Source organism: Nicotiana sylvestris, chromosome 8 (assembly GCF_000393655.2).
Source record: "Nicotiana sylvestris chromosome 8, ASM39365v2, whole genome shotgun sequence".
NCBI lineage: Eukaryota > Viridiplantae > Streptophyta > Magnoliopsida > Solanales > Solanaceae > Nicotiana > Nicotiana sylvestris.
This window is the reverse complement of record NC_091064.1, coordinates 117,424,564-117,496,652: the sequence shown is the minus strand read 5'-3', so window position 1 is coordinate 117,496,652 and position 72,089 is coordinate 117,424,564. Positions and strand designations below refer to the sequence as shown.

The following is a 72,089-nucleotide window of genomic DNA, read 5'->3' as shown; positions in this document are numbered from 1 at the left end:
AGGACACGTGCTTCCTCTTCTACCGCGCAACAGCCTAAGCCCCCAGCAACAGCCCCTATTAGGGGCAGAGGGCGAGGCCGAGGCCGTGCCAGAGGCCGAGGCTGGGGTAGAGCTCAGCCCCGAGCAGCATTTTCAGCGACGGAGCCTCAGGTCGATTTTAAGGAGGAGGTTCCGGCCCCAGCTATTCCAGTGGGCCCAGCTTAGGTCCTAGAGGGTTTCATTGCCACTCCAGTGCTTCAGGATGCTTTGGTCCGACTGGTAGGCTTTATGGAGGGCATTTCTAGAGCGGGTTTGCTTCCCGTAGCTCCAGCCACATCTCAGGCTGGGGGAGGAGTTCAGACTCCCGATACTCGTACTCCAGAGTCGGTAGCTCCTCAGGCTCAGGTTCCAGCAGTTCAGCCAGTCGTGGCAGTTCAACCAGTTGTGGCACCCCAGCCAGGTATTGCGGCTCAGTCCACCGATGGTGCGGCTATGTCCGCGGATGCTTTGTGGAGGCTTGATCATTTCACCAAGCTCTTCACAACCACATATAATGGCACCCCCTCAGAGGATGCTTAGGATTTCATATTCAGCTGTCATGAGGTTCTACGGACTATGGGCATTGTAGAGACCAATGGGGTCGACTTCGCCACTTTTTGCCTGGCAGGATCCGCCAAGACTTGGTGGAGGGATTTCTGTTTAGCCAGGCTAGCAGGGTCACCATCATTGACCTGGGATCAGTTTTCAGAGTTATTTCTGGGGAAGTTTCTTCCAGTTACTCAGCGAGATGCTCTTCGCAGGCAGTTTGAGCGTCTCCAGCAGGGTCCTATGACGGTCACCCAGTATGAGACCCGGTTCATTGATCTTGCTCGTCATGCCATTGTGATACTCCCCACCGATAGAGAGAGGGTGTGGAGGTTTATTGATGGGTTGGCCCATCCGATCCGTGTTCAGATGGCCATCAGTGCCGGTAGTGAGATTTCATTTCAGGAGGCGGCAGATGGTGCCCGCCGGATAGAGATGGCACTTGCTCAGGGAGGTGGTCATAGGTCTGATAAGAGGCCCCGTCATTCTGGTAGATTCAGTGGTACCTCGTCTGGAGGTAGGGATTCTTATGGTAGAGGCCATCCTTCGAGGCCCTTTCAATCAGCTCTCCAGGCTTCTCATGCTACACCAGGTGGTCGTGGTTCTCAGTCGCAGTATTCTGACCAGCAGCTCTTCAGTTCACCATCAGCACCTATCAGTGCACCACCACTTCTTTTTTCTCAGCAACCGAGGGCTTGTTATACTTGCGGCGATGTGAGTCACATTGCCAGATATTGCCCTCGAGCTTCCAGCAGCTCGCAGCAGCATGGTTCTCGCCCAATGATCCAGGCACCAGTTGCCCCCCGCCTGCCCAGCCGGCTAGAGGCGGGGGTAGAGGACATAGAGGTGGAGGTAGAGGTCTTAGAGGTGGAGCTCAGACCGCTAGAGGTAGGGGTCAGCCAGCAGCAGATCGTCCCAGGGATATGATTCAGGGAGGTGGGTCCCAGTCTCGTTGTTATGCTTTGCCAGCCAGGCCAGAGGCTGAGTCATCAGATGCTGTGATTACAGGTACCATTCTGGTCGGTGATAGGGATGCTTCTGTGCTATTTGATCCCGGATCTACGTATTCATATGTGTCTTCCTATTTTGCACCCTATTCGGTTATGCCTAGTGACTCGTTGAGTATTCCTGTTTATGTGTCAACACCGGTGGGTGATTCTATTGTGGTCGACCAAGTTCATCGTTCTTGTATCGTAGTGTTTGGGGGTCTTGAGACCCGTGTTGATTTGTTGCTTTTGGACATGGTCGACTTCGATGTTATATTGGGAATGGATTGGTTATCCCCGTACCATGCTATCCTGGATTTCCATGCCAAGACTGTAACCTTAGCCTTACCGGATTTACCCCGTTTAAAGTGGAGGGGGACTTCTGCTCATTGTACCCGCAGTGTTATCTCGTATGTGAAAGCTCGGCGTATGGTCGAGAAGGGATGTTTGGCCTACTTGGCGTATGTTCGCGATTCTAGCGCGGAGGCCCCTTCTATTGATTCTGTGCCCGTTGTTTGGGAGTTTCCTGAGGTTTTCCCTTCAGACTTGCCGGGTATGCCGCCCGACAGGGATATCGACTTTTGTATTGATTTGGCCCCGGGCACTCAGCCCATTTCTATCCCGCCATATCGTATGACCCCGCCGGAGTTGAAAGAGTTAAAGGAACAGTGGTAGGATTTGCTTGAGAAAGGTTTCATCAGACCCAGTGTTTCGCCTTGGGGTGCGCTGGTGTTGTTTGTTAAGAAAAAGGATGGTTCGATGAGAATATGCATCGATTACTAGCAATTGAACAAGGTTAAAATTAAGAATAAGTATCCACTGCCGAGGATCGACGATTTATTCGACCAGCTTAAGGGTGCGAGGGTGTTTTCAAAGATAGATTTGAGATCTGGCTACCACCAGCTGAGGATTAGGGCATCTAATGTCCCTAAGACAGCATTTCGCACTCGGTATGGGCACTATGAGTTTTTGGTCATGTCATTTGGATTGACTAATGCCCCAGCAGCGTTCATGGAGTTGATGAACCGAGTGTTCAGACCTTATTTGGACTTGTTCGTGATAGTCTTCATTGACGATATTCTTATATACTCCCGCAGTCAGGAGGAGCATGAGCAGCACCTCAGAGTGGTCCTTCAAACCCTAAAGGATAGTTAGTTGTATGCTAAGTTCTCAAGAACCGGGGTCAAATAAAACCGAGGCATCTCGGTCGCAAACTGAAATAATACCTGTAATCAGAGCATCTGAAGCAATGGCATCTGGTCTGGCAGGGAGGGCATAGAAACGGGCCTGGCCACCTCCTGATCTACCTCCCCCTCTTAGGCGATCCCTAGCTGACTGGGCTCTACCCCTAGTTGACTGAGCGGGTGGTAGAGGAACTGATGCTGATGACATAGACTGAATCCTCTGCATAGTGGGACCTCCCACTAGACGGGGACATTCTCTCCTCATGTGACCAAACTCCCCACACTCATAGCAATACCTCGGTGCTAGTGCTAGGGATTGAAGGGAGCCTCTAGAACCAGCATAACTAGTAGAAGGACTCGGAATTAGATGAACCCTGATCCGATGGAGAACAAGAAGAACTCTGCGCTCGGAGGGCACCAAGAGATGAACGACCATGCTGATAACTGTGAGAATCATGTCAAGATGATGCACCACGGTGAACTGGGTGAGCTATTTGAGCATGCCTGAATGGGCGGCCTCTATCGTGCTGGAACTGAACCCTAGAAGGAGCACCACTGAATCCACCCTATCCACGAGGCCTCTTGGCCTCCCTCTCTATCCTCTCTTGATCGCGAAACATCTCAATCTGTCGAGCAATGTCGACAACGTTATCAAAAGTAGCACCAGACACTCTCTCTCTCTGGTCATGAGCAATTGAAGCTGGAAAGTGAGGCCATCTATAAACCTCCTGATCCTCTCTCTGTCTGTGGGAACCAACCAGATCGCATGACGGGCCAACTTGGAGAATCGCATCTCATATTATGTCATAGATATATCACCTTGATGAAGCTGCTCAAACTGTCTGCACAGCTCCTCTCTGCGGGACTGAGGTACAAACTTCTCCAGAAAGAGAACGGAGAACTGTTGCCAAGTAAGGGGTGCTGCGCCGATTGGCCTGCGCCTTTCGTAAGCCTCCTACCAACTGAATGCAGCCCCAAAGAACTGGAAAGTAGTGAATGAGACCCTATTGGTCTCCTGAATACCTACTGTCCGGAGCATCCCCTAACACTTATCCCAGAAACCCTGTGCATCCTCACCCTCTGTACCACTAAAAGATGGAGGTTGGAGTCTCCAAAACCTCTCCAATCTATGTTGCTCATCCTCAGTCATAACAAGAACCACATAGTCCTGAACAACTGCAACCGACTGGGCTGGTTGTGCCTCCGATGTCTGAAGTCCCTGAACAACCTGCTCTGGTGTGCGGGCAGCAGGAGTCTGAGTGCCTCCCCCGACCTGAGAAGTAGCTGTGGCCGTAGAAATAGAGACTGCTTGAGCAAGGCCAGTACATACTGATAGGATCTGGGCTAGGGCCTCCTAAAGGCCAGGAATCACAATAAGCACAGGTGGTGCCTGAGTTAGTTCCGCTGGGGCATTAGCGACTGGGACCTAGTCTAGATAACCTGGAGGGTCTACAGGTACTAATCCGGCTACTGCGCAAGTTGCACCTCTACTCTTACCACAGCCTCGACCGCGGCCTCGACCTCTTGCGGCCTTGGCTAGTGGTACTGGTGGCTGGTCACCCTGTCTGGTAGTGTGAGTCCTCACCATCTATGAGAGAATGAAACAATAGAAGTTTAGTTACCAGAATCAACAGATTCGCACGATAAAAATTCAAGAATGTGAGATTTTCCTAAGGGTTCTGCAACCTCTCAAAGATAAGTACGAACGTGTCAGCACCGATCTGCAAGACTCTACTAAACCTGCTTATGACTCGTGAGACCTATGTAACCTAGTCTCTGATATTAACTTGTCACGACCCAAAACTAACCCTGTCGTGATAGCGCCTATCATGGTACTAGGCAAGCCAACACATTACCAAAACAATTCGATACTTCATTTTAAGAGATAATTTCAAAGTTATTCATTATAAAACCTTCACAAAGGAGTTCAACTTAAAATAGAAATGGGGAAAAGAAAGCCCTACATCGGGTGTCACTAAGTCATGAGCATCTAAACCAAACTAACATCAGGGTTTACAACGCTCCACTAATACCAAAATAGAAGGAAAAGATAATAATAGAGGAGAAATCAAGGGTTGCAGATACTGGTAGCTACCTCGTAAGTCTCCGACAACCCAACGCGCATGGACTCAACGATCTCTGTGTTCGGGCTCACCTAAATCTGTACACAAGGTGCAGGGAGTAACGTGAGTACTTCCAACTCAGTAAGTAACAAAATTAAATAAGGAACTAAGAAAACAAAGCAGAGCTACATATAATACAGTTCTTTTCAAAAATCTCAGTAAAGGAACTTAAGCATGCTTTCATCCGGTGTTTTAAAACCAAAACGTTTCAAGCTCAAGCGAAACAGTATAAGTCCATCAAAACATCACAACAACAATGACTAGCAACAATGTGCATCAATAAATAAAATCAATACACAGCCTCACATGGGCTACTCTAACTCATCTATCTCAACAGCTCAATCGCTCGTCTCTCAGCCTCAATACTTACAATCAAGGTACCTGCACTCACTGGGGAGTTCAAACTCCGAAGGGGCTCATACAGCCCAAGCATTGTATTGTTGCAGCGTGCAGCCCGACCCAATACTGTTGCGGCGTGCAGCCCCATCCAATATCATGGCTTGAAGGCTTGTTGTGGCGTGCAACTCGAACCAACATTTATAGCGGTATGCAGTCCGATCCAATATATCTTACACAGCTCTCAACCTAGCACTCAGGCACTATATCAGTCACTAGCCTTTCCAGCCCCACAATTATCACAACAACAGCCCAAACAAAGACTATAATAAGTACAAATCAAATCATGGGAGAGAGAACTGGGATAAAATGCATAAGTAAACAATGACATAGTACAAGATAGCAATTTAACAGTCAATACAACAAGTTCACGACCACTGCAGGTCCCAACAGGGTTTCCATATAACCTAAACATGGTTTCTAACATGTAAGACAGTCAATAACTCGAGAACAAGAGTGAACAGGTAATAACAAAGGTGTATTTGACTTTACAGTGTACCGGGACAGACCAAGTCTCAATCCCACTCGGTGCACGCTCACACCCCTGTCACCCAATGTGTGCATCACCTCTAAATATCAACATCATATGAATTTCTCGGGGTTTCATACCCTCAAGACTAGATTTAAGACCGTTACTTACCTCAAACGAAGCAAATCTCTATTCCGTTATGCTCTTGTACCTCGATTTGCCCTCCAAATGCTCCAAATCTATTCACAATCAGTACAATACCATCAATATACACTAAAAGAATGAATTCCACAAGAAAAACTATCAAATTAGACCAAGAATCCGAAATTAGTTCAAACCCAGCCCCCGGGTCCACGTCTCAAAATCTGACAAAATTTACAAAACTAGAAAGATCATTCACTCACGAGTCCATACATATGAAATTTATCAAAATCCGACATCATTTGGTACCTCAAATTCTTAAATTAAACTCTCCAAAATCCCAAGTCCTAACCCCCTATTTTCACCACTAAATTCCACTAATAAGATGATAATACAATGGAAAAACACCATAGATAAGAGTATTAGAGTCCAAGAAACTTACCTCACTGAGAACCCTTGAATCTCTCTTCAAAGTCACTCCAGAAGCTCCAAAAACCTACTTGACAATGATTGAAATGAACCAAAATTCGCGAAGTGTTCTATTTATAGTTTCTGCCCAGGTCTTTCGCACCTGCGGCTAAATATGCGCACATGCGGTCGCATCTGCACAAGAACCACCACACCTGCGGAAAATCATTAAATCCCCCAACTTTGAACCTCCGCTCCATATCCGCATCTACGAACACACATGTGCAGAAAAGACTTCGCAGTTGCAGCCACTGCCTGACCTCCTCGCTTCCGCTTCTGCGGCACCTATCCGCATCTGCGGACTGGCAGATGCGACCTCTCCTATGCACATGCAGTCCCAGCCTACCTCAACATTTTCCGCACTTGAGAACTCCCACGCGCGCCCGCGACCTCGCACCTGCGGCTCCCCTTCCACAGGTGCGGAAAACACCTGCAGCTTCAGAAACCAGCAAATCAGCTATCTCCCAACACCAATAATTGATCTGTTAACCACCCGAAACACACCCGAGGCCCTCGGAACCTCAACCAACCATATCAACAAGTCATATAACCCCATACAAACTTAGTCACATCGTCGAATCACTCGAAACAATATCAAAACACCAAATTACCCTCGGATTCAATCCTAAGAACTTCTAAACTTCTAAATTCCGAAAACAACACTAAAACCTATCAAACCACGTCCCATTGACCTCAAATTTTACACACACGTCACAAATGACAGTACGAATGTACTCCAACTTCCAAAATTTCATTCCAACCCCAATATCAAATTTTCCGCTTCCGACCAAAATCGCCAAATTTCCAACTTTTACCAATTCAAGCCTTATTCTACTACGGACCTCCAAATCACATTCTGGACGAGCTTTTATGTCCAAAATCACCTGATGGAGCTAACAGAATCATCAAAATTTGAATCCGAGACTATTTACACATAAATCAACATCTGGTTGACTTTTCCAACTTAAGATTATCTCAAAGAGACTAAGTGTCTCAATTCACTCTGAAACCCCTCCGGACCTGAACCAACTAACCTAGTATAACACAATATAGATGAATTATATAAAAAGAAGTAGAAATGAGGAAAATGGGGCTATAACTCTCGAAACAACCGGCCAGATCGTTACATGCAAACAAAGTTACAAATGGATACTCCACAAAAAATAAAGGTTAACAGGAAAAATAGCCACTAAATCAAAAATAAACACTGAAGTTTATTCCTAGAAAAGATCTTAAATTTTTGAATGCTATGTATTTTTGCTAAACTAAAAAGGAAGCATAATCAATATTCTTTAATTTCAAGAGTTTAAATTTTTATTTATAACTTAAATATAATATTTTATTCATCAATATAGGATACATGCGCAATGCGCTAATGCAGATTTCAAATATTATACAAAAAGTAATTAAAAAAATTATTATATTTTTATATTTTTGTAAAAGTGCTAAATCCCAATGGAAAAAATAATTTAATATTGAGAAAAATAATTAAGTCTTTGAATTAATTACTCCCTCTGTTTCAGTTTATATAATTCCTTTTAGTTTTTCAAGATTCAAACTATATAAACTTTGACCAAAATTTTTAAACATTATTTCATCATATTGACATGAAAAGATTGCAACTTAATAGTATTGTTCGCATAGTTTCTGAATATCTAAGTTTTAACTTTAAAATATCAAATTAATCTACTTCAATCTAGTTTTAAAGATTTGTCAAATTAACTCTTGAAACGTAAAAAGATTCACATAAACTAGAAAGGATGGAGTAATTAGCAAAATAATCATGTTTTTTAAATCATCATATAAATAAAATTATTTTTAAATTGATAAACTATTAAGGTACATAAATTTATTTTTACAAGAAAAATAGTGACGCTTAATAAAAAATAAAAAATAGAGCACAATTGATTATGTTAAAGTTTAACTTGTTATTCGTTTTTTGTATTAGGTAACAAAAATAACAAGGATGTTCACAAGATATTCACATGTCCTAAGAAATTACAATAACGCATATGTAAGACAAAATTTCTTTATTTATTGAACTAGCTAAATTGGATCAATATTTATATTTTTAGGAGTTTAAATCTTTTTTCGTTAATTTTTATTTAATATCTCAAATAAATTATTTAATATAGCTACACATTTTTTAAAAACTATATACTCATGATATAGGTACACGTGCAAATACCCTAAGACTAGTATACATAACAGAGGGCCACAAGCAAAGCTACGTGGCACTTCTCTTTGCCAAGGAAACACATTTTTTCTTTTTTCTCAGTTTTTTGCCTTCATTCTTATTTTTCGTTTCCCAAAGAGAAAAGAAAGTGTCTTAGATGCGCTTTCCAACCTTTCATATCAGTGCTTTAAAAAGCAATCCCTCCTATGCCTGTTTATCCTCACTATTCCATATTCCCTCTCTGCATTTCTTCTCTTTCCCGTGGAATTTCTGGTAAAAGCCTTATATTTCTCTATATACTTAAACTTTCAGTCTTCTCTATTTTAATTGTCTTTAGTATTATACTTATAATCATTTCTTATTTCTCCATTATTTTCATAACTTAGTATACATGTTAAGATTCATGATGGAGGGTTTCCCTCTCCATTTTCAACATAAGTTTCTGTCTTCAACGACTTTAACGTAAAAAAAATTCATTTTATCAATATTTCTCTATGTCTTCTCTTTATGATCAACAATTATATCGTCTTCTTTCTAACTACGTCATCTATTGCACATTAGAGCGTCAATTATGTCGTTAATTTATTTTGTAATTTTATTTTCGATGAATAGCGCACATGAGGGCTTTTTAGCGCAAACTTTTTTTTTGGGACTTGCATGTGGCATTCTTTGCTTAAAATGGAGATCACCAGGCGTTCGCCTCTAATTCATGATCAAATTAAATAACATGTCATACCTGCCAAACTTCAGCCAAGAATTTCTTTGCACTACAACTGTTATCAAAGTTCATACTAGCATGTTACACTCATAACTTCACTGAGTAACTACGAAACTTTGACAGAGTAACCCATCTGTATGCGGTCGAAATCAGAGAGCTCGATATTGAAGACTTGATCATACCCCGAGCTCGAGTTCGGGAAGCTCGAAGTAAGAATTGAGCCTGGCCTGGATGTGTGCACCTCGAGAAGCAAATCAGAGACCCATCATGATTTGCTTTGAGGCCAGTACATTTTCGATAACACTCAAAAAAGAGTGGGAATTTCTCAAGGACACGTGGATCAGGGCATAAATTATGGGATAAGATTTGTACAAAATAGTACAAGTCCGTACTAGGTTGTTATACAGTTGTACCAATAAAATTCTTTAGCATAATGGAAAATGTACCATATTAGGATTTTCCCCTCCTATATAAAGGGGACCCTAATTGACGTTTTATACTTCAATACCACACAAGAGGGGGGTGATTTGTGTGGTGACCAAGTTTTCGCTTAAACTGATTATTGTCACGACCCGGATTTTCCACCCTCGAGAGTCATGATGGCGCTTACTAATGAAAGTTAGGCAAGCCAACTATTTGAACAAATTATCTTTTTTCCATTATTAATCCTTTACAATTATGAAACAATAGCTTCTAAACAGTGGAGTTTTAAGCAAGCGGAAGAATCCATACAACCATTTGAATATATATCCAATACAACATCTTAAACAAAATCTACCCAGAACTGGTGTCACGCTTCACAGACAGTCTAGAATTACTACAAACAAGGTCTGAAAAATAAATAATATACTATTTCAGAAATATGTGAATGAAACCGTATGAAGGGATAGAGGGAGACGCCAGGGCCTACGGGCGCCTGCAAGACTACCTCGGAGTCTCCAACTAGACTGATGGCGGCCACCCAAGCTAAGGTCTGAATGTTGCTGCTCCGGGATCTGCACAAGGTGCAAAGTGTAGTATCAGCACAACCGACCCCATGTACTGGTAAGTTCCTAGCCTAACCCCGGCGAAGTAGTGACGAGGCTAGGACCAGCCTACCAAATAAACTTGTGCAGTTATAGTATATATATATATATATATATATATATATATATATGGCAAGTAATAAAAAAGGGAACTAGCAGTTAAAGATGGGAAGGGGACATGCTATGGGGAATATCATTTACCAATAGTAACTCAGGAGAAAAGCATAAAGAACAATTTAAAATTTACAGCAGAAAGAACAAGGAAACAGTAACAAATCAATATCCACTTTTATCCTTTATTGTTGCGGCGCGCAATCCGATCCAAATCATAAAACACTGTTGCGGCGTGCAACCCGATCCATATCATATATCACTGTTGCGGCGTGCAACCCGATCCAAATCATATATCACTATTGCGGCGTGCAACCCGATCCAAATACAATATTGTTGCGGTGTGCAACCCGATCCAAATATAATATTGTTGCAGCGTGCAACCCGATTCAAATATAATATTGTTGCGGCATACAACCTGATCCAAATATAATATTGTTGCGGCGTGCAACCCAATCCAAACATAATATTGTTGCGGCGTGCAATCCGATCCCAATATACAATTCAACACCAATCACAAAAGAGCCCGACAAAACAATAAGGGAACAACATTATCTCGGCAAGGGAATCAATAACATAATAATAAAATCAAGTAATAACAGAAAATCAGTAAATAAACGTAAAGGATAACATAACTCAATTATTAGCAAGATTCAGGAAAATCACAAACAAGTGCACGGCATCACCCTTCGTGTTTTAAAACTCTCTTATCAAAATAATGCACGGCATCACGCTTCGTACTTTTACGCTCTTCCTCACCCAAACAATAATCACAAGAAATAAGGGCAAGGAAATAAATGAAATCACAATAAAATCACAGTAAGGGAGATAATATGATAATCCTCTTCTCTTTTCCTTTTCACATTTACTTTACAACTCACTTCACAACTTGGACCAACGCTCTATAAAGTTCAATTGTCAGTTATACTTCCACAATTCATTTTAAAACTTGAGCCAACGCTCTTCAATATTCAAATACCAATATTACTTCTACAAACATTGCTCAACAATAGAAATCATTACATAAGGCATGAACAATACAAACGGAGTCACATTAATCATAGTATAAGACTCACGGGCATGCTTGACACCAACGTATAGATACTCGCTACCATGCATACACGTCGTACTCAACAAATAAAACATAGCAAATAGGACACAACTCCTAATCCCTCAAGCTAAGGTTAGACCAAACACTTATCTCGATGCCTTGAACAATTCAAGTCTCAACTATCGCTTTACCTTTTGATTCCACCACCAATTCGCTCGTATCTAGTCACAAGTTACTTAATTACATCAATAAATGCTAAATGAATCAATTTTAATGCAAGAAAATAAGTTTTCTAAAGTTTTTCCCACAAGGTCAAAAATTGACCCCCAGGCCCACATGGTCAAAACCCGAGGTTTGAACCAAAACTCGATTACCCATTCCCCCACGAACCCAAATATATAATTTTTTTTGAAATCGGACTTCAAATCGAGGTCCAAATCCCCTAAATTTGAATAACCTAGGTTCTACCCAAAACACCCAATTTCCCCCATGAAAACCTTTGATTTTGAGTTAAAACCATGTGAAAAGATGTTAAATATTGGATAAAGCTAGTTAGAAATGACTTACAATCGAATTGGAGAAGAAATTTTCTTTGGAAAATCGCCTAAGAGAGTTTATGTTTTGAGAAGATATGAAAAATGGCTAAAAATGCATCTAAGTGTAAATTAACTGGTCTCAGATGTCGCAATTGCGACCAGGGTTCGCAATTGCAAACCCTTAAGAAATCTGGTATCCTCGCATTTGTGACAAAAGTTTGCATTTGCAAACTCGCAATTGCGATAGGGAAGTCGCATTTGCGACAAAGGGAGGTGGCTGGGCACTTCGCATTTGCGAAGGAAGGATCGCATTTGCGATCAACACTGCCCAGGCCTCCTCTTGCATTTGCGATGGGGTGGTCACATTTGCGATCTCGCATTTGCGAGCCAGGCTTCGCAAATGTGATCAGGCCTGAAGCATACCAGATAAAATCTGCAACATCCTAAGTTAAAATTCCACTTCGTGGCCCAGCCAAAATTCACCCGAGCCCTCGGGGCTCCAAACCAAACATGCACACCAACCTAAAAATATCATACGAACTTGCTCATGCATTCAAATCACCAAAATAACATCAACAACTATGAATTTAGCATCAAAATCATAAAATCACTTAAGAACATCAAATTTTCCAATTTTCTCAAATAAGGTCGGATTCACGTCATTTCAAGTCCGTTTCTTACCAAATTTCACAGACTCAACTTAAATCACATATAAGACCTGTATCGGGCTCCGAAACCAGAATACGGGCCCGATACCATCAAATATCAAACACCTTCGGTTTCCAAAAACTCACAAATATTCCAGAAAATAATTTTCTTTAAAAATTCATTTCTTGGGCTTGGGACCTCGAAATTCAATTCCGGGCATACGCCCAAGTCCCATATTTTCCTACGGACACTCCGGGACTGTCAAATCATAGATTCGGGTCCGTTTACCCAAAATGTTGATCGAAGTCAACTTAAACTCATTTTAAAGGCAAAATTCATCATTTTCATAGATTTTCACATAATGGCCTTCCGGCCATGTGTCCGGACTGCGCACGCAAATTAAGGTAACATAGAAAGAGGTTTTTAAGGCCTCAAAATGTAGAATTTATTTCTAAAAAGGTCATCACAATTATGGAAGGACGTGGTTCTTCTATGTGTTCCTTATACTACTGTTGCGGAATAATAAATGCAGAAAGTAAAGAACACAAGGATTTTTACGTGGAAAATACCTGGCTCAAAAGGTAAAAAAACCACGACCTATTTTCCAGTAGGATTTTTCCCAACTCTCCACTAAATCACTGAGCCAAAAACTGCATTTACAAAACATTTTTATAAACCTAGGATTAACTCTAATCCCATTATGGCAAACAGCCTCTAACTGTTGCGATAACTTCAAGTTAACTCTAACTTGAATACTCAAAGTACCTATTATAATTGCTTCTAGATAAAGCTGAAAGGTACAATATAAAAACACCTACTACAATTGAACTAGAAATAAAGAAAGACACATAAAACTCTTTATGGAGCTGGTTCTTCAATTTGGTTCATGTAGCTTCAGGTTTGCACACTTGAATCACACACGAACTGCTTGCAAAAAGCCTTGTATTTTTGTCTCAATTCACGTTTAACTTCTGCATTTTTGTGCAACACATGTAAAGTGAGAACATCCTGCAATTTATATAGTTAGTAGATGAAGAGAATAACTAGAGTTCTGATGCAACTCTACCTTGGTGGAAGAGTTCTAGTTGATCTCAACTTCTAACTCCTTCCCTATCTTGGATAATGTTCTCTTTACGTAAGGACTCCTTCTCCTTACCAATTATGCAAACTTTTCAATCAGGAGATATTAAATATAACAAGTTAAGCTTATCTCCTTCACGTGCATCCCACATGCTCGAATCTGCCCGTTTTTGTGCACCTGAGGGATGGACCTGGTTCATGCCTGAGCTTCCTTTGTCAATCTTCAAAACTAACCTTCACTTGGGCCAACACCAATCATTTGTAAAGATCATCTCATTCACTGCAATAGAACATTCTACTATGTTTTTCTCTTTTATTGTGCTCCACAATTATTCTTCAGCTTTATTGTTTTTACTTTATTGTTTAACTTACCTTGAGGCCTGGAGATAATCGAGCTCGAGGTTCTTATTGCTCTAACAACACTGGTTTGGTTCATCAATTCTTCTTACTTAAACCTAATATTACTTGTATATTCACTAGTATCGGAATAAATCACATATCTTTAAAACCACAAATCATATTTAATTGTTACTCATATTTTTCAAGGTGAACAGTTTGGCGCCCACCGCGGGGCTAAAGATAATAGTGATTATTTCTTTATTGATTCTCATTAAACATGTTATTCTTACGCTTTTTCTTGTCAAGATATTTTTTATTCTCAGGTTGAAACATGTCTAGCACACAAAATGCACATGTCCATGACAACGAAGGTCTTGGAGAAAACAGCAGTATCGGTGACGGTGTACCACCAATCAACCCTAGGAAGTGCTAGATATGGAGCTAGGTGATATCAGTTCACATAATGCTTTAAACGTGGACTCAGGCACAGATCCCGTAGGGAATGAACACAGGGAAGCTTGATCTGGTGACCAAAGAGCACGAGGAATGGGAGATGGGGGGGATAAGCCTCCAAGTGATATTTGAGATGATGCAGACTCAGCAAATCGTCATCGCTCAACTTCAGAGTCAAAATAAGACCTCGAGCGTAGCTGAACATGAGAATACTCGACCTGCTGAACCAGAACCAGAGAGATCGAACGGAAATAACTCAGGGACTGACCCCACCATCATGAGGATGCTCGAAGAGTTCGCCAAAAGGATCGAGACCGGAGAAAAAAAGATTGAAGAAAATGACAAAAGGGTGGAGACATACAACTCAAGGGTTGACCAGATACTGGGAGCACCTCCGAATTTGAAAGGACTAGACTCGAAGAAGTTCGTGCAAAAACCATTCTCCTAGAGTGCGGCTCCGAAGCCTATCCCAAATAAGTTTCGGATGCCGGACATCCCAAAATACAACAGGACCACTAATCCCAATGAGCACATTACCACATATACTTGTGTCATAAAAGGAAATGATTTGGAAGATGATGAGATTGAGTCTGTTTTGCTAAAAACGTTTGGGGAAACTTTGTCTAAGGGTGCCATGATTTGGTACCATAACTTACCCCCGAACTCTATTGATTTGTCTTCCATGTTGGTAGACTCATTTGTAAAGGCACATACCGGTGCCATAAAAGTTGCAACAAGGAAGTCTGATGTATTCAAAATAAAGGAAAGGGAGAACGAGATGCTGAGGGAGTTTGTATCCCGTTTCCAGTCAGAATGAATTGATTTACCACCGGTCTCCAATGACTAGGTCATACAAGCCTTCACTCAGGGGCTAAATGAACGAAGTTCAATAGCTTTGAAGCAGCTGAAGCAGAAATTGATCGAGTATCCCACCGTGACTTGGGCGAATGTGCATAACAGGTATCAATCAAAAATTAGAGTCGAGGATAACCAGTTGGGAACCCCCTCAGGCTCAGTTTATCCAAGAAGGTTACTAGCAAAGGAGTCAGGAAATGCGAACATGGCATCAAGGTCGAATAAGGAAAGATATTAGCCATACGTCGAAGATCGAAGGAACATTTCAAAGCGTAACATAACTCGAAATGATCGAAGAGCAGATCAAGGTCAAAGTTCCCGGGGACTCATGAGCAAAATCGGGTTTGATAGGCACTTGGGACAGGTGGAGGCACCCCGATTATTAAAGTACAACTTTAGCATCAATGCCTCGGGTATCGTCTCAACCATTGGCAAAATTAGAGATACTAGATGGCCTAAGCCTATACATACTGATCCTTCTTAGAGGAACCCCAAATTGATGTGCAAGTATCATGGTACACATAGGCATAGGATCGAGGATTGCAGGCAGCTTAGAGAGGAGGTAGTCTGGTTGTTCAACGAGGGGCAACTTCGTGAATTTCTCAATGATCGGGTCAAGAACCATTTCCGAGAAGGAGACGCAAATAGGAAGAATGAACTGGAAGAACCTCAACATGTCATTCGCATGATCATCGGTGGAGTCGATGTCCCACAGGGACCCATATTCAAACGTACCAAAGTATCTATCACAAGGGAAAAGTGGACTCGAGACTACATGCCCGAGGACACCCTCACATTCAGCGAGGAAGACATCGAGCCCTTATCTCGGCCTCACGATGATGCATTGGTAATTTCTATCCTTTTATATAAAGTTCAAGTTAAACATGTTCTCGTGGATCCAAGTAGCTCAGCAAATATAATCAGATCAAGGGTTGCGGAGCAGTTTGGGTTGCTTGACCAAATCATACCCGCCTCTCGAGTCTTGAATGAATTCAACATGACAAATAAAACGACAAAAGGGGAAATCATCCTCCCAGTCAACGTGGCTGGAACCATGCAAGACACCAAGTTTCATGTCATCTAAGGAAATATGAGGTATAATGCTTTACTTGGAAGGCCGTAGATCCATAGCATGAGGGTAGTACCATCAACCCTTTATCAAATGATGAAGTTCCCAACAAAGGATGGCATGAAAACAGTATATGGAGAGCACCATGCAGCTAAGGAAATGTTTGCAGTACACGACATGGCACCGGTATCGACACCATCCACATCAAAAAAGTCAAACGACAAATAGGTAGCCAAATAGCAATCACAGCCCATACCCTCGGTTGCGCCCGAGGGTCAGGTGGTCGAGGACAAAAAAATATTTCCTCATCCCCCGAGCCTTCATTGCCACCAAGGATTGAATGCGACGAAGTCCACAGCCGAAGAACTCGAGTAGGCCATATTGATCGAGCATCTTCCAGAACGAAAGGTATACCTAGGGACGGGGTTAACCACCGAGCTCAGGAAAAAACTCATTCAATTTCATATCGATAACATTGATTGATTTCCCTAGTCCCACTTAGACATAACAGGGATCCCACCGGAGCTAACTACCTATCGACTAAGTGTCGATCCCAGATTTAAACCGGTGAAGAAAAAGAGGAGACCTCAGTCTGAGGTAAAGAATGCATTCATCAAAGAAGAGGTAACCAAACTTCTCAAGATAGGATCCATTAGGGAAGTAAAATATCCCGAATGGCTAGCTAACGTAGTGGTGGTCCCTAAAAAGTGAAATAAACTTAGAATGTGTGTAGACTATAAGGATTTAAACAAAGCATGCCCATAAGATTCTTTCACACTGCCCAACATCGATCGTATGATCGATGCCACGGTCGACCATGAGATCCTAACTTTTCTCAACACCTACTCCGGGTACAATCAGATTCAGATGAACCCGGGGACCAATAAAGGACTTCGTTTATTACTAAGTTTGGGACTTATTGTTACAATGTAATGCCCTTTGGGCCAAAAAATGCGGGGGCTACATACCAATGCCTAGTTAGCAGAATGTTCGAAGAGCATATAGGTAAAACAATGGAATTTTACATTGATGATATGTTGGTTAAATCCCTGCGCGCAGAGGACCATTTGACTCATTTGCAGGAAAAATTCAAAATCTTGAGAAAATACAACATGAAGCTCAATCCGGAGAAATGTGCCTTCGGAGTTGGCTCGGGTAAGTTCCTCGGCTTTATGGTGTCGAATCGGGGCATTGAAATTAACCCGGATAAGATCAAGGCCATCAAGGACATCACGGTCGTGGATAGTGTGAAGGTTGTGCAAAGGTTGATAGGTCGAATAACTGCTTTGGGTCGATTCATTTCAAGGTCATCAGATCGGAGTCATCAGATCAGGAAACAAGTCCAAGTGACATACCCAAAGGCTACGACCATATTAAAGACTACGGTCATATAAAGGCTACAACCAAAATAATGCAGCTCGGAGACGTCCGACTTTCTCCATAAATTAAAGGCCTTCGAACATTGAAAAACTGGTTAAATCAGGCTACCCTCTGCAAAAGAAAAATATAAAGGGCTTCGATAAATTTAGCCCTCGAAATACCTAAGGGCTTCGATAAATTCAGCCCTCGAATAATTTAAAGGCTTTGATAAATATCAGCCTTTGGAAAAACCTTAAAAGGTATTCGATTATGTTTACACAAATAAATTGTTAATAAGGATCCGATACGTCAAACCCTCAAAAAGCCTAATGGGTACAAAAAACACATGCTAAGGCATACAAAATTTTTACTAAGTCTTTTAGCCTAAAAAGAGGAAAAATTATAGCCATTTTAGAGGCCGAAACAGCCCAATTTAAAGAGCCTAAGGGTCGATTTCTAAGAGCCTAAGGGCCAACTTAAGAGCCTAATGGCCAACTTAAAGAGCCTCAGGGCCGATGTATAAGAGACTAAGGGCCAACTTAAAAGACTTAAGGGTCATAACATATAGAGGTTGAGGCCTCGAATCGGACTCAAGAATTCCGACATCCCGAGCTCACATCAAATCAATTTAAACTTTGCTCGGGGAGTAAAAAAACCTTAAGGGGTATGATGTTGATCAATTAAAAGCCTAAGGGTTAACTGCGTTCTGAGTTTGAACCAATACTCGAGCTAATTATTTGAATTAGCAAAATTTTCTACAAACAAGGACAAAATAAAATTCAAGGCAAGTCGAGGATAGAGCAAAAAGATACTTTATATTCATAAGGGAAATTTACAAAACACATTTACAACGCCCACAAGGGGCCCTTGCAAAAGGAAAAAAAAAGAAAACCTAATCTATTTTCGAGGTCACACCCTCGGGAGCATCATCTTCAGAAACTGCATCTTCAGCGGCTTTATCTTCGAGAGTCTCCTCTCCTTCGGGAATATCTTCTTCACCTTCCTCGTCCCCGGAGCCACTCGTCATCAGAGGAGACAAGAAACCTAACATCGGTTTCCCGCGCCTTTGCCTCGCCTATCTCCCCGACGAGGTTGAACCCTCAGGCATGAATTTCTTCGAGAGTCTCCCTCCGAGCTTGGAACTTAGCCAATTCATTGCTCCATTTTCCCCGGTCGGAGTCCTCCCTCAAGTCATCTTGAACGGCCGCGGCTTCCCTCAAGTATATGGCAATGGATTTATCAGTCGCAACCTTCATATTCTTAACTTCGGCCTTAGCCTGTACAGCTTCAGCCTTAGCCTGTGTAGCTTCGGCCCCAGCTTTATCTAGCTCGGCCTCCAACTCCTCGATTTTCCTAGCCTGAGCCAGATCATTTGCTTCAATGCCTCGGAGCTGAGTTTCAGCCGAGGCCAGTTGGGCTGTAGCAGCTTCCTTATCGGTAGCAAGCTGATCCATTTTCTTCTTCTACTAATGACAATCAGCTCTAACTTGATCAACTTCGCCCCAGAGATGCCCAATCATCTCTAGCTTTTGTTGCAGCTGAGATATCGAAGTGTTAGCCTCTGAAGTAGGGCCTAGAAAGCCGAACTCTGTTAAAATCACAGTTACCTGCTTGTCTAGCTTGAACTCGCTTTTTTGAGCTTTGGCCAATGCGGTTCGGAAATCCTTAAGCTCCTACTTCTTTTGGCTATAAAGGAGCCTCAGGGCCTTCTCCTCACCTGAAACCTTCCTAAGCTCAGAATCATATTGGCTTGGCTCTACTCTAAACTTGGTAACAGCCTATGCATGAAACAAAGATAGGTCAGAAAAGGGAAAAGGAAGAAAGAAAAATTGCAACAGCAAAAGTTAATATTTACCCGAGAGAGGAGATGTTGAGCCTCTTCTAAAATGGTGGTTGAATCATTGAGGTCAGTGGTATCCTCGACCCTAGCAACGCAACTTCGGAAGGGATCCTCTTCAAAGACCTTGCTCGGATCAGGCATGCGTAGAGTGTTAGCCTCTTCGATTGCCTCCTCGAAATAAGTCGGCAAAGAAAGGGAGTCACCCGTTGTCATGGCCCCAAACTCTTTTCTCGGGGTGTTCTCATTATCTTCGGGGGTCTCTGCATTTACCCCCTCTGGTATAGTTGTGGAAGGCGGAGGAACGATCCCAACCTCCGGGGGTACGAGGGCCTTGCCCGAGTCTTTCTTTGGGCTCCCCTCATCTCGAGCCGAGGTCTCTAGTTCCGAGGGCTTGGCGACCTCGACTGGTTTCCTAGTCCGATACACTAGATCGGCCTCATCATCATCATTCTTTTCATCATCCGGGGAATCGTGGGTCGTATCTGCGCTCGTTTGAGCAAACCTTTTCCACAACTTTAGAGCGGGGGTTTTCTTGTCTTGAGGGTCCTCGGGCTTCGAAACCCTTTTTATTTTGTTGTCTTTCTCTTACTTCGGGAGTGAAGGCTTGGTATTTTCCCCGGGTGGAGCTGGCCTCATCTTGCATGCATCACCGAGGTCTGTGCAAGTAAACGTTAGTAAGTTGATGTCAGCAATATACAAAGAGTATTTAAAACTTGTGAAAGGCACTCACCATGGTTCTTGGCCTCCCACTGGCCCTTCGCTAATTTATGCCACTTGCGCTCATCATTAGGAAGAGGTGGCGGCTAACTTTCGGACCCAATCCTCAAGGTCGGGAACTGCTTGGGGAACCCAGGCATTGGCTTCCAAAAGAAGGATAAAGACGTTATGAAATATGAAAGCAGAATATGAATAGATATTTGGGAAACGAACTCCACTTACGATTGAAGTTCCACCTCTCCAGGAACGGCATTTTATCCCCAGGGATGACATCCGAGGTTTTTACTCTAACAAACCGACTTATCCAACCCCAATCTTTGGTTTCATCGGTACTGGCAAAGAAGGCTTTGGTTGTTCGTCGCTGTAGCTTGATAAGCCCTCGAAATAACTAGGGCCGATACAGTCGAATTAGGTGGCTGAGGATGAATTCCAACCCCTTGGCCTTCTCGGAAAAGTACCTCAGCATGATAACAATACGCCAAAAAGAGGGATGAATCTGACTGAGGGTGACTTCGTATGTCTCGCAGAAGTCGATCACCATCGGATCGAGGGGACCCAATGTGAACGGGTAAGTGTAAACACTTAAAAATCCCTCCAAGTGGGTAGTAATGCTTTTATCGGGGCTCGGGATCTGAACCTCGACCTCATCTCCCCTGCCACAGTCCTTCTTTACATCCTTGATAAGCTTCTTCGTTATCAAGCTCATATACCGAGATGCGTGCTCGCATCGGCCTGGGACGTCATGAGGATTCTCAATACTAAAGTCCTTCTTAATAATACAAGGACCGGAGGTGATTTCCTCAAGTGTTGGCGGTACCACTGGTTTGGCCGGCTGGAAGGTAGAAAAAGACGATGCCTTATCCTTTTTAGGGACCATTTTGGAAGTTTTTGCCATGATTGTAAGCTGAGAATATGGGTTGCACAGGGATATGGTGTTTCTTACAAGAGTTTGGTGTTTTTCGGTGCTTGAAGAGGCGGTGGAAACGGGTAAGTAGAGACAGAGATGAAGATGGGGAAAATGTGGAGAAAGAGTAAAGTTATTTACATAGAGGAATCACCCCATATTTATAGAGGGGCAATGGCTGTTCGGCGGCGCTAGTGGCCTACCAATACTGACGTCTATTCAATGTTTTGGGAAAATGAACCAACGGGATGTTTCAGTCACTTCGAACGACTGCATCACAGAAATGACGTCATCACTAAGGACTTAGGGAATTCAAATCATTTCATATCATTTCATTCTAAGAAACGTGGGGACTATCTATATACGGTCGAAATCGGAGAGCTCAATTTTGAAGACTTGACCATACCCCGAGCTCGAGTTCGGGAAGCTCGAAATAAGAATCGAGCCTGGCCTGGATGTGCGCACCTCGAGAAGCAAATTGGAGACCCCTTATAATCTGCCTCGAGGGCAGTACAATTTCGATGACACTCAAAAAAGAGCGAAAATTTCTCAAAGACACATGGATCGGGGCATAAATTATGGGATAAGATTTGTACGAAATAGTACAAGTCCGTACTAGGTTGTTATCCAGTTGTACCAATAGAATTCTTTACCATAATGGAAAATGTATCATATTAGGGTTTTCCCCTCCTATATAAAGGGGACCCCAATCATTTGCAAAGATCATCTCATTCACTGCAATAGAATATCCTACTCTGCTTTTCTCGTTTACTGTGCTCCACAATTGTTCTTCGGCTTTATTATTTTACTTTATTGTTCATACTTTATTGCTCTTAACTCACCTCGAGGCCCCAGAGATAATCGATCTCGAGGTCCTTATTGCTCTAACAATACTGGTTTGGTTCATCAATTCTTCTTGCTTAAACCTAATATTACTTGTATATTCACTAGTATCGGAATAAATCACATATCTTTAAAATCATAAATTATATTTAATTGTTAATCATATTTTTCGAGGTAAACACTATAGCAAAAGATTCCCTTAGTTCGTTGTTTCATCACACCTATGATTCCCTGTCACATTATGTAGCATTATCTCCCTAATGATCAAGCTTTTGTTTTTTCACTGAAACTGTAAAATTTACATGTAAATGACATCTGAACCGGATTTTCTTTGAAGAACCATACGTAATATGTAATTCATTATATTGGACACCCGACTTACGTTTGCACATTAGTGCATAAGAATCTCTGAGGCAAGTGTCGATCGATGCATCATGTTGTAATTCCTTACTCCAATAAAAGGTAGATTTTCAGTATTTATTATCTAGATGTGTAATTTCCAGATGTGATATTTTTTGTACAAGACTATGATGTGAGCTGTTAATTATTCATGTGGGCAAGTACACCATTTAATTGTTAGTAGATCATATACAATTTGAAAATTTTCTTTAGTAATTATTGTACATTTTAAATATTGAAAAGCACAAGAACGTAGACCAGGAGGTGTTGTAACCTGGTTAGTTATTAGTTACTGATATTGTTATGACGACTTCTAATAAGTATAAAAGAATTTGTTTCCCTAATTGTGAGTGTTTACCTCGAAATACAAGTAATAATTAAAATTGTAATGTAGTTATAAAGATACGTGATCTAATTCATTCCATAGATAAATAGCTAAATAAATAAAGGAATTAAATGATTATAATAAACCAAATCAACGTGATTGCAAATTATTGATCCCGATCTGGATTAGGCTCGAGATTGAGTGCCAAGAACATCAAGGACAACATGAATAATATGAACAATAAGAATTGTATGAACAGTAAAGAGTAAAAGAGCGAGTAAAAGAGCGAGTAAAAGAGCAGAGTGCTTTGTATTTCTCAGTAATTGCGTCAGTGATGATTGTGTATGATAATAATGTGTTACAAATGAACGGGGTTACAAATGAACGGGGTTCCTCTTTATATAGTAGAGGAATCCTAAATAAGGTTGTACTCTAATTTCGGAAGTAAAATACATGATTGATATCAATAACCGTTAATGATTCCGCCAGTTCCGAGATTTTTGCCGAGATTGATGGTCGATTATGAATATCTCGTGATTCTGTTACTGCGGTATTGATTTGGCCTGATCTCAATCCCTTAGTCTTCATATTCTTTGAGCCCGAACTTGCTTCGATACTGGATCACTCTCGAGGCATACCCTCGAGCCTGTAAAATCGGGTACAACATCAGGATGACGCTTTTAAGACAATTTCAAAACAGTGCTTCTCAAAAGTTGTTTATTTAGGAGGATGGAGAAGATACTTTGTTGAGAAAATTATGTAATAGTAATCTTAGGTGAGAGAATATTTCCTCATTTATTGTACGTTTAATTAAGAGAAATATTTTAGGAAAATAAAAGTTGTAGACAACGTAATTAAAAATTTAGAACATTATATTTCTTGTTATAAATAGAATTTTATTTAAGGTGAATGTCTATATTTAGAGAGATTCTAGGGTTTATTACTTGGTGGCTAAGTCACTATCTTCCTATAAATAGAGGGTTCTATTCCATTGTAATTCATCCCAAAATCAATAACAGTTCTCTCTTCCTACTTTTCTCTGCAATACTCTTCTTCTTTTATTATTTCATAACGCGTTATCAGCACGAGTCTCTAATTATCTATTGAAATTTAGCCTATATTAATACTCGTCTTTGAGAGCTTGATGGTACCACCCGCGACTGAAATCAAGATGAACTAATTCTAGTTTCTTGGATATTATATTGGACAATTGATGCATTGGTTTTGCCTATGCAACGGTATAAATAGAGGCTTAATCATGGAAGCTGGCCACTGTAAATTCCACCACGTTGCCCATTGATGAGCCACCACAATATGAGATATATTAAAGGCAGTAGAGATGTATGTTTTCCACGTGCAAAAGTAAAAAGACAAGGGATTTCCAAGCTTTGAGAATAAATTCTGGATTTAAGGTAAGTATTTTATCTTATTTTTCTCTTTTAAATTCTTGAAAGTTTATAATTTGATTTTAAATACAAGCAAAAACAATTAATTTTGATTATAACTCTAATGGAGTTAGTAAGAAATTATAACTACTTGAAGTGGTAAAATTTCTATGCCTTGCCATGATCAAATTCATGTATGATTGTGGGCAAAGAATTGAAAATCCGTCCCATTGAATTTGCTCCATTCTCATTCCCTTTAGAGAATATGATAGCAGTATGTGATAAGTCTGAAAGAAGATAAAATTACTACTATGAATGTATCAATGGATGTGGACGTGGCAATAGACGAATAAATTATAATCGTCATCATTGAGTAATGAGAATAATAAGGATTCTCAATAACCTTCACTCTGTGAAAGTAATGTTTGTCATCGATTTGACATGAGATTTTATAAAACACATATAGATGATTATGGTCCATTCATGATGTGAATGTGACAACATCTGATTTATGAATACATATTCATTCTTGGAAGAATATGAACGTGCTAGTGGTAGTGAATATACCACACTCACCTCTAGAATGAGGTTTGAGATGATATAAGAAAATAATATCATTATTATAACATGAATAGTCATTGGTCACGTACCTATTGCATACCAAAATATTTTGGTAATGTGATTATTAAAAAATAACATTAATGCAAGAAACATATCTTGCATATAATTTTGACCATAACCATAATGGTATAACTTTCTCTTTAAAAGAGATATTCACCATATGGAGGTAGATGAATATGTAATACTACAAAATTAATTGAGAACTCTGCAAGAGCCAGTTATACTATTTTGGAGAAACACAATTGATTACCAATAAGGCATTGTGTTGTAGTAAGTCTCAAAGAAACTTATTCAGTTTCCAAAGTACACGCGAAAGCAATTGATTATATTGAGACTTTAAATAAAGGAAAGATTTAATATCTTCTATTACTACAACTTATAGCGGAGTAATATATATGTGAAAAGCTACCCGCTTTATTCTCCAATTTGTACTACATAAATAAAACAATGCAACAATAAAGTAGAAGTTTATTGATATAAAAACTCATATCATAATACACTTGAAGTTTATTGATAATTGCACGCGTCATGGTGTAAACCTGAAGTTTATCAATATTGATAATTTATTCAGTTGACAATTGGTTTAGCCATATCAATTTAAGTATGATGTGCAAAATAAAAGAGAGTTCATATGGGTAAATATTAAAGAACTAGAAAGTTCTTTACGAATTCACTTATATTGCATGTTCTCATTAATTAAATTGACCAACTAAAATTGGGATTGAATCCCATGAATTCTGGAAATATAAAAGGTTAATATGGGTTCATTCACCTGCCATGTATACCACATAAGATGTATTTATGAGATGGTTACATGTGCAATTATTATTAACTCGTAACATGGTGTTTTGTGAAGTAACTTGCTCAATAGTTTAATTTCGAGCATAATTTCCAGATTTTCTATTCAAGAAGTTCATTTTGATAAGTTGTTTTACATCACAACTGGTTTAGCAAAATAATTTATTGAGTGTCTCCACTTAATAGCTAAATTATTGCTAATGAGAAGAAAGTATATATATATATATATATATATATATATATATATATATATCATTTTGATATAGGTCATATACGAAAGTATATTACATTCTCCCTTCACAAGTGGTTCGGGGTCAGGAACCAAATAATTTCATCTTGTTATTATTGATGTGCGGTGTATATATTGATTAAGACCATAACGCACAAAGATGAGTTCTCAAAATTGAGGAAGCAAGCTAGTTTTTCTAACATGAGGGGGAGGCATGATAAACAGTTGAGAAAAAGTTACTTGGAATTGATTATCATTTGTATATCTAGATCCTCAAATACGATAATATGAACTTGAAGTTCATAAAAAAATAATTCATCTGCAATATATTGCAAAGTATGCTTGACGCATTTGCTGACCCAAAGAAAGTAACTATATTCTCATTGCAAATGCTCATATTGAGTCCTAGAAAGACAAAGTCTATGGTACGCTTAAACCATATACACAAATCAGTTTCAAATAAACTTCTTGATAAAGAAGATGAGCAAATGATCAAGATGATCATAATATAGGAGGCAAGTGATCTAGAAGATCACATGACATAACACTTCATAAAATCTCATGAGAGATTCAGGTACTTGAATATATGAATGAAGAGATCTCTATGTTATGTCTTTATGAAAAAATATTGGAACCGATATAAAATGTTTGTCGACGACATCTATCATAGCGCTAAGTATAGATAAGGATCTTAAGTCTATCGAATATAGACATAAAAGTATTGGCCAAATGTAAGAGACATAATTCAAGTAGAATTGATTTCATATGAAAGACATATAATTTTGTCTATGTTGTTCAAATACTTGAAAGTATAAAATCAATGGTATGTGCAATCCGTTTTCGATATCTTATATGTCTAGCATGACATAAAACTTGATATGCATCTAAAGTCTATTATATGGCTTATATGACTTAACTTATATGACAATCCATGAAGGATTTAAGTCGCTTAAAGCATATACAATTCTTGGTCTTGAAGTACCACATCCTAAGTGCAATTTGGACATATATGTATCTTGCTATAACTATAAATATGATAATGTGATAGCGAGAATACCTCTATAGAGATATTAAAAAGGTCATTCTATGGAAGTTTATGAAGACATTACATCTCTATCAAGAATGATGATTTCAAGATGCAATATATTCATTCAAGTTAATATGACTGATTTGTTTATCAAGTCTCTACCAAAGATCGTTTGAAGATGGTGCACAAGATTGGAATGCAAATGCTTAAAGATGTGAATTAATGCTCTCATCAGGGGGAGTTAATACGCGTTGTACTCTTTTTTCCTTACATGGTTTTGTCCCACTGGGTTTTCCTTGCAAGGTTTTTAACGAGGCAACCAAAAAGCGTATTGTTAGATATGTGTACTCTTTTTCCTTTTCTACAATTTTTTTCCCATTGGGTTTTATTTAGTTAAGGTTTTAACGAGACACATTATCTGTTGAATAGACATTCAAGGGGGAGTGTTATAAATAGAATTCTATTTAAGGTGAATGTCTATATTTAGAAAGATTCTAGGGTTTATTACTTGGTGGCTAAGTCACTCTCTCCCTATAATAGAGGGTTCTATTCCATTGTGATTCATCCCAAAATCAATAACAGTTCTCTCTCCCTACTTTTCTCTGCAATACTCTTTTTCTTTTATTATTTCATAACATTTCTGTAATTTTCAGGAAGTAATTGCAACTTTTTTTAATATTTTATTAATCACCAAGTATATGCGTACAAACCTAGGGTGGACTAAAACCAATCGTATCCCCTCGCAGTGTTCATCCTTTATAGCAAAAGGAGCCTATAACTCCAACTCTGATATGACCATGAACACCTTAATTTTTTTATCATATTTAGATTTCCAACACTTTTTAGTATGTAAATTAATTTTAAGTTTAATCTACATATTTTTACCTTAATTTCATTTTTAGTAGATTTATTGATATTGCACAAAAAATAATCTTTATATGTTTCTTAGACTAGAAATAGTTATTAGTATTTTTATTTTGATATCTTTAATTTAGTTAGAGTAGTATGTTGTTTATTTATTTATGGGAATTTTTCATAAAACACTATCTTTTAGTAGTAATTAGCCATCTATAGATACCATTTGCTATATTACATATTATAAATATCTTTTTGTGGTTATAAGATGTATTCGATATATTTAAGTTATTGTATTCATGAATACAATAGCAAAAATAGGCGTGAATCAGGGAAGTCCAGCTAATCAGTTGTTGTATTCGAGTGTATTCGACTGTATTCATAGAGTGAAACATGGAATTACAGCTGGACAGATTATTGTATTCGACTGTATTCACGGCATAAAATAGGGGATTACACTATTTTTAAAACGAAAAGTGAATCAATTAACATAATAGACTACTAATATAACTCAACAAACTCAATTATAACACACAAAAATTGTATTTTCAGTTATAAAAAAGATTCTCAGCCGAAAAATACCCCAAAAATATAGCAATCTTCAGAGAAATTATATAATACATCTGAATACATAAATTATATTAATTAAAAAACATATGAATATATTCATGGCATGTAACAAACAGTGAATATAATAAAATACATAGAATACAGCAGGATACATTGAAATACAATGAAAAAAAAGACAGTAAATATAATGAAATACATGGAATACAACGAGATACATTGAATTACAATGAACAAAAGACAATGAATACAATGAAATACATAAAAATACATTGAAATATATTAACAGAAAATCAAGTTGCTCAGCCCCAAACTCCATCGTCTTTGTTCAAGAACAAACTCTAATTTCTGGCGAATCTGCCATAGCAACGTTTGTAGGTCCTGTTTTTTTTGTGTGGCTAAAGTGACTGTAAGTCCCTCATTCATTGCCTTAACAACATCCTTATAGGCAAGAGTATTTGGGTAAGCAACATTCTCTCGAAATTAGGAACGTTAATCTGTCCAAGGAAATTCATGATCACCAAATGAAGCACTAAATTGTAGAAAACAAAATCTGCATAAGTACGTTCTGGTGGAAAATATTTGAATTCATTTTTTTCTTTGTTTACTTGGATTCGGAGACAAATAGCAAGGGTTGTTGTGCTAATACAAGAGAGTAACCAAAGAGAAAAGAGCTTAATGGGAAGATCCCCTGAAATTCCATGGTTACCTACCTCAATGCACCCAATCGTTGCAACCGAATCCAGAATTTTCGGAATTGATTCATTGCTTAACGACGCTAAAGATTCATAATTGAGTTTTGATGGATTGCGAATGGATTTTTGCCTGGGGAAGACTCGATCAGGAAGCCTGAGATCCCCTGAAATTTCATGGTCGAAATCAGCATATCTGAAGTGGGCTTTGCACAAATCCGGCGGAAGGAGGAGGAGATCGAAAATTTTAATGGGATGAGGGAAGAGAATGAGATGTATCAAAGTAGAGAGAGAAAGAAAATTGTGTAACTGATTAGCGTATTCAGTGGATTAGGGCTAGGAGGTAACCAAAATTAAATATTTTGCTATAAATCTTAAAAGATATCTATAGAATATAATTTTTTAAAATAATATTTATTTAAAATAAATAAGGTGTTAACATTTGCTATAGGAAGTAAAAGTTTCTTTATTTATTATTTTTAAAAGAAAGCCCAACACAAATTAAGGGCCCAAATACTTGGAAAGGCCTAATAAGAATTTACCCAGACTAACTAATTAAAATTCTATAAACCATTACATCTGAGGGAGAGCTAACCTAATTTTCCAACACGTCTAACTTCATACCTCACCCCAAATCCCAAAAAACACAGCCGCAATTCACTTTCTTCTTCACAAAAAACGGCTGGAAAGAGAAAACAAAAAAGAAGAACAAAAAAGAGAAAGAAAAGGGCACAAAAGTAGAGGAGAGTAGAAAACATACAAATAAAGAGTGAGGGATTCTGGAGACGAGAGATCTGAAAAGATTAAAAAAACAGAGCTAAAAAGCAAGAAGCTGCGCAACAGCAATTTTTAAAATAGAATAAAAACAAAAAACGCAGCTGCTCTAGGTGAGAAAACGCAGCTGCTGGTCTTCTTCCTCATCGAGACTCCAGCCAAAAAACCAGCAAAAAAAACGTCACGTAACCCAGCTGAAAAATCTGTTCGAAACAGTCCATTTTTTTCAAAAAAACAACGTCAAGAGTTGAGATAGAAGGTGTCGTTTGAAAACTCCGATCGTCGGTTCCGGTTGAGTTCGTCGGCGAATGTTCTGTCAAGAAATTTTCCAGTTGTTGTAGTTTTGAGCTCAGATCCATCAATACAAAGGTCTGATTTTTCTCTTCTTACTGTGTTGCTAGATCTTGCTATCATTTTTGCCTTCTGTTAATTGGAAGTTAAAGTGTTTGGGTGTTAAACTGTTGGGTGTTAAAGGGTTGTCATGCATAATCACATATCTGGAAAGAATGATCATTTTTTAGATAATCCTGTTCACATTTTATATGTGTACTACTTATTCTCTATTTCAAACCTTTATTTGGATTATACAATAGTTATGTCCATTTGTTGGTACGTATTTGTTTTTTTTTTCTTTGGCGGAGATTCTATTGAACTTTCCCATTTTCACAAAAATTGAGTAGTTATGTCAATGATATGCAGGTTCAATATTCCAGTTCCGGTTAATTATGTTAAAGTAGTTCATTTATTCCATAATAAGCTCCTTAACTCATAGACCTCACAACTATCTTTAATTATGTTAAAGTAGTTCATTTATTCCATAATAAGCTCCTTAACTCATAGACCTCACGACTATCTCGAATCTAGGAGTTTGAATAATTTCCGAACATTGTAGAAATACTTTTAGGCGCCACTTAAATTAGTATTATGATTGTGTACGCATTCGCGCGACATAATTACAATTTCCAAAATTAAATCAAGGTACACGTTCGCCCTATTTTGGTCGTGTTTTTTTTCTTTTTAAACAATTAAGTGTTGTGAATTGTGTACACATACGCGTGACATGATTCTTGACGCGCCAAACAAAAAGAGTACACGTACGCGTGACTCGTTTTCAAGATAATTCCATAATCACGAATAATCGAGTAATTAAAAGCGGTAAAAGGAAAAACGCACATAGGTTCTAAAACACGTATAATTAAGTCAGGTATGATTAAAGAGACCGTGCTAAAACCACAGGACTCGCAAATACCTAACACCTTCCTCGGGTTAACATAATTCCTTACTCGATCTTCTGGTTTAACAGACTTTTAAACAGAGTCAAAAATTTCCTCGATTTGGGATTTAAAATAAATTGATGATTTGGGATTCAATAAATTATTCCAAGTGGCGGCTCTAAATAAAATAATTAATCTCATTTCGATGCTCAATAAATTATTCCAAGTGTTCCCTATGCTCAATCTCGGGGCAGCGCAAATCGGTGAATATCATGGACAAGCAGGAAATTCGAAAGGCACGTGGTCAAAGCTAACAACGAATGCAAGAATGGTACAAATCCGTACCGGACCATTAAGTAGTTGTACCAGCTACGTTTCTTTGTAATAATTATGTGTACCATATTGGGATCCCCCTCTTATATAAAGGGTATCATTGCTATTTCTTATATACATGATATTCAATACAAGAGCAAGAACATTCTCTACTCTTCAACTAAAACATTCTCCATTGTTTTTCCTCTGATTTATTGCTTACATTTATTGTATTTCATTGATTGTTCCTCATTTATTATTTATCATTGATCATAAAAAGCCTTTATTGAGGCCCTTGGAACTGTTAGTGCTTCATCGATTATCCCCGATCAAACTCACTAGCTCAACCTCGAGCCCCAGCTTAGGCCAATTCGAGATCCCGATTCGCAGTCGTTCAGTTTGAATAACCACACTGCCTCTTACTCTTACTTTATCTTCCTAGCTCATACAAACATCCATTATCTAACAATTAGTATAAAAATAAATCACGTATTTTTAGAACTATAAAATCAAATATAATTGTAATTACCATTTTCAAGGTAAACAGTTACACTCTGCAACCAGAGAGAATGCGGCTTGCTCAATTGAAACACTTTTGATTTGTTGACAAGTGTAAACGTCTCTTGATTGTTGATAATTTTATACTCTTTGTTAAAATTAGAAGGACATATACAAGAAAAAGAAATGGTGAAGAAAAAAAATAAAAAAGTTCATTAATATGGTAGAATAGAAAAGGGGAAAGGGGAAAAAAAAGGCGGGGGTTTGGCAGGGAAGACTAGAGAGGTGGGTGGGAGGGGAAAAGAGAAGGGGAAAGCAAATGTCTTTTTTCTCTTTTTCTTTTTTTATCTCATTTATATTTTATTTTAATTCTCATATTTTTTTAACAAAAATAATATTATTCACGTGTCTTTGCAGCGTGATTTGCACACAATTTAGTTATGTCAGTTGTGTCGCTTCCACATAGGCATAGTCAAGGGCAAATGTGTTTTTAGTATCTATTGCATCAAGTTGGAGTGTTCAAATAGGAAAAGTGCAAGTTCATATATCGGATTTTAAAAGTTCTATAAGTTTAAGTGGTCAAGAAGTCATTACTTCAAATATTAGTGGAGTTTTAAAGGACTATTAGTCTGTTTGACCAAGTTTCTAAAATCTGTTTATTTTGAAAAGTACTTTTTTCAAAATTGCTTTTTAAAAAAGTAGTTTTGGCGAGAATTATTTGGTGTTTGGTTAATTAATTTGAAAAATACCTTCAAACAGTAATTAGTATTTGATTAAGCTTTTAAAAATTATTTTTAAGTATATTTTTTTCAAAAGTGCTTTTCATAAATATATTTTTTTGGAGAGATAACGTCTCGAAAGTACTTTTGCTTCTGCTCAAAAATTTTTACTTCTGAAAATTTGGCAAACACCTAAATTTTTGGCTAAAACACTTTTTATAAAAAAAAAAGTAATTTTGCTGAAAAAAACTTAGGCCAAACAGGCTCTATGTCTATCTATATATATATATATATATACATACGTGGTCCATAATTTGTTCCGTTGACGAGACAAAGGCAAGTGGGGTGTGATGGGACCTAACAGCGCGCGTCTCAATAAACTGTGTGCATGCAAAGCAAATAATTTCAGCTTTTAGAAACGTGTGAGTATATATTTGTTTCTTTTTATAACTAAAATAATATCTAAAATAAGTGATTTTTTGGTTGTTTTTATACATATTAAAAAATTTATCTTTTAATATTAATTAGTAATGAAATTGATTATATTAATTTTTACTCTCTTCACATAAATTTTTCTAATATATACCCCAACATTATTTACTCCAAAAATAATGTAGGGAAAAAATAATTAATCCATTCTTAAAATTTTGAAAAATTACTTATTTTAGATAACAAAAAATCACTTATTGTGACTCGAAGGGAGTGCTTCCTAATTTTGTGAAGACACGAGTGAGTATAGGGAAGTGTGTCAAGTTTACCTTTTCTAGAATGGAGATGGACCACATAAACAGAATAATAAATAGTTAACGGAGGAAGATCTTATTTTAAACATAAATAAGGATACAGTGAGTCAAATACTCTTCTAATTAATACATTTCTTATGATAAATGTAAAATAAGAGAACGATAGAAAGAATGTACTACTCCCTCCGTTTCAAGTTATATGAACTCATTTGACTGGGCACAGAGTTAAAGAAAAAAAAGAAGACTTTTGAACTTATGGTATAAAATGAGGCACATATATTTTGTGTGGCTATAAATTATTGCATAAAAGTAAATTGTTTCCAACCATTAAATATCTAAACGCTAATTAGTTAGTGTAGTATTATAGTCGAATACTGAAACCCTAAATGAGAGTGGGCCCACACACAATCTAACGGGGCATTTGCATTTATACGATTGTTTTTTAGGTCACGTTTTAACTTATATCCTGTTTTGTAAAAAAAATTACAAGCGTACCCACTTTTCGCGTAACTTCAGGCATATGGGCCTGAAGTAGCAAAGACAATCACGCAAACTTCAGCATTCTAGTAGACGGGCCTGAAATAGCAAATTGCTGAACCAAGTGTTGGCTGAAGTTTTTGTTTGTAATTGCTGAACTTAAGCATTCTAGTAGCTAAAATTTTGTTCTTTATTTGCTGAAGTTTTTGTTTGTAATTGCTGAACTTAAGCATTTTAATAGCTGAAGTTTTGTTCTCTATTTGCTGAACTTCAGCATATTTTAGCTGAAGTTTTGTTCTCTATTTGCTAAATTCAGCACGTTTTAGCTGCACAACCCATGCTCCCAAGATATGTCTATGAATTTTCTGCGTGAAGGGATTCATTATAGTTTGACTATTTTTAGGATGGTAGTCATTAGTCAACTTTCTGCTAACATCTTCAGGTTTTAGATTTTTCTTGTGCAATTAGTGTGATGATGGAAAAAGATTCTTTTTTTGTGTTATTATTAAAAAGAAAAACTAATGAACTTCCATAGTAAGAGATATGAATGATGAAAGAAATCAGAGATCTTTGATGTTCAAATTTTGTAGTTTATGTATATGTAACTGGTAATTACAAACTTAAGTTGGGGTTGAAATCTTAATGACTTATGCTGATCAGAATACAGAAAAAGTTGTAACCTATGAATTGAAGTTTCATAGCAGCACCAACAGCAGCAAAAGAAAACGAAGGAGGAGGAGAAAGAGGGCTGAACTTGTTTAAAAAGTGAGTACAATTTTTCTTTGTGTACGTTTACTTATTCCTGACATTTTGTGTCGAAGGTTGGATTTTACCTTCTTCTTAGATTTTAAATAATTATGATTTTGTTTTAATTAATATTTCTTTGTAGTTTTTTACTACAAGATCTAACTTTTACGGTTCGAAGCTTTTTATATTTTTGTTGTTGAAATCTGTTGCAAATTCATATCCTTAAATTTCTAACACAAAATTCTACCTTTGCACTCTTTTGTTTGATTTGACCATTTATACCTTCAAGACTGTGCTGCAAATCTGAGGTATTTGAATTTTTTTCCTTTTTTGTTGTTCTTGTCGATATTTTTCCTTTTACAAAAAAAAAAAGGAAAAAAAAGAGATTCAACTGAGATAAGTAAATTTCTAATTACTTTGAGCCTAGTAATAGATGTTTTTAGACATGATAGTTCAAACAGAATGAATAACAAATATTTAAACAGTAATTAATATAAGAAGTAGATAATAATAATAAGTTCACACGTAGTAATTAACATAATAATTCAAGTTTAAACATAATAACAAGCTCTAAATTTAGAGTTGATCATAACAACAATAAGTTCATAATTTATAAACATAAATAACACAATAAGTAGTGCATAAACAACTAGGCTCAATCATCCTCATCCTCTGAATCCTTAGTATCCACTCCCTCAGAATCCTCATCCTTAGAATCCTTAGCCTTCGCTCCCTCAGAATCATCATCCTTGTCTGTCTCAGAATCATCATCCTCATCTGTCTCCGAATCATCATCATCATCTTTCTCAGAATCCTTAGCATCCGCTCCATCACAATCATCATCCTCATCTGTCTTAGAATATTGCTCAACATCTACTCCCTCAGAATCATCATCATCTTTCTCAGAATCCTCATCATCCTTGTTGTCTTCATCTCCAGTCTCATCCACATTTCCAGCATTTGCCTGCCCACCCTGAGCTTCTTCACCATTTGCATCACCATTTTCGTCCTCAGCATCATCCTCAGCATTTGCAGCTTCTTCCTCAGCATTTGCAGCATCTTGCGCAGCATAAATTGTTCTAAGCATTTGCAGCATCACTATATTCCTCTCTTGCACCTCCAACATTAACTTGGTGTTCTGAGCGGAGCGAAGACAGTGAAGATTAGCAGGTGTAGGGTTCTCATCATTTTCTTTTTCTGCTTGGTCAATATTCATTTCTGCCTGTTCATGCATAGAGTCTAATGCAGTTCCCAAGTCATGTGCCCTCTGCTCGCGTGTTCTCTGTGCAGGTGCTCCGGGTGGCTTGATTAAATAACATCGATTAGATTTTAATGTAAATACAACAATCGATTTGTATGTAACTAAATTAAAGTTTCTGCTTTAAAAGCATAGCAGATAGTAAATACAACAATAGATTTGACGGTAGATTGTTAAACCAAGTTTTTATTTTTCCTAGTTTTGTCCCCTCTTATGTAACCCAATTATTGATCAAAATATATAGTCAATTACTTATTTGTTTCTTTCTCCTTCTTGAGCAGTCCTACTTGAGAGTTGACAAATAATTACGGCACTGTGAAAATTGTATGAGCTTGAAGAATTTGTTCAAATAAACAAGGAATAGTTTGATAACCTAATTAAGTTAATTGAAAGCATGTGCAAAAAGTGAAACTCTTTTTAATACTCTTGCGATTAATATGTTTTCAATAACTCTTTTATGTAGTTTTAGGAGTATAATCTTGATTAGTGTAATCTTGGATTAGTGGTGCAAGAAGTGTCTTAAATTTTCAACAATCAACAATTAACATTGCTAACTCTCAAGAGGTATTAAATAAGTGAAATCTAATTTATGAATACATATTCATTCTTGGAAGAATATGAACGTGCTAGTGGTAGTGAATATACCACACTCACCTCTAAAAGGAGGTTTGAGATGATATAAGAAAATAATATCATTATTATGGCATGAATGGTCATTGGTCACGTACCTATTGCACACCAAAATATTTTGGCAATGCGATTATTAAAGAATAATATTAATGCAAGAAACATATCTTGCATATAATTTGACCATGACCACAATGGTATAACTTTTTCTTTAAAAGAGATATTCACCATATTGATGTTCATGAATATGTGGTAGTACAAAATTAATTGAGAACTTTGCAAGAGTCAATTATACTATTTTGGAGAAACACAATTGATTACCAATAAGGTATTGTGTTATAGCAAGTCTCAAAGAAACTTATTCAGTTTCCAAAGTACACGCGAAAGCAGTTGATTATATTGAGACTATAAATAAAGGAAATATTTAATATCTTCTATTACTACAACTTGTAGCGGGGTAATATGTATGTGAAAAGTTATCCGCTTTATTCTCCAGTTTGTATTACACAAATAAAAGAACACCACACTAAAGTGGATATTTATTGATATAAAAACTCATATCATAATAAACTTGGAGTTTATTGATAATTGCACATGTCATGGTGTAAACCTGAACTTATCAATATTGATAATTTATTCAGTTGGCATAATCAGTTTAGCCATATCAATTTAAGTATGATGTGCAAAAATAAAAGAGAACTCAAATGAGTAAACATTAAAGAACTAGAAAGTTCTTTACGAATTCTCCTAGGTTGCTTGTTCTCGTTAATTAGTAGGCCAACTAAAATTGGGATTGAATCTCATAAACGCTGGAAATATCAAAAGTAAATATGGGCTCATTCACTTGCCATGTATACCACATAAGATGCATCTATGAGATGATTACATGTGCGATTATTATTAACCCGCAAATGATGTTTTGCGAGGTAACTTACTCAATAATTTAATTTCGAGCATAATTTTCAGATTTTCTATTCAAGAAAGTTTATCTTGATAAGTTGGTTTACATCACAGTTGGTTTAGCAAAATAATTTATTGAGTGCCTCCACTTAATAGCTAAACTATTTCTTATGAGAACAAAGTTATTTATATCAGTTTGATATAGGTCATATACGAAAGTATATTACATTCTCCCCTCACAAGTGGTTCGGGGTCAGGAACCAAATAATTCCATCTTATTATTATTGATGTGCGGTGTATATTTTGATTAGCACCATGACACACAAAGATGGACTCTCAAAGTTGAGGAAACAAGTTAGTTTTTCTAACATGAAGGGCAGACATGATAAACACTTGAGAAAAAGTTACGTGGAACGGATTATCATTTGTATATGTAGATCCTCGAATATCATAATATGAACTTGAGGTTCATAAAAAGATAATTCGTTTGCAATATATTTCAAAGCATGTCATACGCATTTGCTGACCAAAGAAAGTAACTATATTCTCATTGCAAATGCTCATATTAAGTCCTAGAAGGACAAAGTCTACGATACGCTTAACGCGTATAGACAAATCGGTTTCAAATAAAACTTCTTGATAAAGAAGATGAGCAAATGATCAAACTGATCATAATAAGGAGGCAAGTGATCTAGAAGATCACATGACATAACACTTCATAAAATCTCATGAGAGATTCAAGTACCTGAATATATGAATGAAGAGATCTCTATGTTATGTCTTTATGAAAAATTACTGGAACCGATATAAAATGTTCGTCGACGACATCTATCATAGCGCTAAGTATAGATGAGGATCTTAAGTCTATCGAATATAGACACAAAAATATTGGCCAAATAGACGATACACAATTCAAATAGAATTGGTTTAATATGAAAGACATGTAGTTTTGGACATGTAGTTCAAATACTTGAAAGTATAAAGTCAATGATATATGCAATCAGTTTTCGATATCTTATTTGTCTAGCATGACATGAAAACTTGATATGCATCTAATTAAAGTCTATTATATGACTTAACTTATATGACAATTCTTGAATGATTTAAATCGCTTGAAGCATAGACAATTTTTGGTCTTGAAGTACCATATCCTAAGTGCTATTTGCGCACATATGTATCTTGCTATAACTATAAGCATGATAATGTGATAGCGAGGATTTTCAAGGAGCAATATATTCATTGGAGTTAATATGGTTGATTTATTCACCAAATCTCTGTTGACGTCAACCTTCAAGAAGCTAGTGCACAAGATTAGAATGCGAAAGCTCAAGGATGTGATTTGATGCTCTCATCAGGGGGAGTTAATATACGTTGTACTCTTTTTCCATTACAAGGTTTTGTCCCACTAGGTTTTCCTTGCAAGGTTTTTAATGAGGCAACCAAAAGGCGTATTGTTAGATATGTGTACTCTTTTTCCTTCTCTAAATTTTTTTTCCCATTGGGTTTTATTTAGTTAAGGTTTTAACGAGACACATTATCTGTTGAATAGACATTCAAGGGGGAGTGTTATAAATAGAATTTTATTTATGGTGAATGCCTATATTTAAAGAGATTCTAGGGTTTATTACTTGGTGGCTAAGTTAACCTCTATCTATAAATAGAGGGTTCTATTCCATTGTAAATCATCCCAAAAATCAATAAGAATTCTCTCTCTACTTTGCTCTGCAATACTCTTCTTCTTTTATTGTGTTATAACAGTTATAAGTTAATTCATACACTAATTCTTATGTCAGTATCTTCAGTAAAGCTTGTTTTAGTTAGTTATGTATCCTCAATAAAGCTTGTTTAAGTAGTACGTAATTTAGAATAATTCGACAAGAATGAAAAAGATAATACTCCCAAATTATGTGATATTATAGTTTGACTAGGCACAGAAAGGGACTTTCAGAGCTTGTAATCTAAGGTAAGTTATAGATATTTGTGTGGTTGTTAATTATTTCATTAAGGATAAAAGGTGAAGTTTCATGTTAAATTTTATTTAAATATAAAAATGCATCATTCTTTTTTAGACATACTAAAAAGAAAATTTTATCACATAACTTAGGGACATAGAGAGTAATGTTTATTAAATATTATGATCCATAAATTTTATCTTATAACAACTACTACGAACTAATTAACAAACAAGCAAAAAGATTTCCTTACGTTTAAAAAATGAACAAAGAAAAATCAAAGTTAGAATTTGTTTTGCTAGCTCTTTTGATGGAAGGTAACATTTTAATGTAAAATATCCATTAAGCTTAAAATAGTTATTTTCTATCCATTTGAAAACTAGTTACAATTTATACAAATTCGATATAATTAATACTAATACCACTAGCTATCCACCCATCCCAACCTTCTTTTACTCACATGGCTTAGTTTAGCTTAGCCTGATTTGGCTCGCTTGGCCTGACTTTATTTGGTTTGGCTTGATTTGACTCGACTTGGTTTATTAGTAGATTAATTTGACTGAATATTAAAAAAATGGATAGGAAAAAAAGCAATGGGTAGGGGCGGGTAAATATTTTCCGCCCCATGGGTTTTGCTAAACATCCTCGTCACGTTTCTCTTTCACAAATACAAATACTAATGCGCACTGGATGAGCTTTCAAAATTTTGGGATATTACTATTCCATTCATCTCATATTAACAATCGTGGTTACTAAAAATAAATGTCTCAAATTATTTGTCATTTTATAAGTTCAAGATAAAATAGTTATTATTTTCCCCTTTCTTACCCCTAGTAATAATGGTTCTTGAAGATGAAGATAACACATAAATAGAATAAATATTCAATGAAGAGAGATTATATCTTAAGACATAAATAAGGGTGATGTTTAGCTTAAAGTATATATATTTGTATGTATATCGCCTCATATTTTACTTTTGTTTCATGGATTTAGGATGTGAAATGTATTGATTTATGTTAATTTGATGTGTTTTTATGTGTAGGAATGATCCGGGAGAAATCGGGGGCGATATATGCGAAATTAGAGCCAAAACGGACGAAAACAGGGAAAGGGCATATTTCAACGCCACAGGTGGCGCCCAGCCCTACCTGTGGCGCCAGAAACAGAAACTAAAATACTGGAGCGCCGTGGAGGGCGCTAAGCGATAGTCGGGGGGCGCCAATGACGTGAATTTTCTCCAATTTCGCCCGGGACAAGGTTATTTCGGCCCTAGACCTACCCAACATGTATAAAAGCAAGACTAAATATATTTTTTGGAGGGGAGAACATTTTTTAGAGGAACATTTTACCTAGGGAGAGCACAGAGTCGCCGTGGAGGCCGAGTATCATCTTTTCTTCCCCTAAACTTAGTCTTTTATGTTTCTTTGTATGATTTGTTGTTTTCTACCATGTCTATGTGGAGCTAAACTCCACGTTCTAGGGTTGTGGTTCTTTCATGACTATTGTTATTCGAATATTGATTTTGATTTATTGATTTATCGTATTGGTTTATTTATTCAATCCTGCACTTAATTATTTGATTGCTTGATCACCAATTAAATACTATCTACGAATCTAGAATTGAACTCGAAAGTGGGAATTCTAGATTGCATATAGGATTGAGTAGAGCAAGTTCTTGAACCTGGGCATCGGAGAACGAATTCGCGGTTAGGATAGACCTATACCTAATTGCCTTGCTTGGTTGATTTACAAGAATTATAAATGCGTTCTTGTTAGTTCTAATTCCATAGACATATAGGTGTTAGGTTAGCTTGAATAGGTGAGTAAGAATTCGACAGATTCTTATAAGCAATATTAACCCTGTCAACCAATAAACCAGATAAATTAACTAGTCAATTCAATTGAATTAATACAATATAATTGTTAGATAGCCCATAACCCTAGATCGTTTTCATCACATTGATAACATAAAAATCTGCTTTTCTACTCTTCTTTTGTTCAAAGTTCATTATTTATATTTCTTTATTTAATTAGTTTAGAATCAAATACTTCTAGGTTTAATTCTCGTTAGATAGTTAGGATAGTCTAATTTAGTTAATAGTTAATCATAAGTCCTCGTGGGTTCGACATCCGACTTTTAGTCACTTTATTACTTGAAGACCGCATATACTTGCGTGTGCATTTGGCCGCAACAAGTTTTTGGCGTCGTTGCCAGAGACTTAGAAATTAACTAGTCTACTAGATTAGATTTTTACTTTTCATCTACTCAAGTTTTTTTCTTATTTTTATCTTAATTTAATATTTACTATCTTTGTTGATATGACATCTTGGAATGATAATTGGTCGAATATTTGTTATTATTATTATGGTGATCCATGTCTATATTGTGGAGGACCACACTTGTGGAAAAATTGTGAATTTCAATTTTATGGGTGGAATATTTGTAATATGTGTGGTGGTCAATGTGACGACCCAAAGGGTCATCACCGTAATTCTTCCTAGTTCCGTGCTTCCGAGGCCCTGAAAACCTCGCTTTTAGTTTCCTCAATTTGCGTGCGCAGTTCGGGCACGTTGCCAGAAAGTTTTTATGTTAGAATATGCTAATTTTGTGAAAAATTTGATGAATTTTGATATTAATATGCATAATATTGACTTCGGTCAATATTTTGGGTAAAACGGACCCGACCTGTGATTCGACGGTCCTGGAGGGTCCGTAGAAAAATATGGGACTTGGGCGTGTACCCGGAATCAAATTCCGAGGTCCCAAGCCCGAGAAATGAATTTTTGTGTGAAATTGTTTTCTGAAATTAATTAAAGAAAATGAAGAAGAAAATTGATCAGAAAACTGTGGTATCGGGCTCGTATTTTGGTTCCGACACCCGGTACGAGTCTTAATTATGTTTTAAGCACTATTTGTAAATTTTGGCTAAAAACGGACGTCATATGACGTGTTTCAGACTTAAAATGGGGAATTTGAGTTTTTATGAAAGTTGAAAGAAAATCATGTATTTTGAGGCTTGATCCTATGTATATGATGTTATTTTGGCGATTTGATCGCACGAGTAAGTCCGTAAGGTGTTTTCGAGATCATATGAATGTTTGGTTTGGAGCCCCGAGGGCTCGGGTGAGTTTTGAGTAGGGTCCGGGAGGTCTTAGACTTAGAAAAATATACAGGTTCAGATGTTGCAGGCCTAGCGCGGCCGCGTCCATTTCCGCGCGGTTCGCGCTGGCAGCCACGCGGCCGCGGTGCTTTACTGTGCGGTCCGCGTGGTGGGGTTAAGAGGGTCGACCAGCGCGGCCGCGCACCAAATCAGTGCGGTCCGTGCTGGGTGGGTTCAGAGAGAGCCCACTTCTCCCCTCCCTCGGCGCGGCCGCGGCTATTTCTGTGCGGTCCGCGCCAGCCCCCAGCAAAATGTATAAATTCGGGATTTTCAGTCTTTTTTTCACTTTTCAAAAACCCAAAACCTAAGAGGCGATTTTCCAAACAACTTTTCTTCTTCAAAACGATTGGTAAGTGATTTCTAACTCATTTTCTTCACTTCTTAACATCTTTTAACATGATTTCAACTTCAAAACAAAGATTTTCATGGGGGAAATTGGGTGTTTTGGGTAGAACCTAGGTTTTCTACAAATTGAGGAGTTGGACCTCAATTTGGGGTCCGATTTCAAAACAAAGCATATATTTGGATTCGTGGGAGAATGGGTAACCGGGTTTTGGTCCGAACCTCGAGTTTCGACCACGTGGGTCCGGGGGTATTTTTGACCATTTTGGGAAAAACCTTGTAAAATTTATTTTTCATGCATGGGGAGTGATTCATTTAGTAATTATTAATGTGATTAAGTAACTTATGACTAGATTCGAGCGGATTGGTGGTGGAATCAAGAGGTAAAGCTATACTAGAAGCGTGAGTTGAGTTTGGAGCATTCGAGGTAAGTGTTTGTTCTAACTTTGGCTTGAGGGAATAGGATTAGGATGTTATTTGCTACTTGCTAATGTAGAGTACGGTGTATAGGCATGGTGACGGTTATCTATGCACCGGAGTCTAGCATGACCGTGAGTCTTAATTGCTTTTAATTCTAATAACGTGACACAATCTCCTTGTTTATTCGATGAGTTTCATATAATGTGAACGGTTGAGGTAAAATTGTGATTGGTGTACTTTTGGAGCGTTAGCTCGAACATGAATGGTGTTAGTTGAGGAAGAAGAGATTTAAAAAGAGAATGTGTTGTGATTACTCCCTTGTCGGGATGTGTAGACCGATATATATACTCTCCCTTGCCGGGATATTTTGGGCTGTTAGTTGTACCCTTGCCGGGTTAGAGTGATATGTTGTTGATTTCCCCTAATGGGACTCTCCTTACAAAATCAGATGGTTCGAGTTATATTATAGGATCGTGTGGCATGCTGTCCACTTATATATGATATTATGGGATCGTGTGGCACACTGTCCACTTATATATGATATTATGGGATCGTGTGGCACACCGTCCACTTAATATATGAACATTGGGATCGTGTGGCACACCGTCCACTTATAAAATGATATTATGGGATAGTGTGGCACGCCATGCACTTATATATGAAAATTGGGATCGTGTGGCACGCCGTCCACTTATATATGAACATTGGGATCGTGTGGCACGCTGTCCACTTACAAATGATATTTTGGGATCGTGTGGCACGCCGTCCACTATATATATATATATATATCATGGGAACCGAAGTTTCTTCTGTTTATTTCCGATATTTCATTTTTATCTGTTACTCCCCGATGACATGTCCCCTCCTAGATTTACTTTTGTATTATCTTGTTATTGTCTTCTTGCACTTGTATATATATCTGTACAGGTTAATTGTGGTAGGTCCTGTCTAGCCTCGTCACAACTTCGCCGGGGTTAGGCCAGACACTTACCAGCACATGGGGTCGGTTGTGCTTATGCTACACTCTGTGCATTTTTGTACACAGATCAGGGAACAGCTTACGGACCTCAACAGTAGGACTTCTGGGAGCTATCTTCAGTCCAGGGACTCTCGAGGTAGCCTAGCTAGCGTTCGCAGGCCGAAGCCCCTTTCCATGTTTTCGTTTGTTCATCTTGTATCAGACAAACATGATGTATTCCCTTTCAGACATTGTTTGTAGTATTCTGTAGTAGTCCGTGAGCTAGTGACACCAGACCTTGAGTAGTGATGTGTATTAAACTTCCGCACTTTTGGTTTTCAGTTGCTTTAGATTTAAAGTCTTCCGCTTAAATTTTGTCTCGTTTATTTTATTGTTTGAAAGAAAGCAGGAAAGGTGTTTTAAATATTTGGCTTGCCTAGCTCCGATAGTAGGCGCCATCACGACACCCGATGGTGGGAAATCCGGGTCGTGACAAGTTGGTATCAGAGCACTAGGTTACTTAGGTTTCACAACCCACGGACAGCTCGGTAAAGTCTGAGGGATCGGTACGGAGATGTCTGTATTTATCCCGTAGAGACTGCTGAGTTAGGAAAACATCACCTTGTTCATTTTGTCGTGCGATTCTGTTTCTCAAGTACTGATTGTCTTTCCCCTCTGTTCTTTCGCAGATGGCGAGGACACGTGCTTCCTCTTCTACTGCGCAGCAGCCCGAGCCCCCAGCAGCAACTCCTATCAGGGGCAAGGGGCGAGGTCGAGGCCGTGCCAGAGGCTGAGGTCGGGGCAGAGCTCAGCCCCGAGCGGCAGTCCCAGAGGTGGAGCCTCATGTTGACTACGACGAAGGGGTTCCAGCTCCAGCAGCTCCGGTGGACCCAGCTCAGGTTCCAGAAGGTTTCATAGCCACTCCAGTGCTTCAGGACGCCTTGGTCCGACTGGTAGGCTTTATGGAGGGCATTTCTAGAGCGGGTTTGCTTCCCGTAGATCCAGCCACATCTCAGGCTGGGGGAGGAGTTCAAACTCCCGATACTCGAACTCTAGAGCCGGTAGCTCCTCAGGCTCAGGTTCCAGCAGTTCAGCCAGCTGTGGCAGCCCAGCCAGGTATTGCGGCTCAGTCCAGCGATGGTGCGGCTATGTCCGCGGATGCTTTGTGGAGGCTTGATCGTTTCACCAAGCTCTTCACAACCACATATAGTGGCACCCCCTCAGAGGATGCTCAGGATTTCATATTCAGCTGTCATGAGGTTCTACGGACTATGGGCATTGTAGAGACCAATGGGGTCGACTTCGCCACTTTTCGCCTGGCAGGATCCGCCAAGACTTGGTGGAGGGATTTCTGTTTAGCCAGGCCAGCAGGGTCGCCATCATTGACCTGGGATCAGTTTTCAGAGTTATTTCTGGGGAAGTTTCTTCCACTTACTCAGCGAGATGCTCTTCGCAGGCAGTTTAAGCGTCTCCAGCAGGGTCCTATAACGGTCACCCAGTATGAGACCCGGTTCATTGATCTTGCTCGTCATGCCATTGTGATACTCCCCACCGATAGAGAGAGGGTGCGGAGGTTTATTGATGGGTTGGCCCAGCCGATCCGTGTTCAGATGGCCATGAGTGCCGGTAGTGAGATTTCATTTCAGGAGGCGGCAGATGGCGCCCGCCGGATAGAGATGGCACTTGCTCAGGGAGGTGGTCATGAGTCTGATAAGAGGCCCCATCATTCTGGTAGATTCAGTGGTACCTCGTCTGGAGGTAGGGATTCTTATGGTAGAGGCCATCCTTCGAGGCCCTTTTAGTCAGCTCTCCAGGCTTCTCATGGTACACCAGGTGGTCGTGGTTCTCAGCCGCAGTATTCTGACCAGCAGCTCTTCAGTTCACCATCAGCACCTATTAGTGCACCACCACTTCGTTATTCTCAGCAGCCGAGGGCTTGTTATACTTGCGGCGATGTGAGTCACATTGCCAGATATTGCCCTCGAGCTTCCAGCAGCTCGCAGCAGTAGGGTCCTCGCCCAATAATTCAGGCACCAGTTGCCCCACAGCCTGCCCAGCCAGTTAGAGGTGGGGGTAGGGGGCATAGAGGTGGAGATAGAGGTCATAGAGGTGGAGCTCAGACCGCTAGAGGTAGGGGTCAGCCAACATCAGATCGTTCCAGGGATATGATTTAGGGAGGTGGGGCCCAACCCCGTTGTTATGCTTTGTCAGCCAGGCCAGAGGCTGAGTCATCAGATGCTGTGATTACAGGTACTATTCTGGTCTGTGATAGGGATGCTTCTGTGCTATTTGATCCCGGATTTACGTATTCATATGTGTCGTCCTATTTTGCACCCTATTTGGTTATGCCTAGTGACTTGTTGAGTATTCCTGTTTATGTGTCAACACCGGTGGGTGATTCTATTGTGGTCGACCAAGTTCATCGTTCTTGTATCGTAGTGTTTGGGGGTCTTGAGACCCGTGTTGATTTGTTGCTTTTGGACATGGTCGACTTCGATGTTATATTGGGGATGGATTGGTTATCCCCGTACCATGCTATCTTGGATTTCCATGCCAAGACCGTGACCTTAGCCTTACCGGATTTACCCCGTTTAGAGTGGAGAGGGACTTCTGGTCATTTTACCCACAGTGTTATCTCGTATGTGAAGGCTCGGCGTATGGTCGAGAAGGGATGTTTGACCTACTTGGCGTATGTTCGTGATTCTAGCGCGGAGGTCCCTTCTATTGATTCTGTGCCCATTGTTCGGGAGTTTCCTGAGGTTTTCCCTTCAGACCTGTCGGGTATGCCGCCCGACAGGGATATCGACTTTTGTATTGATTTGGCCCCGGACACTCAGCCCATTTCTATCCCGCCATATCGTATGGCCCCACCGGAGTTGAAAGAGTTAAAGGAACAACTGCAGGATTTGCTTGAGAAAGGTTTCATTAGACCCAGTGTGTCGCCTTGAGGTGCGCCGGTGTTGTTTGTTAAGAAAAAAGATGGTTCAATGAGAATATGCATCGATTACCGGCAATTGAACAAGGTTACAATTAAAAATAAGTATCCACTACCGAGGATTGATGATTTATTCGACCAGCATCAGGGTGCGAGGGTGTTCTCGAAGATAGATTTGAGATCTAGTTATCACCAGCTGAGGATTAGGGCGTCTGATATCCCTAAGACAGCATTTCGCACTCGGTATGGGCACTATGAGTTTTTGGTCATGTCATTTGGATTGACTAATGCCCCAGCAGCGTTCATGGAGTTGATGAACCGAGTGTTCAGACCTTATTTGGACTTGTTCGTGAGAGTCTTCATTGACGATATTCTTATATACTCCCGCAGTCAGGAGGAGCATGAGCAGCACCTCAGAGCGGTTCTTCAGACCCTGAAGGATAGTCAGTTGTATGCTAAGTTCTCGAAGTGCGAGTTTTGGTTGAGTTCGGTCGCATTCCTGGGTCATGTCATATCAGCAGCAGGTATTCAGGTAGACCCGAAGAAGATAGAGGCAGTCAAGGACTGGCCTCGACCAGCTTCAGCTACGAGATTCGGAGTTTCCTAGGGTTAGCAGGTTACTACCATCGGTTCGTGGAGGGGTTTTCATCCATTGCAGCCCCTATGACCAGATTGACCCAGAAAGGTGTCCAGTTCAGATGGTCAGATGAGTGTGAGGCGAGCTTTCAGAGGCTCAAAACAGCTTTGACCACGACACCGGTGTTGGTTTTGCCCACAGGTTCAGGGCCCTATACAGTCTATTGTGATGCATCTCATATTGGACTTGGTGCAGTGTTGATACAGGATGGCAAGGTCATTGCATATGCCTCGAGGCAGTTGAAGGTTCATGAGAAGAACTATCCAGTGCATGATTTGGAGTTGGCAGCCATTGTTCACGCATTGAAGATTTGGAGGCACTATCTGTATGGTGTGGCATGTGAGGTGTTCACGGATCATAAGAGTCTTCAGTATTTGTTCAAGCAAAAGGAGTTGAATTTGAGGCAGAGGAGGTGGTTGGAATTGTTGAAAGATTATGACATCACTATCTTATATCACCCGGGAAAGGCCAATGTGGTGGCCGATGCCTTGAGTAGGAAGTCAGGCAGTATGGGCAGTCTGGCTTATATTCCGGTCGGTAAGAGACCGCTTGCTTTGGACGTTCAGGCTTTGGCTAATCAGTTTGTGAGGTTGGACATTTCTAAGACTAGTCGGGTATTAGCTTGCACAGTCGCTCGTTCTTCGTTATTGGAGCGTATCCGCGATCGGCAATTCGATGATCCCCATTTGTGTGTCTTGAGAGACACGGTGCAGTGTGGAGGTTCCAAGAAAGTAACCTTAGATGATGATGGCGTATTGAGATTGTAGGGGGTGTTTGTGTGCCCAATGTTGATGGGATTCGAGAGTTGATCTTAGCGGAGGCCCACAGTTCTCGGTATTCTATTCACCCGGGCGCCGCGAAAATGTATCAGGATCTGAGGCAACACTATTGGTGGTGTAAGATGAAGAAAGACATCGTTGCGCATGTGGCTCGGTGTTTGAATTGTCAGCAGGTTAAGTACGAGCATCAAAGACCTGGTGGTCTATTTCAGAGGATTGCACTTCTCGAGTGGAAATGGGAGAGGATTACGATGGATTTCATTACTGGACTTCCGATGACTCGGAAGAAGTTTGATGTAGTTTGGGTCATTGTTGATAGGTTGACCAAGTCAGCGCATTTTGTTCCTGTTGCAGCCACCTATTCGTCCGAAAGGTTAGCCGAGATTTATATCAGGGAGATTGTTCGCCTTCATGGGGTGCCGCTATCTATCATCTCGGATTGGGGTACGCAGTTCACCTCACATTTCTGGAGAGCGGTTCAGCGAGAGTTGGGCACCCAGGTTGAGTTGAGTATAGCATTTCATCCCCAGACGGACGGTCAGTCCGAGAGGACTATTCAAATTCTTGAAGATATGCTCCGAGCCTGTGTTATTGATTTTGGAGGCTCGTGGGACCAGTTTTTGCCTTTAGCAGAGTTCGCCTACAACAACAGCTACCAGTCCAGCATCCAGATGGCTCCATATGAGGCGTTGTATGGTAGGCGATGTCGGTCCCCAGTTGGATGGTTTGAGCCGGGAGAGGCTCGATTATGGGGTACTGATTTGGTTCAGGAGACCTTGGACAAGGTCAGGATTATTCAGGATAGACTTCGTACAGCTCAGTCCAGACAAAAGAGATATGCAGACCGCAAGGGCAGAGATGTTGCTTTCGTGGTTGGGGAGCGGGTATTGCTCCGTGTATCGCCTATGAAGGGCGTGATGAGATTTGGGAAGAAGGGCAAGCTCAGCCCTAGTTCATCGGTCCATTTGAGATTCTTGATCGTGTGGGAGAGGTGGCTTATAGACTTGCCTTACCTCCTAGCTTGTCAGCTATGTATCCCGTGTTTCATGTATCTATGCTCCGGAAGTATCACGGAGATCCGTCGCACGTGTTAGATTTTAGCACTGTCCAATTGGACAAGGATCTGTCATATGAGGAGGAGCCGGTGGCTATTCTAGACCGGCAGGTTCGACAGTTGAGGTCGAAGAGTTTTCCTTCGGTGCGTGTTCAGTGGAGAGGTCAGCCTCCTGAGGCATCGACCTGGGAGTCCGAGTCCGATATGCAGAGCCGTTATCCTCATTTATTTCCTGACTCAGGTACTTCTTTCTTTTGTCCGTTCGAGGACGAACGATTGTTTTATAGGTGGAGAATGTGACGACCCAAAGGGTCATCACCGTAATTCTTCCTAGTTCCGTGCTTCCGAGGCCCTGAAAACCTCGCTTTTAGTTGCCTCAATTTGCGTGTGCAGTTCGGGCGCGTAGCCGGAAAGTTTTTATGTTAGAATATGCGAATTTTGTGAAAACTTTGATGAATTTTGATATTAATATGCATAATATTGACTTCGGTCAATATTTTGGGTAAAACGGACCCGGACCTGTGATTCGACGGTCCCGGAGGGTCCGTAGAAAAATATGGGACTTGGGCGTGTACCCGGAATCAAATTCCGAGGTCCCAACCCCGAGAAATGAATTTTTGTGTGAAATTGTTTTCTGAAATTAATTAAGGAAAATGAAGAAGAAAATTGATCAGAAAACAGTGGTATCAGGCTCGTATTTTGGTTCCGACGCCCGGTACGAGTCTTAAATATGTTTTAAGCACTATCTGTAAAGTTTGGCTAAAAACGGACGTCATATGACGTGTTTCGGACTTAAAATGGGGAATTTGAGTTTTTATGAAAGTTGAAAGAAAATCATGTATTTTGAGGCTTGATCCTATGTATATGATGTTATTTTGGTGATTTGATCGCACGAGTAAGTCCGTAAGGTGTTTTCGAGATCATATGAATGTTTAGTTTGGAGCCCCGAGGGCTCGGGTGAGTTTTGAGTAGGGCCCGGGAGGGCTTAGACTTAGAAAAATATACAAGTTCAGATGTTGCAGGCCCAGCGCGGCCGCGGCCATTTCCGTGCGGTTCGCGCTGGCAGCCACGCAGCCATAGTGCTTTTCTATGCGGTCCGCGTGGTAGGGTTCAGAGTGTCGACCAACGCGGCCGCGCACCAAATCAGTGCGGTCCGCGCTGGGTGGGTTCAGAGAGAGCCCACTTCTCCCCTCCCTCGGCGCGGCCGCGGCCATTTCTGTGCGGTCCGCGCCAGCCCCCAGCAAAATGTATAAATTCGGGATTTTCAGTCATTTTTTCCACTTTTCAAAAACTCAAAACCTAAGAGGCGATTTTTCAAACAACTTTTCTTCTTCAAAACGATTGGTAAGTGATTTCTAACTCATTTTCTTCACTTCTTAACATCTTTTAACATGATTTCAACTTCAAAACAAAGATTTTCATGAGGAAAATTGGGTGTTTTGGGTAGAACCTATGTTTTCTACAAATTGAGGAGTTGGACCTCTATTTGGGGTCCGATATCAAAACAAAGCATATATTTGGATTAGTGGGAGAATGGGTAACCGGGTTTTGGTCCGAACCTCGAGTTTCGACCACGTGGGTCCGGGGGTGTTTTTGACCATTTTGGGAAAACCCTTGTAAAATTTATTTTTCATGCATGGGGAGTGATTCATTTAGTAATTATTAATGTGATTAAGTAACTTATGACTAGATTCGAGCGGATTGGTGGTGGAATCAAGAGGTAAAGCTATACTAGAAGCGTGAGTTGAGTTTGGAGCATTCAAGGTAAGTGTTTGTTCTAACTTTGGCTTGAGGGAATAGGGTTAGGATGTTATTTGCTACTTGCTAATATGGAGTACGGTGTATAGGCATGGTGACGGTTATCTATGCACCGGAGTCTAGCATAACCGTGAGTCTTAATTGCTTTTAATTCGAATAACGTGACACAATCTCCTTATTTATTCGATGAGTTTCGTATAATGTGAACGGTTGAGGTAAAATTGTGATTGGTGTAATTTTGGAGCGTTAGCTCGAACATGAATGGTGTTAGTTGAGGAAGAAGGGATTTAAAAAGATAATGTGTTCTGATTACTCCCTTGCCGGGATGTGTAGACCGATATATATACTCTCCATTGCCGGGATATTTTGGGCTGTTAGTTGTACCCTTGCCGGGTTAGAGTGATATGTTGTTGATTTCCCCTAATGGGACTCATCAGATGGTTCGAGTTATATTATGGGATCGTGTGGCACGCCGTCCACTTATATATTATATTATGGGATCGTGTGGCACACCTTCCACTTGTATATGATATTATGGGATCGTGTGGCACGCCGTCCACTTATATATGAACATTGGGATCGTGTGGCACGCCGTCCACTTATAAATGATATTATGGGATCGTGTGGCACGCCGTTCACTTATATATGAAAATTGGGATCGTGTGGCACGCCGTCCACTTATATATGAACATTGGGATCGTGTGGCACGTCGTCCACTTACAAATGATATTATGGGATCGTGTGGCATGTCGTCCACTATATATATATATCATGGGAACCAGAGTTTCTTCTGTTTATTTCCGATATTTCATTTTTATCTGTTACTCCCCGATGGCATGTCCCCTCCTAGCTTTACTTTGTATTATCTTGTTATTGTCTTCTTGCACTTGTATATATATCTGTACAGGTTAATTGTGGTAGGTTTTGTCTAGCCTCGTCACTACTTCGTCGGGGTTAGGCCAGTCATTTACCAGCACATGGGGTCGGTTGTGCTGATGCTACACTCTGTGCATTTTTGTGCACAGATCAGGGAACAGCTTATGGACCACAGCAGTAGGACTTCTGGGAGCTATCTTCAGTCTAGGGACTCTCGAGGTAGCCTAGCTGGCGTTCGCAGGCCGAAGCCCCTTTCCCTGTTTTCGTTTGTTCATCTTGTATTAGACAAAACATGATGTATTCCCTTTCAGACATTGTTTGTAGTATTCTGTACTAGTCCGTGAGCTAGTGACACTAGACCTTGAGTAGTGATGTGTATTAAACTTCTGCACTTTTGGTTTTCAGTTTCTTTAGATTTAAAGTCTCCCGTTTAAATTTTGTCTCGTTTATTTTATTGTTTGAAAGAAAGCAGGAAAGGTGTTTTAAATATTTGGCTTGCCTAGCTCCGATAGTAGGCTCCATCACGACACCCGATGGTGGGAAATCCGAGTCGTGACAGTCAAGGTGGTCATTGGGATGGTTGTCCTAATTCTTATTATCCTTCTCAGAACTTTTATTATGATGTTTCTAATAATATTTGTGAGTTTGATAGGGGTAATGAAGTGCATTATATGAAACCTGATGCATATATTAGGGATATTTTAAGGCAAGTAGCAGAGCAACAGGATGAACTCAAAAAAAGATATGAAAAGAATGAGGGCAACAATCACAAGAATGAAGGCCAATATGGAAGAACTAAATGAAGAGAGCGAGTACCAGCAAGAGGAAAATTTTGAAGAAGTAGATGTAGTGAGCCAATCTTGGCTAGAGGAACAAGCTCAACTGATAAAATCTCAAAAGTTTCTCTGTGATGGTCTTTCAAATATGACAGAACAACTAATAGAAGGAAGAACTAAGCTCAAGCAAGAGATAGACCAAAATACTTTGGAGTTGGAGCGTACTGGACCTCATTCTAAATACTTTTCAACATTGTGTTTGGTTGGTGACATGGGAATTGATTCAGTCAAGCATATAGAGGAGTCAATGGATGAGGAACAAAGTGTTTATATTCTGAAATTTGCCATACCAAGGAGGCAAAATGACATTCCTCACTTAAGGTCCAAGAAGTGCAAGATGCGATATCTATTGCTTGGTTCCTTTATTTTTACACCACCGCCCCAGGAACATGACAGAAAAATTGATGCAAAATTGGGGGCGCAATTCATATCCTCAAAGTGGAAGGAAAAGTGGTGAAAGTGATGGAGTCGTGCCACGACTATAAATAAGGTGCTTGTTGGGAGGCAACCCGACCTGTATTTTAATTTTTTATTTTTTTATATAGTGACAAGTTTCGTGTTGTTTTTGTTTTGCAGAGTAGGGAAAGTCTGAGTACCCAAAGTTGAAGCTGAGGAGCATGTTTGAGCTTAAGTGTGGGGTCGCCCCGATCCTTAATATTGAGGATCATGTCCGAGACGGCCTCAGGGAGTATTTCTCACCCTTGTTTTAATATTTTTCTCTATGATCATGCATCGAGGACTATGCATAATATAAGTGTGGGGTGGAGAAACTACTTTCTAAAGTGTAATTGTATAAAACTATTTTTTTATTTAGTTTTTCTTTTAGAACTCGTAGTAGACATAGTTTAGATAAAAAAATGAAAATTGAAAAAAAAGAGAAAAAAAGAAAATAAATAAATAAAAAAAAAGAAAAAAAAGAAAAGAAGTAGAAGAAAAAAAAAAGAAATAATAATAAAAAAAAATTGTAATGTGTTGTATAATTTGAAAAATAAAATGAAAAATTTAGAAAAAGTTCGGACTTTTCCCGACGATGGATCTTTTGGACAATTTTCTTGAGGGATAAAGTCTAATTAACAACACCAATTTTTTTTTTAGGATAGTTAAGTAGTATCCCTTGGTTTTTCTTTGGGCGCCGGTTCTTTTCCAAAGGTGTAGCTCGAACCGGGTACTTTTTTTTAGGAGTAGTTTAGGAAGAAACTAAGTCACTCTGAGATACTCATTGACATGGTTGATGCTGGCACATTAGGCTATGACATACATTCTATCTTTCTGTGTATTTGGTTTGAGTTGTGACGTCTAAGTGAAGTAAATAGCCTATTTTGTGACGCCTTTTCTCAGTTGTTTGACTTGTATGCCACATAGTGCAATATTGCTTAAATTCCTCAATTATGTGTGCTTGCTTGACTTGAGAGTTGAACAAAACCATTGTAATTGAGTCATGTGCAACGTGTGTGTGAGGATTTGTGATCTTCTGTGCTATCTAGTGTAGTCTAGAACTTGCCTCGTGTGTTAATTGAAGCGAAATTGTAAGTTATGCTAATCTAGGAGATGACGTAGGCATTTTCTTGCTTGATCATAGATGCGCTTGTCACATAAAAATAAAATTTTCTGTTACTATCCCCTTTGAGCCTAGAGACCTTTCTTTTGGCAACCACATTACAAGCCATACCCCTATTTTGTTCTTAATTTGATTTTGATTGAACCTTTACCTCCTAAGGCACTTAGTCGCTAAAAGAAGTAAGGTTAGAGATTGGGAAATAGCTTTTGAGTGGAACCATGGAAGGGCCCGTTGGTGCACTAAAGCTGAAATCAAAAGTCACTAGCCGATGAACTTTAATGTATGGAGTGTGTGAAGAAAAAAAAAGAAAAAAATGATAGTTAAAGTATGTAAAAAAGTACACACCTCCAATTCTTAATAATTTGTGCTAGTGGGGAGTATAGAAGTGCTTAATGAAAGTAAGGGCTATGTGCATATGATTTGTGGCAAGTGAATTGGTTGAGAAGAATATGTGTTTGAATTGTGAATGTACCGTATTAAAATGCTTAGGAGGGTTAGTCACTATTTTTAAATATATCATACCCGTCCCTTAGCCTACATTACAACCTTAAAGTCCTAATTGATGCTAGATTTGGCTAGCTTAAATTAGCAGAGATATACACTACGGGCAAGCTTATAGTACGACCACGGGATGCATATGAATTCTTTGTGAGAGTGAGCAAGTTTTGTTCAATTGTGTGATGTCCTTAATCTATATTCAAAAGTATATTTGAAGGTGTGGACTAATCTATCTTCACTCTTTGTTTGTTGGTGAGGGCACATGATCTCATGAATGATTGGTAATGTTGTAAACTTTCTTGTTGGGTGAGTACATAAATTGAGGGTGCTTAGTGGTTACAAGTCGGCTTTTGAGGTTGGGTGGTGACAAATAGGTTGTTGAAATTGATTGCATTGAAATGTTATACTTGGGCATGCTTAAACGGGAAGAATGTGAAATTTTGTGTGTTCATGCTTGTGTGCCAGTATTGACAATAGTCAAGAGTATAGTCTGCGGTTAAAAGTTAAGGTGCTCCTCTATAATTTAGACTTGTACGTAGTTGGGGGTTTATTTGATAGTCCCATTGCTCGAGGACGAGCAAGAGTTTAAGTGTGGGGTGTTGATGTTTAGCTTAAAGTATATACATTTGTATGTATATCGCCTCATATTTTACTTTTGTTTTATGGATTTAGGATGTGAAATGTGTTGATTTATGTTAATTTGATGTGTTTTTATGTGTAGGAATGATCCGGGAGAAATCGGGGGCGATATATGTGAAATTAGAGCCAAAACGGACGAAAACAGGGAAAGAGCATATTTCAGTGGCACAGGTGGCGCCCAACCCTACCTGTGGCACCAGAAACAGAAGCTAAAATATTGGAGCGTCGTGCAGGGCGCCTGGCGCTAGCCAGCGCGCCAATGACGTGAATTTTCTCCAATTTCGCCCGGGACAAGGTTATTTCGGCTCTAGACCTACCCAACATGTATAAAAGCGAGACTAAATATATTTTTTGGAGGGGAGAACATTTTTAGAGGAACTTTTTACTTAGGGAGAGCACAAAGTCGTCGTGGAGGCCGGGTTTCATCTTTTCTTTCCCTAAACTTAGTCTTATGTTTCTTTGTATGATTTGTTGTTTTGCTACCATGTCTATGTGGAGCTAAATGCCACGTTCTAGGGTTGTGGTTCTTTCATGACTATTGTTATTCGAATATTGATTTTGATTTATTGATTTATCGTATTGGTTTATTTATTCAATCATGCACTTAATTATTTGATTGCTTGATCACCAATTAAATACTATCTACGAATATAGAATTGAACTCGAAAGTGGGAATTCTAGATTGCATATAGGATTGAGTAGAGCAAGTTCTTGAACCTGGGCATCGGAGAACGGATTCGCGGTTAGGATGGACATATACCTAATTGCCTTGCTTGGTTGATTTACAGGAATTATAAATGCGTTCTTGTTAGTTCTAATTCCATAGACATATAGGCGTTAGGTTAGCTTGAATAGGCGAGTAAGAATTCGACAGATTCTTATGAGCAATATTAACCCTGTCAACCAATAAACCAGATAAATTAACTAGTCAATTCAATTGAATAATATAATATGATTGTTAGATAGCCCATAACCCTAGATCATTTTCATCACATTGATAACATAAAAATCTGTTCTTCTGCTCTTCTTCTGTTCAAAGTTCATTATTTATATTTCTTTATTTAATTAGTTTAGAATCAAATACTTCTAGGTTTAATTCTTGTTTAGATAGTTAGGATAATCTAATTTCGTTAATATTTAATCATAAGTCCTCGTGGGTTCGACATCCGACTTTTAGTCACTTTATTACTTGACGATCGCGTATACTTGTGTGTTTGTTTGGCCACAACAAAGGGTAGAATAGTTTAATCCCTTTCTTAATTAATATTTCTTAAGGAGCGTGTAAACAAGAAACACGTAATATGAGACAGAGGGAGTACTTATTAAGGTCCCGTTTGAAAAGAGACCAATGTAATTGGAATTAAGTGTAATTGAGTGTTATAAAGTTTGGCGTGTTTGAAAAGCGACCCATGTAATTGAAATTGAGTGCAATTGAGTGTTATACATTTTAGCTTGTTTGTTAGGCCAATTACATGGTCACTGGGTGTAATTGGGAGGGAATAATTACATTCTCCAATTCTGGGGGGGGGGGTTTCAGAATTGGGTGTAATTACACTTTGTAATTACATTTTACTTTTTATTTAATTTTTAATTTTAATTTCTTTTCTTTTTATTTTTTTTATTCCTATTATTTTATTTTTTTATATATTTTAAAATAGTTTTTATATTATTTATCTTTCATTTTCTTTCTTCTCATTTCCCAACCTTTAGTTATTTTAATTCCATATAATTGCTCGTATTTTAAAATTTGCTTTCCTTATTTTTTCAGTAAGCATAACTACTTTGTTATTCTAGTTGCTGAAACTAGATGTGATGATCCGGCCGGTCGTCTTAAGAATTAATGCCCCGATCCCCTATTAACTATTTTTCCCAAGTTCATTTCTGCTATTTTGATTTGTCGGGATGTTCGATTTTGAGTTTCAGAGAGTTTTGGGACACTTAGTCCCTAAATGAGAGCTTAAGTGTTGGAAAGTTGACCGTAGTCGGAACAGTGTGAAGACGAACTCGCAATGGAAATTCGATGGTTCTGTTAGCTCTGTTGGGTGATTTTGGGGTTAGGAGCATTCGGATTGTGTTTTGGAGGTCTGTAGCTAATTTAGGCTTGAAATGCCGAAAGTTGAATTTTTAAAGTTTCCGGTCCGATAATGAGATTTTGATCCTAGGGTCAGAATGGAATTCTGAGAGTTGCAGTAGTTCCGTTGTGTCATTTGGGATATGTGTGTAAAATTTCAGGTCATTCGGACGAGGTTTGATAGACTTTTTGATCGAAAGCGTATTTTGAGGATTTTGGAGTTCTTAGGCTTAAATCCATGGTTAATTCGAGGTTTTGATGTTATTTTAGATGTTTTAAGGATTGGTACAAGTTTGAATAAGGTTTTAGGATACTTTGGTGCCTTTGGTTGAGGTTCCGGGGGCTTCGGGTGTGTTTCGGATGCTCAACGGATCATTTTAAGTTGTTAAAAAGTTGCAGATTTTGTTCAGCTGTTGCAGAGGAATTTTACCCTTCGCATTCGCGATGGGAGCTCTGCGTTCACGAAGGGCTGGATACTTGTGAACCGCGTTTGCGATTGGGCTTCGCGTTCGCGAAGGAGGAAATTTGGCCCAGTAGAATTTACTCATCGCGTTCGCGATGAGAGGAACGAGTTCGCGAAGGTTAGACGGGGTAAAGCATCGCATTCGCGAGGGCCTTGTCGCGTTCGCATAAGAGGACTTTTGTCCAACGTCATTTTTGTGCTTCACGAACGCGAGGCTTTGACCGCGTTCGCAAAGAAGGAATTAAATGTCTGGGCAGAATGTTTTATAAGGTTTATTTCGCGAATTTTAGCCTAGGTTCCTCTATTGTTAGGCGATTTTGAAGCTTTTGAAGAAGGTTGAAGAGGGATTCAAGGGGAATCACTTGGAGGTAACATTTTTGACTTCATAACTCATTTTTATGCGATTAAAGACCTAATTAGTGGTGGAAAATTTTGGGAAAAATGGGTAATTAGGGCTTGAGTTTAAGAGGCCTTTAAATGAGAATTTGAGGGATCATTTGGACTCCGATTTCAGTGTTCTTGTTATGTATAGACTCGTGAGAGTATGGGGTTTCTGAAAATGTAAATTTCACCCCATTCCGAGACGTGGGCCTGAGGGCCGTTTTGGTCATTTTACATAATTTCGCGCATTAGCTTAGACTTTAATTGTAGAATCAGTTACTTGAAGTGTTATTTATATTATGCAATTGAATTGAATAGATTTGGGCCATTTGGAGTCGAGTACTCATGGCAAAGACGTGGTGTTGGATTGATTTTGAGCTGATTCGAGGTAAGTGGCTTGCCTAACCTTGTGTGGGGGACTTCCCCTTAGGATATGACGTATTTGATAATTGAGATGACTTATACGTGAGGTGACGAGTGCGTACTTGAGCTAATTGTTGAAAATCCGGTTTCACTTTAAGTATTTCAATTGAGTTCCTTTTTCCTGCTTCGTTCTACTTGCGAATTTAGCATGTTGTTAGTTTAGAAAAGCATGTTTAGTTGACTTAATTGCCTAATTGCTTAAACTGCCTTAATTGCATTACGTGAAGCATGTTAGGCTAGAATTAACAGTTTTACTTGGTTCGAAATTAGCATTTAATTGAGTATTCTTGTGTTGTTTCTGTGTGTTTTAATTTGGGACTATGGGACGGCATCCCGGGAGATCCCCTGTACGTATTTATGATTTGGACGGAGGTGCGGGATGCCAAGAGATCCCTAGCACGTATATTGAGGATATCGAGAGATCCTCGGGATACCAAGAGATCCCTAGAATATATTGAGGATACCAAGAGATCCCTCGTATACATAGAGGATACTAAGAGATCCTCGGGATACCAAGAGATCCCCCGATTATTAGCCTTGTTATGAGTGATTTTTCCTTGTGGTTGCCTTTACATCTGTTTTCTTTCGTTATTGTGCTCTTATTATATTGTATAGATTGTTAATATAGGTTCTCAATTTTACTACTTATCTTATCCTGTCATTTTATTATTTATTAACCTCAGTAGGGCCCTGACCTTCCTCGTCACTATCCGACCGAGGTTAGGCTTGGCACTTACTGAGTACCGCTGTGGTGTACTCATGCCCTTTCTGTGCATATTTTTTCATGTGCAAATCCAGGTACCTCTACTCAGGCTTACCATTCTTGAGGCGAGGTGATTCTACGGGACTTCGAGGTATATCTGCCGCGTCCGCAGACCAATGAGTCTCCTTCTATTCCTACATTTTAGTATTTAGCCCTTTTGTACTTTTGTTCTTGTTAGACATTCCAGAGATTAGAGCTATGCAGTTTTTCTCAGCTTGTGAATCCGTGAGTTTCTGAGTTTTGGGATAGTGTATCAGATTTCGAGAAGTTATGTGTATATGGCGAGTGGCATTTACATATTGTTTCCTTCAGTTATTTTCAGCTTTTGATTATTTATTCCGCAAGTTAGTTCATTTTCCGCATTTGTTAGGCTTACCTAGTCGTAGAGACTAGGTGTTGTCATGATAGCTCACGGAGGACGAACTGGGGTCGTGACACTAGACTTCGAAATATTAAAAAAAATGAGTCGTTAACAAACTTAACATATTACGAATGATGTTATTAACGTAGAATTTGTTGATTGATGTTATAGACTTATACATGTTTTTATTTTCTTTTGAATTATTTTTACTTAAGTTTTTTTGGAACTTATTTTATGGTATGTTTTGACATAAAAGTCCCATGAACTTTTTCTTTTTGGATTTTGAATTTAGGTTATATTTTCGATTTCAATTTATTTGTTTTAGTACAATTCACTTGTTGTTTTATATTGCATATTGTTCATTTCAATTAATAGATTATTTTTTTGTCAAACATATGAATAATGTTACGACATTATATATAAATAGTAATTATTTTGTCAAACATTTAGCCCATGATGGTCTTACAAAATATATTCTTTAATTTTCATACTTAATTAAATTAAACATTACTAATTTGAAAAATATATACAATTATTTTTCAATATTATTTACAAATATGTGGTTATTAATTAATATATTTTCAAGAAATTATATGCATCTTAAATACCTAATTAATATATTTCAAGAAAAAATATGCATCTTAAATACCTAATTTAATATATTATTCATAAAGGCACAAATTTGTCAAGTATTAATTTCATTTTCAAACTAATCTAGTTATGTAATTACACATGCGCAACAAATAATTGTATTTACATTGTAATTATATTATTACAAACAAACAGGTCATCGTAGTTATTATATTGTGTAATTAATGGACTATGTAAGTAATTACAATAATTTCAATTACCAGGTGACGTTCCAACAGACCCTAAAAGTAGAGGTTAAGTAAATGAAGAGGTGTGAATATTAACTGAAAGACACAAGCAAACAACAATATTAACTCGAAAGATACTACAGTAAACAATAATATTAACTCAAAGATACTACTCTCTTCGTTCCAATTTATGTGAATATGTTTGACTGGACACAAAATTTAAGAAAAAATGAAGACTTTCGGAATTTATGGTCATAAACAAGTCAAAAAAGGGCTTAGAGTATTTGTGTAGTTATAAAAGTTTTTCATCAAGGGTGGTATTGAAAGTTTAAGCAAAATTGTTTCAAAATTTAGAAATGAGTCGTTTTTTTGGAATGGACCAAATAAAAAATAGGTTCACATCAACTAGAACGGAGAGAGTAATAAACAACAATATTAACTCAAAAGACAGTAGTAAACAACAATATTACTCAAAGACTCTATTAAACATGCACCAAAATTGTCATATCAGATCAGTTACTCATATCTTTTGGAGAATAAATGTGAGACCAATATCGAGTTTTATGCCATAAATGAAGAGACAACAATTTTCATAAATGAGGAAATAACAATTTTTTACGTCCTACAAATATTTTTTATGATTTATTTGTCACATTTTCTACCGCTTTGAGTCATAAATGAGATACACAAGTTCTTACCCGATGTTTGAACAAAAGGGAAGGAAGAGACTGCCTGGTTTCTGAAAGGAATGGACAACTTGCTTGTGAAATTTTGATGTGAAAACCTTTTTGTTTTATGAACTTCTGAATTATATAATTTAGATTTGGAAGCTAGTTTACTGGGATATTTTTATTTGATTCCATTTGTAATCTCTCCGAGCCTTTAGATTTTGTTTTGAACTTTATTTTGTTGGAAAGTTACATAAATACTAATAAATGAGTAAAATATTTTATAATCTACAACTATTAATTTAATTATATAATCTTCAATATATTTATATTATATTAAAATATGATGACTTTTTTTGAAATATCGTTTGTCTTTTTTAACTTTTAAAAATTAATTTCATGCCAGATAAAATAGTCATTTAATTATTTCTCTAAGTAGTCCTAATTTTTTGTCCAAAACTTTTGGACTTTTACCTATACCTTTTAAGATTTAAAGTCCCTATTTTCCACAGAGGGTGTGTTTGGCACAACGGAAAATGTTTTCCATAAAAAATTATTTTTCAAGAAAATATTTTCTAGGAAAACAAGTAGTAATCTTATTCATTTTTCGGTGTTTGGTATGCAAATTAAGGAAAATGATTTCTCAAGAGTATTCATAAATAATTTAGATATAATAAACATGAAGCCATAAACTTTCGAACCAACAACCCTCCGAACCCACAAATTTCATAAACTTCCGAACCGCAAAACTTTCGAAACCGCAAAATTTCGAACCCATAAACTTTCAAATACATAAACCTCCGAACTCATAACTTTGAAACTTGTAAAATTTTGAACCTTTAAACCGAATTATAAAAAAAACTAAAACTAAAAAATATATTAAAAAAATATTTAAAAAATTAAGGTAAAAATTTTTTTTTGCGGGGGGAGGGAATGGAGGGGTAATAGGGTGGGTGGTAACGGAAAAATTGAAATTTGAAAAAAAAAATGTTTTTTGGAGAGGGGGTGAGTTGGGTTGGTGAGGAAAGTTGAGAAGGAGTTTTGGAAAATATTTCCCCTTTTTTTTTTGAGCAAACAGGAAACATATATATTAAGAACTAAGTAGCTTTTATTACAACATTGTCTAATAGTGTGTCACTTAGGACACATTGATTTCCTAGGCTTGCTAAACTGTTGCAAGCATCCATAGATAAGTACTTAACATAATAACGGTCTTTGTCTAGATCATAATTTGCAAGATTAAAAACTACAGATGGTGCTATTAGAAAAACTCTCTTTTTCACTTTTGGACTTCCTCCCATCTTAGACAACATGTGGGCGACTTTGTTGCACTCCCTAAACGTGTGCTGGAGGAGCATCACCTTCTCTTAGTGCATTAACAACCTGCAATAAGAGACAATATTGTCAAAAGATTTGTTACCATATAATATAGCATTTATGGCTTCTGCACAATCTGATTCGATTTGGAGTGGAAAAAGGTTCCATTCGTGAGCCATTTTTAGTCCCTCCTTTATAGCTTTTAATTCTGCTTCCAGTACCCTCATGGACTCTATGTTTTTGGTAAATCCCACAATCCAGTGCCCATTGTTGTCATGAAAAACTCCCCCTAGGGAACTTTTGGAGTTGTCATGGCTAGCATCCATGTTTAACTTAAACCATCCTTTTGGAGGTTGGTGCCACTTAATACTGATACGAATTTTTTGGATGGTAGGAGTTGTATACAGTCATCACCTTGTACTCAATTGCTTTTTGCGTGATATTATTTAGGAGGACAACATTCTTCAAATTGTTTTGGTTATTTGCATTCCTAGTAATCCAAATATCTCAAAGGGCGAAGGGGAGCAAAATATTCCAGTCAATAAGTTTGTGGCTTAAAGAGACATTTTGGGTTTTTAGCTGGATTAACCAGTGGCCTTTTGATGGATCAGGCCTGGTTATCCCTCCTATTTTATCCCAAAGAGCTTCACTGATGGAGCAAGTTAAGAAGATATGATCGATTGACTCTACTTCTCCTTTATCACAAATGGGACATATTTTGTCAATGTTAATACCAATATGAGATAGGTATTGTCGACAAGGGAGTCTATTATGTAAGCATTGCCACAATAAGAATTTTATTTTGTTTGGGCAAGGTAATGACCAAATCCAATCGTATTCCAAGTGATTTGTTTCAACTTATTCCATAAGCTTGTAACAACTTTTACTAGTGAAGATGCCTTTATGAGTAAAGGACCAAATAGCAATGTCATTTGAAGGTCCCCTCATACGGATTTTTGTATTATAGATCTTTTGCTCAATATCAGGCGGGATATCTACGGTTAATTTTGAAAGGTCCCATTCATTATCATGAAAGATGTCTTTCATCTGCAGGTTGTAAATATCCAGACTAAGGAGACCCTCAATTATACTCCTAAGCTTGTCAGATTTGGGGATCCATTTATTGTCCCAAATGTTTAGTTTGGAATTTAAATGAGGAGACCATCTTATCCCTTGATTATAAATTTTCCATCCTTTTAAAATGGCCTTCCAGGTGAATGAGGTAGTTAATGAAGGCCTTTTCCCACTATACCTAGTGATGATTAGTTTTGCCCAAGGGGTAGTTGAATGTGAGAGAAGTCTCCAAACTAGACTTGCTAAGTTAGATAAGTTCTTATTTTTAGCACTATGGATGCCCAGTCCCCCTACATCTTGAGGTAGACAAACTTGGGACCATTTGATCAGAGGAATTTTCTTTTTTACTATCATTTGTGCCCCATATAAAATCTCTCTGAATTTTATCAATAAGGTATTGAGTTTTCTTTGGTAGGAATGTATATTGCATGTAGTAATTTGGAATAGAATTGAGGCATGCCTTGGCAAGGGTGGTGCGACCAACTATGTACTCTAGACCTCATTTTGTCTATTATAAAATGGTAATCCACTGGCCTAGGATTTTTGTTAAGGATTGAGAAACCTAAGTATATACCAAAGTGATCACTATTTTTGATCCCTAACGTGTGAGTTATTTCTTTGGTTATGTCAGGCTTGCAATTTTGGGAGAAAATTATTTTTGACTTAGAGTAGTTTATGCTTTGGCCAGATAGGGAGAAAAACAACTCAAGAGTTGATTTAATAGCTAGGCAAGACCTTGTATTTGCCTTTGCCATAAGAGTTAAATCATCGGAAAAAAACAAATGAGAAAAGTTAGGGCTTTTTCTACCAATAGTCATAGTGTCCCAATTGCAAATATCAACTTGATATTCAGTGTATCTAGTTAGCAATTCTAGGCAAAAAATGAAGATATAGGGGGATAGAGGGTCACCTTGCCGGATGCCCCTACTGGGTTCAAAAAAAGTAGTGGTTGAATTTTTCTAGCACTGCAATGGAGCTAGTTATGATGCAATTCATAATAAGTTTTGTAAACTTTGGAGGGAAGTTAAAGAACCTAAGGGCACAATATATAAAGGACCATTCGATTCGATCAAAAGCTTTTCTAATTCTATTTTCTCCAACATATGACCTTGTTTTCCTTGTAATTTCCTTAGGTTAGAGATTAATTCTTGGATTATTAGAGCATTGTCTGAGGCTCTCCTATTTTGCATAAAACTTGTTTAGAAAGGGCTAATGATTTTATCTAGGAAAGGCTTTAGCCGATTTGCCATGATTTTAGTAATGACTTTGTAAATAGTATCACAAAGTTCAATAGGACGGAAATTCCTAATATTGTTAGCATTAGGTATTTTTGGTATCAAACAAAGAAAAGTTCTATTGATTTCTCTAGGCAATTTTTGAGTATTGAAGATGTCATGGCATATCTTAGTAACTGAATGCCCCATAATTTTCCAATATTTCTGGTAAAAAAAAGGGTGAAGACCATCCGGCCCCGTGTCACGACCCTAACCCCGAACCCGGTCGTGATGGCACCTGTCGTGAAGACAAGGCCAGCCAATTAAACCCAATTCACTTTTTAAAATAGTTAAACAACATAAGAGCAGCCTAAAACATGATTTAATAATACTAAGTAGAGAATAATATCAATAAAGTGCGGAAGTACAACCCAACACAGCCCTAACCGGAGTGTCACAAGTCACGAGCATCTAACAACACTGAATACTCAAATGTAACTACAGAGTTTAAATACTGAACTAAGGACATAAAGGAAAAGAGATAGGGAGGAGCTCCGGGCTGCGAACACCAACAACTACCTAAAGACTCCTCGAGATCCGCCTGAAGCTGGAATAAATCAGCACTCGGGAGCGGGACCAACTACGCCTGAATCTGCACACAAGGTGCATGGAGTAAAGTGAGAACTCCAACTTAGTGAGTAAAAAATGTAAATAACGACTGAAAGTAAGAAACCACGTAAGGCACAAAGCATTCTATAATGAAGCAAAAAGATTATTTAAAAACAGTAAACCAGTGAAAAGTCAAGTAAAATCCTCTTTCGACAAGTAAACAAGTAATTGACAGGTAGTTAAGGTAAAGCAAACAAATAGAAGTTCGTCCCTCGGGTTCAATATCAACAAATCTGCCCTCGGGCAACATCTCAGAACAATACCAACCCCTAGGGCTCAATCTCACATCACAATGGGTACCCGCGCTAACTAGGGATGTGCAGACTCCAGGAAGGGTCCCTTACAGCCCAAATGCAATAACAGGCCATCTCGTGGAATCAAAACTAGGCCCTCGGCCTCATATCAATCAAGACACCTCGTGGCGTACATATCTCAGGCCCTCGGCCTCAATCAGTATCGGTGTTTCCTCACAACGTAGGCCCTCGGTCTTACTCAGTGAAAAATCATCACAAGCCTCTCGGGCAATAGAAAAATAATGTTTCTCAGCCCAAACATCATTTAAGTCTTAAAACTGAGTAAACATGTCTGAGTAGTAAAACACTGGAAAATAACATGACTGAGTTCAAGTATAAAGCCAAAACAGTGAGGAAATATCAATAAAAAGCCCCAAAGGGTTCAAATAGTTGCCACTAGGCCCAAATATGAGATTCAGCCCAGATAATGATGATAGCAAATAGGTTTCAGTCAAATACGCGGTAAAATCATCAATCGGGATGGAGTAAGTCACAATCCCCAATAGTGAACGACCCCATGCTCGTCATCAAGCGTGTGTCTCACCTCAACATAGCACTACGATGTGCAATCTGGAGTTTCAAACCCTTAGAACATTATTTACAATCATTACTCACCTCGAACCGGCTAAATCTCTAGTTCACGACACCTTTGCCCCTCGAATCGGCCTCCACTCGCGCCGAATCTATCCAAAATTAGAACGAGGACATCAAAATATTCTAGGGGAACAAAGCCCAAGCGAAAACAATCAATAAATGGCATAAATCCCGAAATTGCCAAAACCCGACCCCTGGGCCCACGTCTCGGAATTCAATAATTTTTACATCAATAGATTTCTTATCTCCCCACGAGTTCATACATATTAAAAGTTCTCAAATACGACCCCAAATGGTCCTTCAAATCCCCAATTAAAGGTCTAAAATTTCAAGTCCTAGTTCTTCAATTTTTGGCTTAATTTCTATGATTTTCTAGGTGGAATTCATCCAAAATTCTTACCTCTAAACGTTTCCCCTTGAATCCCTCTTCAATCTCCTTCAAAAATATCCAAAAACGATCAACTATGGAGGAAGTAAGCCCCAAAATCGCGGACAAGACGAGCTTAAAAACATTCTACCTAGGCATTTATTCCTTCTTCGCGAACGCGGTCAAACCCTCGAGTTCGCGAAGCACAAATTTACTTTGACCAATTTTTCTCCTACGCGATCGCGACCAAGTCCTCACGAACGCGATGCTTTACCCAGACGAAACTTCACGAACGCGCTCCGTCCATCGCGAACGCGATGAGCAACCTCGACCTCAGACCCAGCTGACCAAAAAACTCTACGCGAATACGACTCCCATCTCGCGAACGCGATGCTCCAATCTTTAGCCCTTCGCGAACGCGGAGCTCCCATCGCGAACGCGAAGGGTAAAATCCCTACAACAGCTGAACAAATTTTCTGCAATTTTCTTAACTCCAAAATGATCTGATTAACCACCCGAAACTTACCTGAGGCCCCCGGGACCTCAACCAAAAGGCACCAACATATCCTAAAACCTTATTCAAACTTGCTCCAATCTTCAAAACACCTCAAACAACATCAAATCAACCAAAACACATCGGATTCAAGCCTAAGTTTCTAAAATATTCCAAATTCCGCTTTTGATCAAAAACCCAACCAAACCACGTCCGAATGACCTGAAATTTTGCACACACATCCCAAATGACAGGATGTAGCTACTGTAACTCTCGAAATTCTATTCCGACCCCTATATCAAAATCTCGCCTACCAACGGGAAATCGCCAAAATATCAACTTCGCCAATTCAAGCCTAAATCTACTCCGCACCTCCAAAACTCATTCCGATCACACTCCTAAATCATAAATCACCTTCCGAAGCTAACCGAACTATCGAAACTCACATTCGAGTCTTCTAACGCATAAGTCATCATCTGGTTGACTTTTCCAACTTAACTTCCTTAAAAGAGAGTAAGAGCATGTTTGGAAAGCCACCTTGGAAATGGATTTGGATGTAAATGAGTGTAATTACACAGTTTGGCATGTTTGTTTGGCCAAGTAATTAATTGATCAGCATAGAATTGGGTGTAACTGGAGGGGTGTAATTACACTCTCTAATTCTCAAGGGGAAAGTGAGAATTGGTGGTAATTACACTGTATAATTATAAAGTTGCTTTTTAGTTTCTTTCCTTTTTGTTTTTTATTTTCTTTATAACTTTTTATTTCTATTATTTTAATTTTAATTTCTTTTGAAATTTTAAAATATATCTTTATTTGTACATTATTTATCTTTTGTTTATCTATCTTTACTTTTTGTGATTCCATGTAATTGCTTATATTTTATTTTTTTATTTTTTGAAACTACACTTTCTAATATTAGAAATAATGAGTCATTAACAAACTTGACATATAATGAGTGATGCAATTAAAGTGGAATTTCATTGTTAAATGTGGTTACAAACTTGTCATGTTTCCTAATCTTAACTTGTAGTGGAACTTACTATATTATGTCAAAATTTGACATATGTTAAACTATTTTATTTTTTTTGAATTTTGAAATTGTGTTATATTCATAGTTCTAATTTACTTATTTTAATAGTATTGGCTCACATTGCATGTTGTTCATTTTTTAGTTAGAATTAATAGATTACTTTTGTGAAACATTTGACTAATGTTATGACATTATATTTATAAATTAATTTATTTTATCAAATATGAATTCCATGATGTTCTTACAGGACATATATTTTTAATTTTTTGTAAGTATCTAAACTAAATATTATTAATTTAAAATATATATATAAAAATTATTTTTATAATATTAGTTATAAATATATGATTACTAAATTAATGTATATTCATGAAAAAATATACATCATAAATAATATCATTTATAGGCTGATTACCAAATATAATATCATTTATACTTATAAAAATTTATAGGCATATATTTATTATATTAACTTTTAAGTTTTGATAATTACTTAATTTACTATTTAATTTAACTGTGTAATTACACTTGTGCAACTAAACAGTAAACATGTAATTACACTGTAATTATACTATGGCAAACAAATAGGTCGTCGTAATTACACAACTGTGTAATTACTAGGCTGTGTAATTACTACCCTAGTAATTACACCAATTCCAATTACAGGGTGGCTTTCCAAACAGACTCTAAGTGTCTCAAACCTTACCAAAATTATTCCGGACTCGATCCGACCAACCCAATACCACAAAACACGGATGAACAAAGCATAGAGAAGCAGAAATAGGGGAAACAGAGCGGTACCTCATGAGACGACTGGTCGGGTCATCACATCCTCCCCAACTTAAACAAACGTTCATCCTCAAACGAGTCAAGACACGTACCTGAAGCCTCAAACAGGTGAGGATATCTGCTCTGCATCTCCCGCTCGGTCTCTCAGGTAGCCTCCTCTACGAGCCGACCTCTCCACTGCACCTTTACAGAAGCTATATCCTTTGACCTCAACTTTCGAACCTGACGACCCAAAATAGCTACTGGCTCCACATCATAGGTAAAATCATCATCCAACTGAACCTTGCTGAAATCCAGAACATGAGACGGATCCCCAATATACTTCCGGAGCATAGAAATATGAAATACCTGATGCACACTCGATAAGCTGGGTGGCAAAGGAAGCTCATAAGCCACCTCTCCAATCCACCGAAGCACCTCAAAAGGCCCAATGAACCGCGAACTCAATTTTCCTTTCTTCCCAAATCTCATAACACCCTTCATGGGTGAAACCTTCAATAGAACCTTCTCGCCAACCATGTAGGACACATCTCAGACCTTCCTATCAGCATAACTCTTTTGCCTCGACTGCACTGTACGAAGCCTCTCCAGAATCTCACCTTCTCCAAAGCATCCTGCACCAAATCAGTCCCCAATAGCCTAGCCTCACCAGGATCGAACCAACCAATTGGAGATCTACACAGCTTCCCATACAAAGCCTCATATGGAGCCATCTGAATACTCGATTGGTAGCTGTTATTATAAGCAAACTCTGCAAACGTTAGAAACTCATCCCATGATCCTCCGAAATCAATGACACAAGCATGCAACATGTCCTCCAATATATGAATAGTGCGCTCGGACTTCCCGTCCGTCTGAGGATGAAAAGTTATGCTCAACTCCACCTGAGTACACAACTCTCTCTACACGACCCTCCAAAACTGCGAAGTAAACTGAGTACCTCTATCTGAAATGATGGAAACCGGAACACCATGCAAGCGAACAATCTCTCGAATATATATCTCTGCCAACCACTCTGAAGAATAGGTAGTACACACAAGAATGAAGTGCGCGGACTTGATCAGCCAATCCACACTCACCCAAATAGCATCAAACTTCTTCAAAGTCGGTGGAAGTCCAACAACAAAGTCCATAGTGATCCTCTCCCACTTCCACTCAGGAATATCCATCTGCTGAAGCAAGCAACCCGGTCTCTGATGCTCATATTTCACTTGTTGACAATTGAGACGCCGATCTACAAATCCCATAATATCTTTCTTCATTCTTCTCCACCAATAGTACTGCCTCAAATCCTGATGCATCTTCGAGGCACCTAGATGAATGGAATACCGTGAGCTATGGGCCTCCTCCAGAATCAACTCCTGAAGCCCATCCACATTGGGCACGCAAATCCGACCCTGCATCCTCAACACCCCATCGTCACCAATGGTCACATCTCTGCCATCATCATGCTGAACTCTGTCCTTAAGGACAAGCAAATGCATATCATCATACTGGCGCTCTCTAATGCGATCATATAAGGAAAACTGAGAAACCACATTAGCCAATACCCGAATGGGCTCCGAAATATCCAACCTCACGAAGCGATTGGTCAAGGCCTGAACATCAATTGCAAGAGGTCTCTCCCTAACTAGAATATATGCCAAACTCCCCATACTCACTGTCTTTCGGCTCAAAGCATCGTCCACCACATTGGCCTTTCCCGGATGGTACAATATAGTGATATCATAATCCTTAAGCAACTCCAACCATCTCCGCTGCCTCAAATTAAGATACTTTTGCTTGAACAAATGTTGAAGACTGTGATGATCAGTGAACACCTCACAAGATATGCCATATAAGTAATGCCTCCAAATATTCAATGTGTGAACTATGACAGTCAATTCCAAATCATGAACAGGGTAGTTCTTCTCATGGGGCTTCAACTGACGAGAAGAATAAGCAATAACTCAACCCTCCTGCATCAACACACAACCAATCCGAAGCATCACAATACACGATATATAAACTTGAAGCTGATGGCAAAACCAACATTGGAGCTGTGGTCAAAGCTGTCTTGAGCTTCTGAAAGCTCTCCTCACACTCGTCCGGCCATACAAACGAAGCACCCTTCTGAGTCAACTTGGTCAAGGGCGATGCGATAGATGAGAATCCCTAAACAAACTGGCGATAATAGCCTGCCAAACCAAGAAAGCTACGAATCTCTGTGGCTAAGGACAGTCTGGGCCAACTCTGAACCACCTCTATCTTCTTCGGATCAACCTGAATACCCTCGCTGGACACCACGTGCCCCAAGAAAACCACGGAACTTAGCCAAAACTCACACTTGGAGAATTTTTTATAAAGCTTCTCCTCCCTTAATCTCTGCAACATAACTCTCAAGTGCTCTGCGTGCTCCTCCTAACTACGCGAATACACCAGAATATCATCAATGAAGACTATGACAAACGAATCGAGATAAGGCCGGAACACGCTGTTCATCAAATGCATGAACGTTGTTGGGGCATTGGTCAGCCCAAAAGACATCACCAAGAACTCATAGTGACCATATCGGGTCTTGAAAACCGTCTTAAGACTATCCGAATCCCTGATCTTCAACTGGTGATAACCCGAATGGAGATAAATCTTGGAGAACACCCTCGCTCCCTAAAGTTGGTCGAGTAAATCATCAAT

General features: G+C 38.7%; 1 protein-coding gene and 1 long non-coding RNA gene across 2 annotated transcripts; both read left to right on the top strand.

Moving 5' to 3' along the window:
* Positions 1-15,822: 15,822 nt before the first annotated feature.
* Positions 15,823-16,407, top strand: LOC138875584 (uncharacterized). Its single transcript, XM_070154425.1, has one exon. The coding sequence runs from the start codon at positions 15,823-15,825 to the stop codon at positions 16,405-16,407; it is 585 nt and encodes a 194-aa protein (XP_070010526.1).
* Positions 16,408-29,533: 13,126 nt separating this feature from the next.
* Positions 29,534-40,729, top strand: LOC138875610 (uncharacterized). The gene is made up of 3 exons (XR_011401673.1): positions 29,534-30,096; positions 34,351-34,455; positions 40,217-40,729. It is a non-coding gene; the product is annotated as an uncharacterized lncRNA (long non-coding RNA).
* The last annotated feature ends 31,360 nt before the right edge of the window (positions 40,730-72,089 follow it).

What these genes read in the sequence shown, in the direction of transcription:
- LOC138875584 (XM_070154425.1), top strand. Translation starts at nt 15,823, where the DNA reads ATGTGCAAGTATCATGGTACACATAGGCATAGGATCGAGGATTGCAGG.